Raw genomic sequence first — 72,089 nt, forward strand, 5'->3', positions numbered from 1 at the left:
CACAAGAAATTGTTTAGAACTATTACTTATTGCATTCAAGTCTCTTATGGTGCTTACTCTTATATTGCAAGTCTTGAACAGTGTGGAGTAACCTCTGAAGTATGGAAGTATATGAACACATCGCTACACTAGGGCAGACTGACTTTTTATCTGCTGTAATATCACTGGAACTAAGCCACGGAGGTATTCAGTTTGCTTGAGCTAAGCCAATATAAGAACCTGCAGCTCTTCACTGACAAGTCAGTTCTCTACCTGGAACATCACAGGTGTACATGGCAATTCTTTTCAGTATGGGTATACTCCCATTAATACAACACTTAGGGAGTTACACAGTGGCTGCAGAAACTTGCAGGTTGGGCTTCCTTCACCGATCTTCTAGAAATTCTCAGCATTCTAGAGTCTTTAACATCATCTTGAGGGAAAAATATCTTTTATTAAATGATGTGTTCGGAAATAACCTTTCTGTGCCAATACAGGAGCATTTCTAAAGTGGCAAATGCAATTGGGAAAGTAATGCTGATGGATATTTATATTTGTTAAAAGGATACTCAGTTTTTAAACATATTGCCTGATTCTAAAGATATTAGGGTTTGTGTGAGAAGGCCGGGAAAGCAAAGACAGACGGAATTACAGGCTGGTCAGTTTTGCTTCAGCCCTGGTGTTGTGGTTTGAGCCTACCCAGCTGGCTCCAAAAGCACCACACAGCCTCTCGCCCACCTCTACCCTGTCCCCTGAGGGATGGGGAGGAGAAAATGCAACCAAAAAGAGAGGGTCGATAGGAAGGACAGGAAGGGCTCACTCACCAGTTAAGGTCACAGGCAAAAGACAGCCTCAACTTGGGGATTACAACATACACTTAATGAACAACCACCAACATTCAGGATAATAAGAGATACAACACACCTCCCCTCGCCCCACCCCACCCCTCCGGCCTTCCCGCGCTCAGCTCTGCTCCCTCTTTCCCCCCAGCAGCGCAGGGGCAGGGAATGGGGGTCACAGCCCGGCCGGCACAAGGGGTCTCCCTGCTCCTTCCCCCTCGGGCAGAGGGGCCCTCGCAGCCCTCCCCTGCCCCACCGCGGGGTCCCTCTCCCGGCAGACACTCCTCCTCCATGACCTGCCCCAACGCGAGTCCCTCCCGCGGGGCCGCAGCTCCCCAGAACCCCCCAGCGCGGTCCCTCCCGGCGCTGCCGCCCTCCCACCGACCGGCGGCTCCAGCGCGGCCGCAGTCGCGGCTGCTCCGGGCCCGGTCCCTGCTCCTCCGGCCCGGGGCCCTCCGCGGGCTGCAGGGCGACCTCTGGGCCACCGCTGGGCTCCAGGGGCTCAGCCGCCACCCCACCGCGGGCAGCGGGGGAACCCCTGCTCCGGCACAGCTCCCCCTCTCCCGCCTCACCGACCGGGGTGTCCCCATGGCTGTCTCTCTCCCACCCCCTTCTCACCAACGCAAACAGAACAGAGACGCAATCAACTGCTTCTCTCACTCTTAAACAGTTCTTCGCAGAGGCGCCCTTGGTCTGGCCTTGGCCAGAGGTGGGTCCGAAATTGCAGCCGGGGGAGCTTCTCGAAGTCTCTTACAGGAGCCACTGCCGAAGCCCCCTCTCCTGCTACCAAAACTGTGCCAAAACCCCGCCAGACACCAACCACCACACCTGGGCAAACTAGTGGAGCAAATATGTTAAACAGCCTATTTATAAGCACTTGGAGAATAATCATGAGATAAACAACCACCAGCATGGGATTGTTGAGAGCAAAGCAATTGTTTGACAGATCAATCTAACTTCCTTCAGTACAAACCTTGTAGCTAGGAGAACGTGGGAAACGTCGTATCCTGACTTTAGTAAACCTCTTGACACTATCTAGCAAGACTGTCTTGCACAGGGTAGAAAAATAGGGGCTATGTGACAGCACTGTAAGAGTGGTGAAAAACCCATTGGTTCAGGCACATTTCTTCATGTCATGGTAATTATGGCCTGTCTTAAATTACAGTAGAAAGATCCTGGCTAAACACTAGTAATATGTTTCAAGCCAAAAGGACAATTAAACAATACTGAATGGCATAGCAAAGTCATGGGGAAAGACCATTAACAGATAATGTGAAGAAGGATAGAATATTTGTTTTTCAGAATTTTTGACACGACTGCCAAAATAGCCAATTTAAGAGAAGTGGTGAATTAGTCAAACATTAGAACAGGCTGCCCAGGGAAGTGGTGGAGTCATTGTCCCCGGAGGTGTTAAAAAAACGTGTAGATATGGCACTTCGGGACATGGTTTAGTGGGCATGGTGGTATTAGGTCAACAGTTGGACTTGATCTCAGAGGTCTATTCCAACCTTACGATTCCACGATTCACGTTATGGAAACGTCACTGCAGAAATTCAGCAACTACATTCCTTTCTCTATAAACTCATTCTATATTTCTTCCTTTTATCAGTCTCATCTGTGCTTTCTCCCAGTCCAACTTCTTGACTATTTTTTCAATCCTTTTTCATACCTATAGAAAAAATTGGTGGAAGTCTGGAAAAAATTAAACCCAGATGCAAGCTGAATCCCATAAGTGGTTACAAATTGCAGGCCCCTTTTAAAGTTATTGCAAATTTGATGATAAAATGAAAGTACTGATAAAGCACTACTTTTCTAAAATCACATTTTCCAATGAGAAGAGTGTTTGCCACTTGCAAGTAAGAGAACCTCCAAATTAAATGCTGTAGTTTATCCTAAATGCCAATAAATACAATAATCTCAGTAGACAAGAAAACACGCTGGGAATCTTTATCATGGATTGACTTAATTCTTATTTCTGTTATCCAGGTAAAACTCAATCTTGGGAGTGCCAGTCAATCATCAAATTTTCTTGAAGTGTGGTTATACACTTGATACTAGTGGGATCATATTGATAGCATGACATTACACTGCATGAGAACACTGTAAATAAGCTGATTTATCCCCAACAGCAGCATTTGGACTATACAGGAAGCAGAAAACTCTCCTCCTTACATCTTAAAAATATGGAAAGATCCACTACAAATAACAAAAAAGCCCAACAAGAATAAAATAAACACTGCTACTGGAGACACTAGGTAAATACCATTATGCCAGATCTGCTGGAAGAAAAAACCACCACCCATATCCTCAGCATTGCAGTACTATACTACATGATCTAAAGTACAAACCACTATATTATGTGATTACTCATTGTCATGAGTAATGACAGATACATTTAAGGGTATCACAGTCAGATGTACTGGCACCTTCATGAAAACACAGTGCATCTCATATACAATTTACTTTGTGGATAATTCATCAATACTTCGGGTTAGTAACTTAAGAAAGCGAGTCTCCTGGGCCAAAGATGACACAAATACTTGCATTTGTGATGTGCCCCACACAGAATCAGTGATGCTAATGAAAATCATGACCCTCAACTCTTTTGAGCGAGGCATAAAACCATACATGGTTTATCAACTGCAGCTCATGGATGGGGAAGGAAAGGTTGAAGTTAAGCACACATATTTAAGCTCCTTCTGTAGTTTCTAGGAAGAAACCTTTTCCTTGATAATGCTTTGTTTCGGGACAAAGAATTTGCCTAGAGAAGAGATCAAAAAAAATGATCTGTTGGACAAGAACATGAAACTGCATATCTTCTTTTCTGATACATTATTAAAAAAAATATCACTGTACCACACGCTTCATGATTCTTCTAAAGAATCTAACTACTCAAGCAGAGATTGTTGTTGGGCTTTCTCCTCCCCTTTCAGAACTGAAAGCGGTGTTGGAGGGTCTTTACTACCTGCCTTTTTGTTAAATGTGCCTAGCTTTGAAGCAAGTACCTCTGAAATGAGGCAGATGGTGTATCCTTTGAAGTACCAGCTTATTCAAAGCAGAAGCAAAAAAGGAGAAACAGCTCTATCACAGTAACTTTATTATGCAATGCCCTTTAAATCTCATAGGGATGACCACAGATAACCAGAAGATGAAATCATGATTCCTCTTGCCACAGCTTTGCAAAAAAGAGAAACAGAGAGAACTACAAGGAATTAATTCAAGCTTCTCAATATGCAGTATGGAAGAAAAGCTTAGTTGTAATGATCCCTTATCTCACAGTGACAGAGTATGAATGCAATAATGATTTTTAAATCTTCAGGAACTATGCAAGTTGGAATGATAGAAGCTATCCAAAGGATGAATCTAAAGAGACCAGACTCCGTGTTCTATCAGGAAGACAGCGGACCAGCAATGTCACGTATTTGGTCAGTATAGCCAGAATCAAAAGAAATTACCTGAATTCCACTATTTCATCATTATAAATAAATAATCAGTTACTACATTAAATGTGCTGCTGGGTGCAGAGTGCTAACTTCTTGCTTTTACATGATCTATCTGTAGGAATACAACAGAAAGGAAATTCTCGTCTTGCATGGGAAAGAGTACAATTATTTGAAAACTGTGAAACTCTGAATTTTCAGTTACATGTTCAACCAGGGTCTACATGTTACCCAGATATTCATTACTTAATGCATTTGACTAAAAGTTTATTCAGAGCACCAGTATTTCCCCCCATCAGAGTCATACTTATGTTTAAATTTCAGCTAATTGCTTTTCAGTTGGTAACTTTCTTGTTCCAGGAACAAGGCTATTTAAGCAACCCCTAAGTCTGCACTGGTGGGAACAGACAAATTGTCCAGCTAGTGCTATTTAGTCTTTTGTTCCAGGGTGTTTAAGGTAATAGTGTTTCATGACTGATGCTACTAAACGCTAATGCTAAGTCACAGAAAAGTATTATTATGAAAATGTGTTCCTGTTCCAAGTCACTAGGAGAACAGCTCAACGTGTCCAATTCATCACCTGCTGCACTCCGGAAACTTGGAAGTTTAAAGACAAGTAAGAAGTCTCAGCACAGACTGCTACAACTTCACAACCACAGCGATCCTTTTGAGCCTGCTAAATCTCTTGCTAAAACATCTCTCCAATTAAATGAAATGAAACTTGCTTCTACGGCTTCTAACGCCCATAGTGATGATGTCTTTTGCAGAAGCAGCTTCTTCCCGGGAAGGACAGAGAGGTTCCAAAACAGGGAAAACAGACCATCAGGAAGGAAGAGTGCTAAAAATCTGACTGGCTTCAGTTACATTGGTTCATAACCCAGCGGTCTGTCACAATAGGTTCAAACTGAGTAAGGGGGAGGAAAAAGGCGGGTTAATACTGAAACTTTTGAAAGTGCTGTTTGAGAAGAGAAGCTAGGTAAAGAACTGGTTGCTACTTGAAAGTGCCCTTTTAAGGAAGGCAGCTTCTACCGACTCTAGAAAAGCTGTTGCCCAGCATGAGTTTACAATATAGGGACCATGTCACAAAGGGAAATGGGGAGATCCCCACGGTGAGAAAAGTCTCCAAAAAGTCCAGGTTACATCTATTCTGTAAGTGAAATTACTCCGAGTTTAAGGATATGTCCTCGACTAGAGGGTCCCCTGCTCCCACTCCTCTGCAGCCTTTAACTCCTGCTTATAGTTACTAAAGAAACCAAAATTCTGTTTGTCGTCATTATGAAAAGCTGCTCAGCACATGGACAAATTCAACTTTCTCTCTAGAAAGCCTGAATCTCCATGCCAGGAGAAAGCTGCATTTGTATTTAATTCACAGAATACTTTGGGATCTTCCTAAGAAAAGACAGTGAAGTTCATTAACCTTCTTATTTTTGATCTGAATAATGTTTTTTGTCAAAAGATGAGCTGGAAACTGCAACAGATACACACCTGGAGTAACTCCTTAAGTCTGTGGAATGCTGGACTACTCACATCCCAGTCCAAAAAAGTTAAAGTGCCACTATCATAGTATAGAATACTTGTACTGTAGAAGACCTAAAGGTAAGAGCTTTCAAATAGCTGATCCTGCAGCTGATCAGCAAAAACTTGCTGTTCTCATTTGAAATGCCAGAGGAGTTACAAAAGCAGGCGGCTACACACACACAAGCAAAACAAATGGATGGAATGTACTTCATCGTAATAGCAACACCTATTGCTCCTGAAAGAACGTCATTCACATACTGTGATATCAGTTCAAACCTCTGAAAAATTTTTCTACAGTTCTACTAACTGCCACATTCTGGAAAAAGATGTATTCCACTGTCCTAATAAAAGTCTCAGATCATACACCATTAACAAGTTTCTTTGCAGGCAAAAACTGTCTTGAGTGTTTTGAGGAAATTTCAAAGACCAAGTTTGTCACCTCCTGAATAAAGCCTGCTGCAGATGGTGATGCTACATCGATCTTGTAATTACAGGAATTTCCAGAAAGACTCCAAAGAATGCAGTATTTTTCTAACATTAATTCAACAGAAGTCAAAAATAAATTTGGTTTTAAATGAGCACCAAATATTGTCTGAAAAAAATTAACAATAAAGACTATGGAATATTCCACTTAGGAGTCTTACCAACAAGTCAAATTAGTCCTGCCCAAAATATTTTCAAGGTCGTTTTCTAGTCCTCTTAAATAATTTAATTAATGGCGCTTTCACTGCTTTCCTTGAGAAAATATCACGTGTAAAACCACACTGTCATTATTACTATTATCTTCCTTGTACAATAAAGACTAAATTAAGAGATGTATGATAAAGATGGTAACGAAGATGTGAAATAATACCTTCTCATAATTTTATCTTCATGCCCTCAGTGTAACTGCGGCATACACTGTTGTTTTCAAAATCTGCAGTTGCTACCTCAGTTAACCTTTTCTTTCAAAAGAAACAGGAAAAAAAGGATAAAAATCAGTCTGGCAAGCATCCCAATAACAGAGAATAATTTGGCTAGCAGAAAAGCAATTCAATTTTCTGACAGTTTTTAGGATAATCAAAAACCCAAGAGAAACTATTAAATTTGGTTTGTTCGTGGTCAATTTGCCGTTGCGCTTCCTCTTCCCCCGCCTACCTCCCCAGCTCTCTACCATCTCAACTTTCTGCTCAACAGGGAAGTCTAAGTGTCATTATGTAGCAGCTCAACTGGCTCCCTGAAACAGGCAAAGATCGTAAAGCTCACTTACATACTCTGTCCACTGCGCATAGCTTCCGTAAATAAATTGAGCTCAGATTACCATGCTGCCACCCAAGAATATTGTGTTGATATAGACAGACATGTTGTAAAAGTTATTTGAGCTCATCCTCTAAGACAGACTCTCTGAACTAATACTGAGCTGATGAAATTTCACTGAGGAGAAATAGGTGTTTGCTGGATGGAGGAGAGGGCTTATGCTAAAGGAGTGAAAGATACCAGTCCAAGAAGAAAATGTGCACAGTGCATACCAGTCTGCACTTCAGAAAGACAGAAAGTGGGGTTTTCCTGAGGATCAGTCTCCTCAGATGCTGCAATAAAAAGGAAAGACACATGAGAGAAAATCTCTTTTGGTGACAGCAGGTTCCCATGAGCTGAAAGTGGTGCCTGCTGAAAAAAATGTTAGCTTGGGATCCCAGCAGGAAACATTGAAGAGCTTGCAGCGGCTAAAAGCTTCTAGTTTTGTAAACACAACACCAGCCAGATGGGGTTTTGCAAGTGCTTGCAGCTCTAATATAAAGAAATATTCTAAAAAGAGTATAACAGTGAGTAGATGTAAATACAAAAAGCTCATCTTTTTTTGTCGCCTAAATAATTAAACCATATCTTATTGACTAATGAAGTTATTTTAAAGACATCAGAGTAACATTCTAGCCAGCATAAGCAACTGTTTTTGCCTGAAGTGACATGTTCACAGCAGTAGATTTTATTATTTCTTCATAAAATTTGTTCTGTCATTTCTGCAAGAGTTATTTTTAGCTGACAGATAACATGGCAAAAAAATACATACTTGCAAAGCTTCAAATGAAATGAATAGTGACTCATCAAGCTCAGACTACTCTTATAACAAGAGGAGTCAATAAAATATGGATTGGCCAATGGTGCCTTTCCTCAGCAATAAAAATACTCAATTAAGAGTTTTCAAGTTATATGCAAAACTAGCAAAAGTAGCACAGTGTGTGTGGCTTACATGTTTGAGATTGGAATTGCCTGGTAGGTAGGAAAATTACTTCCTAAAAAGTGTCCTAGGGATACATTTGCATATCACCCAAAAATAAAAGAATCAAGTTACTGATAGTTGGAAAGAACACTGATTTTACTTACCAAAATAATCAGATAAGAAAGCTACTTTTAGTTGTGCACGGAATTGGAAAATTGGCCACTATATCTCCTAGTAGTGTTACATTCTCAGCAGACAGACAACAGGAGTAGGGAAAATACTAGACTAATTTTCTGTCCATATAACTCATTTCTTTACTACAGTATTTCACATGTTACCATCACCCTATAGTTGTTTTATATTATCTTCCTCAAAAACGTAGAATGAATGATACTCTGTCCAAGCTTTCACTAGGAAGCAAATTACAAAACAAGAAGAAAGAATTAATTAGAGAAAGAATGACATTCGACTTTCTATCTGACAGCCTTCCTTTATCAGGTGTTAGACCATTTATCTTTATTTTCTGTGAGTTATAAGATTTCACAAAGCCTACAGGAACGTAGAAGGCCACCTTCCTCAGAATTAATATCTTACCATAGAGGATACACCAGCACTTTGATACAGTCTGACAAAACATTTTTCATTAATTCAATCTCAATGCAATAATCGGGATTTTTTCAAGGTCTACTTTGGGAAGAATCAAGATCTCTCCAGTTCCACAGTATGATTCCTGATTACAGAATTGAAGAACGACATTGAAGAAACTCGGGTCATGTAATGTTTCCATGTTCTTAAAAAAAATTTGGATAGACTTCGTAATGATAACCTCTTGTCCTTAAGCTCTGCATGCTGACTCTATTTATGAGGGCGTACTCGTGGAATGTACCGTGCTTCTTCACAGCTTATTCAGGACTGAATTAATCAATTTGACTACCACTGGAAAAGGAAGATTTCATAATTTTATTTTCTCTAGTACAAGTTATCCTTTCCCAGTGCACTAGGAAAATTAGGAAGAAGCACGATCTGAGAGAAACTGAAGGTATTTACAGGCCCCTTACAGCTTTTAGGGGAAGACTGGAGAGACAAATTGCTCTGGAATCCCAAGAGTCCAAGATGGGTTTTATCCTCTCTATAAACACACCTGACACAGTGTTCATTAACCTGTTAAGCGTAACAAATTGTAAAAAATAAGTCAACACAAGGTTTTATTTTGGATTTATATAGAAACAAAAGTTGGGGAAGTGCTTTTATTTTACATCGCATCTTAAAATCACAGGCTCTGTTCAATTCTAGAATACTGGGAATTTTGGCCTCTTACCTTGTTATAGGCTTTGAAGTCTTTGCCAGAAGATGCAAAAAAAAAAAAGATTACAGAGATCACAAAGACCTTCAATACTATTACTGGGGTAAATGAAAGACTGTTCCCTTCTCATATAGGTTACTCCCTTCCTACTCCAGTTTTCTATCTAAATAGGCTGACACTCACATTGCTTCTCATGATCTGAAGCATTCACAGTTAACATTACAAGTATGTAACACAGACTTTTCTGATGCAGGTGTAAGTGAAATCTCCTATATTACTGACAATTATTATTAAGATTTATGTTTAGTATCAGGAATTTGCAACTGAATGACCAATGGCTTAGATCTGCATGGAAACATACAAAGTTTGGTTTGACACACATCTCGCCACCCCAAGGCTGGGAAACGCAGCAAATTTACAGGCTTATTTTTGATTCCTTATTTTATAAAACAAGGTTTGTTTTTCCAGCTAACCTAAGAAATTCTAAGCTGTTTCTGCCCTCTGTCTCAAAGGACCAAAGCTGAAGCTCTAAATGAACCAACCCACTTCACCATCAAATACATAAATACATTTAACACTGGCCTGGAAATACAGCTTTTATAAGTCTTATCTTATTTCAGATTTCTGCCATATAGGAATCTTTTACTACTTCTTAGGGTAGGTTGGTTGGTTTGGTTTTCAAAAGGTACATCGAATTCATTCTTGCAGTTTATATGTTTGCATAATTCTCAACTTTTTCTTTAATCAACGTGGTTAGGTCATTAGACACCGTCAAGCATGCCCATTTCTAGTTCTTAAAAAGACAACAAAAAAACCCATCAAGACATTCCAATCTGTAAGAGTTACCCATCAGTATAGCTCAGACTTAATTTAAAAAGCAAACCAATTCACAGAAATGAAGTGACTGAAAGAAATTTATATTCTACAAAATCCCTAGACTATAGCGTACGCACAAAGAGATACAATAAGTTATCATAGCAATAAGGCATGTTTTAAAGGTCTTCATTCCCATCTGGAAGGAAAAAAGTGCTCTAGTTTAAAAAAAGATTCAAGTGACGCTAAAAACTTTTGTAATGGAAATACTTTCCTGTGTAAGTATTCAAAGTCTTCATTCTTGAGACTGACGATTCAGAAATGTTTTCTGGGGGTAGGGGGGAGGGTTAGTGGTGGTGTTTTGTTTTGGAGGTTTTTTGGAGGGGTTGTTTGGTGTTTCTTTTATTGGTGCTGGGGGGTGTTGGTTGTGGGATTTTTTTTGGGGGGGGGGGTGAGTTTTTGGGTTCTTTTGGGGTTTTGTGGGTGTTTTTTGTTTTTGTTTTAAACCAAAAGGGCTCCCCTCACCCCTGTATAAAGTAATGGAGCCAGCACTCAGCCTTTACTAATAAGTGATGTGCTCCAGCCCCCAATCAGGTGGCTCTTAGGCCCTCTGCCAGAATTACTCCACTATGTCCATGTCTGTCTTGTACTGGACACAGCGCTCCAGATGTCGTCACGGGTCTATTTCCCTGCCCTGCTGTCTGCACGCCATGCTGGTACAGCCCAGAATACAGTTGGCCGCCTCTTCCACAAAGCAGACTGCTGACTCGTGTTCAGCGTCCAACAGGACACCCCCGCATGTCCTTTTCTGCAAAGCTGCTTTCTAGCCTGTTGGTACCCAGCCTCAGCTGTGCACGGGGTTATCCTATCACAGATGCATCACTTGGCTGTTGCTGAATTCCACGAGGTTTCTGTCATGTCTCCAACTTGTTAAGGATAGTAGCATTGCTCTGTAGCAGAACTACTACCCTGGATTTGGTATCACTCACAAGCTTGCAGAGAGCATCCCGTTCATTCCCATCTACCAAGTTCTTAATAAAGATTTTTAACAGCACTGGCCCTACTGTTTCAAGTTGATGCCGCTAGTAACCAGCTGCCAATTTTGCATCTGGAAATCCAGACAATTTTCCCCATACCTTGCAGTCACCCATCCAAAACGTACCTAATTATCACGGCTATAAGAATACACCTTGTCAAAAGTCTTGGTGAAGTAAAGAAAAACAGCACGAGAGCAGGTGATCTCATAACAGAAAACTGCCAGGTTCATCAGGCACAATTCGCCCTTGCTAGGTTGGCTTCTTGTCCCTCCTGTGAGTGGTCTGTACCTCCCCAGATCCTCCTCCTTGTCCTTCTGAAAAGAGGCATGTTTGCTTTTTTTCCCCAGTTATTAGGAACATACCCCAATCACCATAAACTTTCTGCTGTCAAGAAGTACAATACATACAAAACTATAAACCTCACTCCCAAATCTTTCTGATCACCGTTCCTTCTTTCTTACATAAACACCTCACGTTGAAGACATGGTTTTGGACATTATCAGAGAAGAGAAAACACATATTCTGCTGAAAAAGTGCAAAAAGTATTTTTCAGTCCTCACAGTTTCTCACTTAGTAAGCTCTGTGATTCCTTGAACTGTTGGGATTCACTTTGTTCAGACACACAGAAAAAAATTAACTTGAAACTAATGAGCTAAAACACTTGACTGATGATACCGTTACTCTGACAATGAATAGCATTTATTTATATGTATGCTTATTACACACCCTCCCATCAAACATCCCTTTTATCAACTTTTGCAATCTGTTGCATGACAGATGACTGAAGATATGAATCAATCCTCTGGTGTCACACCTTTCTTACAAACAGGAAAAGAAGCAGTCTACCAGATACCCATCTGTGGCTTTATGAATCAAACCATGCACGCCTTTATGAATCAAAGCCAATACCTGCAACTGCACGTAGAATTACAGAGAAAGACAACGCAGTTGTCAGGCAAATGATTTAATACATGAACTGTAGCCCTCACCATTCAACAGGCAGGCAACCAACTAAACTGTGCAGATGTACATACTTAATGGTAACATCTAAACATCCTCTTAAGTAGACGGTTATCTAGAGCACATTACTACAGTATAATCAAACTGGGCCCATGACTTCTTTGATTATACTGGAGCAATGGTATATTGTCTTAATAGGCTAAGCAAATGTAGCTTGCTTATATTATTCTACATCTTAATTGGCTATCCTAAACAAGCAAAACATTTAACATAATTTAACAACTATGTCAAAGACTGAGGGAATTCAGTTAAAGTTATATCCAGCTAATTTCAGATGCAGGACTACATCTTAAGAAGGCTTTTCAGTCTCTCTGTGCTAACTTGATTAAGCTAACACGGTAGCAACACACACACGTGTTGCTGAGAGGTACCCTTTGTGAATTACTATAGCGAGTTCTACGTTTGAGATCTCAATGGGAGCGAAAACAAGGAAAAGAATAAAAACCTCTGCATACAAATCACATTTAAAACCCCTCACACAATACTCATTGCTCAGTGCTCTAGACATACTTAAGTAACATATCAACAGGCAAATTATATAGCACAACGGGTTAGTTGTAGTAATATAGCAAGATCACAGTTCTTAAGTAAGTATCCTTACTTCTTGTGTGATCCTGCGTTCCTGTGGGATCTGATCTAGGTGGTCCTGCTCTGGCAGGGGGGTTGGACTAGATGATCTTTCAAGGTCCCTTCCAACCCCTAACATTCTGTGTGACCCGGAAGGACTGCATTGCCTTCTACTCCCGTACACTATAATCTACAAAGGTGTGATCAGTTCAGACTTGGAAATAAAAAACCTTTCACCTCTTTTTCAGTGAAAACCAGCTTTTTGAAAGATGATGAACAACATCTCCCTCATTTCTTATTAATGACACGTTTGTAATATGCATTTAGGAAGTTGTGGTATCTGTGACCTCCCACAGGTCATTTGTAACTATGTCTCCTGTGAGTTATGAGCTCTTGCCATCCATGGACTAACTTTAATCTGGTGACAGTAATGAGACAAATATGTATTAGCTTCATGCCTCTGAAATTGTAAGGCCCCAAGTGAATCCTTGACATTTACTATTTGCAATTTCCCCTCATGTAAAAAACAACTGAAACGCATGAATGTGTTGGCAAGTTATTTCAACTTCATACTGACTCATTAAAGTTAAAATACAGTCTTTTCCAATTCATTCAACGAATAAAATTACCACATATAAAAGGGGATGCCACATCCAGTAATATCATGTTCTGTGACTTTGACACCAATCTTTTGTCAGTTATTCTTAGATTTGCTACAAACTCTTGAAAAACTTTCAGTTGTTTATTTTGATCATCAACAGTCCACATGCTACTGATTAAAGTGGGATGTACTCTGCTCTTCACTTTGAGTACTTCAGCGTAAGGATTATTTGTCTCAGCACAAGGACACTTGCACAGTTCCTCTCCTGCCATACAAACCTCTGTAGGATTCTTTTCCAGTACCTGTCCCCATTCCCCAGGGAAGCAGATGAAAGCACTATGGTGCTTCCCAGGATGGTAGCTGACAGCATAGTACTAGGAGTGGCCAAGACTACCCAAGGCACAAGGTCCTTCACCATTGTAGGGCACAGAGAGTCTGGACTATCCCATCTATAAGCCACCAGGGTTAGTTTGCAGCACGGATTACACTATCTGTCCCTACGTATTTGTAAAACAGTCAAGATTGCTTTGGTTGCAATTTACCCCCAGGGTAAATAACCAACAACAAAAACACGATCAGTATTTGCACAGCATCACTTACGTCTGTGACAAAGCATGTATTTGAGAAAATAAAAACTATTTTTGTGAGACATTAACTAAGACTTCTGTAGTACTGAGAAATTAGTTATGCATTCCCTACTAACATTTTCAGAGATGCAGCAAACTTTTAGAAGGCCAAATCTCAGAGTCAAAGGATAGATTCTTCAGAGTTTGATCACTGCAGAACGATTTGCTACATCTGAAAAACACTCATTTCTGATTTGATCTAAGAAAGTTTCTATAAATTTTTTTAGGAGTGAGAAACAATTCCTACCTAACTTTCATTGATGAAAAAACGTATCAGTCTAAATCTAGTACAAGCATGACTGAAATTGGGTCCACGAAACTCAAGCCAGAAAAATAAATTTGTGTCCTGACTGGATATTTAGAACCCTTCCACCACAGAAAGCTTACAAAGTCCAAATTCTAAGACAGACTCTCAAGTAAGATCCAAAGTCTCAGGGTGTGGGGAGGGGAGAACTTAGTCCCATTCTAGACTTGGAACTATGGAATACATTGCAGCCATAATGTACTCCACTGTGATAACGGCTAAAATAAGATTATGTACTCACATACATCCAAGAAAAATTACTCTAACGATAAGCATTAAATACATAAAAAACAGTTAAAATTTCAGAACAAGTTCTGACTTGCAAAAATTAGAAAGCCAAGTATTAATTCCCTTAAGGCACCTGGAAAATATAAACTAATATGTTACTTCTCTCCCCCAGGGCATAATCTGCTTTAGCATTATTGGTGACCCTGAGTCCCGTCGCCCCCCCTCCAAAAAAGTGTTGCTTTTTACCGAAGGAATTTTTCAAATCATCATCTACATCGATAGATTATGTATTTTTACTATGTCATCAGAAGAAACATTCTTCTATTAAAAATGTAATTGGTTTGAAAATGCAAAGTTTAAGAAGAACTAAAATAACTACAAAAGATAAGATCTGTAATAGATCTACAAAAATATCAACTCATGTACCTCTAAGTAACATGCCGTGTATCTAGCAAGAAGGAGATGACAAATATTATCAAGCTAAATTTAGCACAGGGACTTGGATCTGTAGATTGACCTTACAACCAAAGCAGAAAGTGAGGTTTCCCCAGGAGCAGGAGGCAACTTAAAACAGGAGCCTGCCTAATGTAGTCATTCTCAACTGCTCAAGTGCTTATACATAATCTCCAACAACTACAGAAGATACCTATTCTAGCTGCTAGCCTGAGATTTGAAAGTAAGCCTTGAACACATTCTCAGATTATATGCCGTGGTCTTTTGTTGGACCTTACTGGTTGCACTCAACTTTCAAGACGATTCATTCCACTGCATACAGTGAAATTCCTCCTGCGCAGGACTGTGATTTGGCTGCAGGGGCTCTGTATTTTAGATTATTCGTATAAAACAAGGTAAATCCTGCATAAACTGAACTTTCCCCAACCCCACGGATATTGCATTTATGCTATATGCGAACAGCTCACTGCAGCTTGTAATACGCCATCTCAGAATTCCCTAACCAGGAGCAGAGTATCTATTTACAGTGATTCCAAAGAAATCTTTATAGTCTATTGGATAAATAACCCTTATTCTGAAAATCCTTATATTATAATATGTAGTTTAAAAAACGGAACTGGTATTTTGTCTGATGGAGTGTAATGGATCCTCAGGAAATAACAGGTATCTTGTAAAGTCTCTTTATATATAATTATGTGATGACTAGTGAATTGATGTTAAAATCAAAATGGATACACAAAAAATATCATCAATCTACAATTACGTAGGCAATTTTCAGTGTCCAATTCTAAACCACCTGTCAGTAATTATGAAGTATTTCTTGGCTCACACTAGATAATATGAAATTGTTAATGTCTGAAACCATTTCCCAGTGCATTCTATTTGGGCCAGACTCTATTCGTAATTCAGGCAAAACTCACCAGCAGGGAGTATGAGATCACAACACTTCCTTATGAAATATAAACATTTTTCTCCTATTTTAATTCTGTATGAACAGCCAGATAGCTGGGATGTTTATCATGCAATACCACTGCATGATACTTGCACACTTACTTGAAAATTTTTATCATATATTGGACTGCCTGTACTTTTTAGATCAGTGACTGGTGTAAATAAGGCCATCTAAATTAAACACTACAGACAACCAGTACATGCAGGCCCACTCCTATCCACTCTTTCTGCATACCACTCACTCTTTCCAGGCAATAAATACAAGCCTAGAAAGATAGTAGTAGTGTGAAAATTACAGACTTGTAGACATTAGATAGATAGTAATAGATTTCTATACTCTGCTCTCCAAATAGACATTAAAAAAGACTGCAAGATATGACACACTGCAGAAAAATAGTTCATAGTGCTTCAGTTAACAGGACTAACTCAACACAGTCATCCTGTATTAAAGTACATACACACTACACAGAACAACCGATAAGAAATCAGATGTCAAATCAAAAAGGCCTAAGTATTCCAAAAGAAATAAAAGGTTGAAATATGAAGAGCAGTTTAACACAAATGCTCTGCAATTAGCAACTAAATTAAGTTTGGCACTCTTCTGCAGGTACAATTCTACATAGCACTATTACCAGACACATGTAACAGTTAGGGGACTATTTAAGATATTCAAAATGCAGTGACTTTCACTGTTCGTAATGAGAAGAGCTTCACAAAATCATTACGGTTGTGTACATCGACAGAAATATCTTAGCATAATTTAAATGTGTGACAGGACTTTCACGTGAGCTTTTTAAGGATTTTACAGGGCATCCATAGAACCCTACAGAACCCCAAAGAAACCTAATAGGATAACAGAAGTGTAAAAAAGAAAAAAACCACTTCAAGATAACAGGAGTAATATATAGTAAACAAGAGGATCATTACATAAAACTCATTAGATAAAATGCTACCACAAGTGTCCTATTCTTTTAAATATATGATGTTGGAATACAATGACATGATGGCATGTCACCATTCAGCTCTGAAGCTGAAAAATATTGAGCATCTTTCAGAGAAGGGAAGCAAGCAGTGATAGAGAAAGGCCTGTTTGTCTACAACAACGGGTTAGCTCCCCTAGGATCACATAATCTTTACTGGGGCTACATAAAAGGGATTATTATATCGGCTTTCAAAAAAAAATTTTTTTGACATTTCCATTAAAATCATGATTCTTGAGAGATTTATAAATTCATTCAATAGCATACAGGGGGTTTTTTCAGTGGTTTTCATTTTGTTTGGTTGTTGGTTTTGTTTTGTTCTCTCCCATGGTTCTACAGCACAAACATTGCCCAGAGTTACATTGCTCTGCTCAAACAAAAATATTCACATTAAAGATGCAAGTATTTGCATGCCCTAATCTGCATGAAAAATATAAAAAGTATACACTTACATAGCAATTAATATACGTCAGTGACACAAAACCTATTTCTCAGTTACTTTTTGCACAATAGGCCACGTGACCATTTGAATCCCAATGTCTTCACTACTTGCTCTGTCATACTGCAACACTGCTTTTTAAATATTTAATTATATGCTTCAATATAGAACTGTGAATAATTTTATATTATCCTTGATGTCTCCATGCTTTTCAGAGACATTCCTTTTCTCCTGCATTTCACAATGCTACATTGTTTCTTGCCTGCTACCACACACAAAAAAAACCCACCTCCAGAAAGACAATGATCTCATATTTCAAAGTTTTACAGAAGCATTTAGGTAATTTGTTGAAGACTTTCTTGTCAAAGAGACACATCCCTCCACTATTCTTTACTTTGGGAGAAAGAATAGAAGACAGCGTGAAAAAATAAGGCAAACTGATTTTTCTCTAAAATGTTAATTAACAATTGTATATTAATAAAACTACAAGTCTGTATTTGAGTCACTTGCCAAAGTGCTATTATCAGTTAGTATTAGTCATATAGGAAGTATTAAATGAACCCAAATAATTTTGCGTCTGAACTCTGTTCACTTCAGATAAACTTTCACTCATTTATAAAAAAGCCACTGCACCTGTTGGGCAAGAAAACACAGACTACTTCCTGGTAGGTATCTGGTACCTTCTGTTAAGCATTCCAAATCACACCTTGCTGAAAGCCGTTATCTACATACAGATCCTCTCCAATATTTCACAAGAAATGAAGAGAGAATGCAGTACTGGTCAAAGCTCTGAACAGCACATTTGTTAAAAACCAAACCGCACAAACACCCCCAAACGCACACACAGCCCCCCCATACTCATTTTGAATTTTGTTAGCTTGGTACTGCTTTGAACTTAAACGGGATGCGCTCCTACAAGCTCAGCCCGGTGACGAGTTACACTTCTTAAGGAAAAGCCTGCCAATCAAAGAAGCTCGGCTCTCACAGATGAGGAAACCAAGAGTATGTTTTGTGCTTTTAATATCAAAAAACATGAAGCTTAATCTTATGGACTACTCTATTAAGAAAAATTGTGACTTTTCTGTCATTAAAAACATTTGGACTTACTGGGAGAGATAACGTCTTTGTCACAGCTGCTAGGCTAGGCAGAAAAAAAGAAGACTGGCAAGTTACAGGCAGATTGCTAACAAGCATGCATGGGAATTTTTTTTTTTTTTTAAACAGTTAAATGGCTAACAGAGAAGGGAATTTTAACAGAAAGGAAATTTTGCTTAGGGTTCAGTTCTTTTATTCAGCATTCCATAAAGTGAAAACATTTCTGGTTTTGGTTTTGCTCCATCAAAACCATAATTGTTTTATTCTTACACAAGAAAATATGTCCTGTTTCTGTGGATGAAATAAATTAATACTGAATATATTCTTTTTTTTTTTGTTAGCCTGAATATATGTTTCGGTATGGGTGCATGTAGGGGAATTTATCTCCCTCTAATTTTGTTGCCCTCTAGTTCTTCTCCCCTTAGACAAAATCCTGTTGATGAGAACTATGAAGCTTCTTAAAGATGGGTAAAGGTTGGAAATTCCCCTCTCCCCTGCCAGCCTCCCGAGGAAAACACTCCCACCCAAGTACCAAAGGACATTGATAGAGTTAATCCCCAGATCAGTATCAGCCCAGCACTAAACTACTTATTCAATGTAGATGAAGCTAAAGCTGTCCAGGAGTGAGGAGGTAAGGCCAGCTCACCTCTTACTCAACAGGCTGTACATTAGCAGCTAGACTATGTCCTGCTCTTCCTCAAGTATCTTGACTTGACGGCAGATAAAAACCCCCACTTCTCTGGTTGCCTCAGAGAACATGTACTGCACAACACTTAAGCAATGAGTATGAACTAGGCACTCCCATGCTGCAGTCACCATGGGCTCCAACTTTCTCCATTCATCAGTAGGAAATGGGCTGATTTCTTACACCTCAAAGAGAAAGAAGGGAAGCTAATCATCTGCAAAGAGTGAAATAAAAATACACAAACATAGACACAGAAGAGGCATCCTTCTGCAGCTACTTCAGCTTACTTTTAAGAATTTTCACCAGCGATTTGCAAAGTACACTGGTATCAAATTGCTATGTCCAGAGCCCCAGGCTGGAATAACAACATGAAAAACTTTGCAGTGGAGCTACTAAGTGGGTTTAACAAAACTATCTAATGCATTGCACTATATTATTAATGACCTTCATATAATCAATTGCTAATTTCATGGACATTTAAAAAAAAAAAAAACAATTGGTGACAGCTCCCACTCTACTTTTGCTAACACCTCAATCAAAATTTCAAGATTCTCTTACACAGTGCTGAGAATAACAGAGCAAGGGAAATATTTTGTAAAGAAGCTTGTAGATCTCACTGCAGCATACTGACAACTAAGTATCCCAACTGACAAATACATACTGGAGAGTCATTGGAGTATTCCACATTTTCCCCCACAGTAGAAGGATAATGTGTTTACACTCTTCAAACTTAAATGTTGTGAAATGAATTAAAATGCACAATGAACAAATTCCAAGAACATATTTTGCATTCTCTGGGATTTAACATAAAAGACTCGCAACTAAGCCCGCTGAAAAGTCCAACCCATCCTGTCAACCTCTCCATAAATGCACCTTTTCAAGACGCAAAAAAGGAATCCATGCTCAACCATCTTACAAGTGTTAACTGGAAATTCTACTCAATGAAAGAGGAGACAAGGTCTCTGTCTTTTCCCCTAGTTAATCTGAATGACCAAACAGCATATACTGAAGTAAACATACGCATAGTTCACTATACTTAAGATTAGAATCTTTTGGTAAGTATATGTAATTTGGTGATTTTGATTCAAAATACTGACTTGCTGCAGCTTTCAGGGACATTTATTTCAAGAGATTCTCCAGTTGATCTCACTGTGTTACTTTTAAAGCTATTCTTACATTTGAAACCCACTTTCTTCCTAACGCATAAATCACTTCAATTATGCCATAATTACTTTTCACACTACCCTTTTGTTTTGTCCTGTGGAGTAGGTAACACTGATATAAAATGCCACTATTAATGGAAGAAGAAATTCCTAATGGCTCGCAATCCAGAACTAGTTTTCGTGTTGATGGAGACAACTCCTATTGACAGTGGTTTAACTATTACTGTTGGTGGTCTCCCAGGGTCACATATGGAAGCAGCAGTGCAAAGAACAGTAACAGAACAATTATATAAAGAGACAAGTCTATAATATATGAGAAGATCCATTAGGATGTGCAATTGTGTATCACTCCATGGTGACATTCAAAACCCTACTCAGGTCACTGAGTGGGTCTAAATGTTTCAACCACATAGGTTGCCAAAACAAGGTACAAGGTAGCTCCGAATAGGAAGGCACTGTTCAACTTGACAACCATAGCTAAGCTGATAACTCAATCACGCTCTTCTGTTTAAAGCTAGCATATAAATAAGTCTTCTTGATATAATTGTATATTTTGGCAGAAGGAGCAAAAAGACAAGAGTTTAAGAAACTCACCTTTTATGGAAGATGGGGACAATTAAACCTGACACTAACTAAAAGCTCAAAGGACATAATATGATAGATGACTCTCTTCAACAATGAAGGGGGGGGATTTTAAATAAATAAATAAAATCACAAAACACACTGGTAAGTTCTTTAACCACAAACATAAAGACAGCATGGACTCATACTACCACCTTTCCAGATTTCTTCCAAGCAAAAAAACATTACACCTTTAGAATATTTTCAATTCTACATTTCACCTTGTATTTAAGCTATCACAGGAAAAAAAATCTTTACTTACAATATTCTGCAATTGTAAAACACTGTCCGCTAAAGAACATCCGTTACAGAGCTAAGTAATTTTTTCCTAATAGAAATAATCCTTGCTGTTTTCTGAGGAAACAAACCAAGGAGTTGTACGATTCACAGACTTATTTTCACGGTTAAGTAACATTTCTTTGACATGTGCCCTAAACAGAACAGTATTGAACCTACATCTTGTATGAAGTGAGGTTTAAGTTTACATAAAATGAAAATGGGATAATTACAAAATAGGTGATCTTGCGGACTGAGCTAACTAAAGGTCTTCTATTGCATCTATACATAAAGGACCATGTTTTCTAAAAAATAATTATAAAAGCAGTTATAGAATTTAGACATCACCTGGTGATTTAAAAGAGAAGAATTCATACTAACTGTAAGAAGTGTTTAGACTCTAATATACAACTTTTCACTACAAGGTCAGTTTTTCTTTTTGTGCTTCTGTCAGGTTTTGGATTTGTTTAGCTAACCTGTTTCTCTTCATAGCACACCAACTTCATTTGTCATTCAGCCTGCATTTCACTGGACATCCTATGTGGCATCTTAAGTAGAGCTAAACATAAAAAAAAAAGTATTTTCTCAGCCCTTTCAAAATTATATTAAGAACTGCAAAGAATTTAAATAAACAGTGGGACTGGATGTATGTCTTCCCTTTACATATCCGATGTATAAATACATACATACACGAGCAAAAAATACAAAATGTGTGACAGGATTATTTTATTAGCTACCCCTTTCACCCCCTCAAGTGTTCCAGTATTAAGACCTCAAGCCTTAAGAATCATGGAAAATAAGAATAAGACAAGTCTGTCAACTTTTATTATAATCTATATTGAAAACAAATTTAGAAAAGACTGTCTTATTTGGATTCAGTCAATCTCAGTCCAGTACTTTAACTGTCTGGAATTAGTCGGCTAAGGAATAAAATTAGCAGGCGCTGACCTACCCATATGGACAGCAGATGCAAACAAGAACAAAATACCAGTACAATTTTGTACTCGCACTCTCCTCCCATCCTTTTAAAACAAATTGCTTGTAACATTCCACATCAATGTAACAGCTTCCAGTTGAAATAAAATAGATCTCTCTTCCTCCTCACAGATTCCTCTATTCACAACCCCCTGATATAAAATTAGAATTACCCAGGGTTTTGGACAGTTTTGACTTCACTGGCAATTTTACAGCTCTATCTGGAGCCTTTTTTGGGTGAGAAATGTTAGATAAATCATCAGCAAATAAGTAGGAATAGCCCTTTTTCTTTGTTTCCCATGCTTATTATGTTGAGACTCAATAAACTTCAAATTCCTAACAGTATGGCACTGAAACAGAGTGATTTTTTTTTCCCCACACCTCTTCAGAGGCCTGTGTACTGAGATAGTTTGCACTGAGATTTAAAACAAAACAAAATTAAACTTTAGAAACACACTACAGTTGTTGTTCTTAAAGAAAAAGTAAATTCTGGCACATATAGACCATATGGCATAAAACTTTCCAGCATTAGTCTTAGCTGCCTCTTTTCTTACTTAACAATTAAAAAAAAAAAAAAATAAATAAATCAATCTATCCTAAACTTGGAACAAAATCATCTCCAGTGTTTGTCCTTTGCATACTCCACCTTGCTTTGAAAGAGATTTTACTTTATCTCTGCTGAGGTGACAGGCAATCTAACTATGAGAACAATATTATTCCCATATCCCTACTACAAACACATTCTCTTGGATTTCATAACCCAAGTGGAACTATGCCCTCAAAAACAAGCTCTATGACAGCTATATATACACATACCTTCAACCTATTTACCACACAAACTTTAAGAGAACAAAAAACACTTACAGAACTCAAAGGACATAAAATTCTAATAGACTAATAGAAATCAAAACTTTAAAAAATGATCAAGACTCTGCATACAAATGTCACACCTCTTAACTGTGATATTCTTTTGGGTTTCGAGAGCTTTTCTCTCTTTCTGCTCACCACTTTCTTTTCTGTATTGGGAAAGGGATTTCTCACATTTCCAGTGGAAACCACCATTAACTGGTAGCCTAAGAAGAATTTCTAAGATACCAGACATCACCAGATCTACAGCTTATCTGAAATTATTTTTTATTATATTTTCTATCATGCAACCTTGGTTCTGCAAGCTTAGTTTGATAGTCTATGTTGAGATCTTCCATGCTAAATTCCTTCATCTGGCTTCAACTTCTCTTTTAATTTTATGCAAAAATGTTTCTAAACCCTGAAATAGCAGTTTGAGGAGAGAATACTAATAAGGAAACAAGACATTGATCCTTTGAAGAGGATGGGACTTCAACATTTAAGACAAAAATTACATGCCATTTATTCAAGGAAACCTAACTTAATGTGCATAAATCATATTAATTCTGATATTTATTACTATTTTTTATTATTCATTATTATTTTATATATGGCTGTACCTCTGAAGTTTACCACCTCAATTTTTCTCCTTGTCCTTCATACGCAGTAACCACAGCTTCTTGCTAGATAGATTACAGTGCTATTTTCATGGGAAGAACCAAGCTTAACAATGTGACGTTGCACAAATACATACATAGGTTTTATTTAAGTTAACTCCTGTTTGACAAAAATCCCATTTTAAGCAGGGATTAAAACCACAACATAAGAACTGGGAAACTCTCAAAAAAAATCAGCTTTTAAAATATGACTAGAGTGGTCAATTATGTGCACAAATAATACAAGTTACTCTCTAATTCTTATCAGAAAAAAAAACCATTCAATAAATATTACAAGTAAAAAGTAGTTATTTTCAGACTCAGAAGAAAAATTTCTACGTAGTGTTAAAAGATCAAAATCTTCTGAGTCACAGTCCGTGGTATCTAGGTAACAACAGATCCTGGCATCTGCCTTTTCTTATTTATTTGCATGATTAACAAATAGATACGTGAATGCCTTAATCCCCGAGACACCTACCCACCTACCACTGCTAATTGACTGATTTTCTGCAGCCCACACACGATATGATTCTGAGGATAAATAGTGATAACACATTTGGAGAATTCATAAAATCTTCAATACATAACATAACCCGGAAACTGGGTTATCATCATTTAAGTAATCATTCAAAGAGTTCTGCTTTTCCTCTTTTGATTAAAGTTACAATTTGCTAGTGTTCTAAAGCTAGCATTTGCCTTCTCTGAAGGACGTTCATTCTAGGTCAGAAAATCCCTATTTTCACAGTACTCTGAAATACTCGTGCCTAACAAATTTTATATTACCATTTTCAATTCCCTTTAGGCTTCAAATTCTGAATCCTATCAGTATCTAACAGCACAGGCACAAACTGGAGCATAGGAAGTTCCACCTCAACATGAAGGAAAAACTTCTTTAGTCTGAGGGTGGCAGAGCACTGGAACAGGCTGCCCAGGGAGGTTGTGGGGTCTCCTTCCCTGGAGATATTCAAAACCCACCTGGATGCAGTCCTGTGGGACCTGCTCCAGGTGAACCTGCTTTAGCAGGGGGTTGATCTCCAGAGGTCCCGTTCAACCCCTCCTGTTCTGTGATTCTCAGGTGCTTTGAACACATAAACATGCAAAACAAAATGGTCCAGTTTTTCAAATATCTAGCAGTATCCTGTTACCAATATTCTACCATTAGCACTAAATGTTCATACACAGCAGGGCTGTACTTTTCTCCTCCTTCCTTTTTAATAATGTTTTTCTTAAATAATTTCCTGATTTCAACCTAAAGTTATATTAGTCCTATCCTAAATTAACCCTTAATTCACTTTCGTTAACTTCAGAGGGAAAACAAAAAGAAAAAACCTACCATGTAATACTTTAAGTTGTGGTTTTCACATAGCTGTTCCACCTCTGAGTAAAACAATTCATACAATTACATATGATTTTTTTCCCATGGGACTCCACCAAACAACTCCAGCATTTCAGGAGACTGGTCATTTCCTCCAAAGACCTAGGAATATGAAACTATTTTACTACAGTCTCCAACATGTAGCGTCCAGTGTAAAGGGCTGTTTGCCTTTGCTACAAGAAGGAAAACACTATCAGAAAGATTTAAAATATGAAAATTATTCTTATAGATCTAGCTAGAGATATCAGATCCCAGGTACTATCACCTACTGTCTGCAATAACTTTCTTTATCCCGTTTTACAGGGAAATGTGGAGTCTGCCAAGTTTAGTGTCTAGCTAGGGAGGCAGTACCCATCCAGATTCATGAACTTAGGGCAAAATACTGCTCTACTTTCTTGTGTAAGATCATCACTTACCCTACCAACACAATGAGGCCACAGGCATTTTTTAATTTCATTTTTATATTTTTAAATCTGAAACTCAAAAGTTTCCATTCAAAGTTTCACAAGTTTATAATTGCCTAAAGGTTTTAATCTAGCCCTCCTTCTCAACAGATAACCCCTTCCTGCTTTCATTATCATTATAGAACAGGGTTTCAAAGCAGATGGCACTAAACAAGATTGCTTATCCATGCGTTCTTGGTTTAACTTTCATATCATTCCTACCCATTTTCCCTTACATATTGAAAAATACAATTACTAAAACACGATAAATAACTCGTACATACATCTTTTGCCATGCTTTCTCCTTCATACTTTTTACAATTGCAACAGGGTGTTTCCTAGTGAGTCCTAGCTCCACCTAGCAGCATTACTATTTTATTCAGTAAGAAGTGTTGTATGAGGTAATTTGTTCCACAAGTGAATGAATCTACGTGTTATCAATTCACTCTAAGTAAATATTCCTCTTGCAATCATTTTCTAATGGCAAAAATATATAGTGTCTTCCTCATGTTATTTTGGAAGTCTCAGAAACGTTGTAGTAGATATGCTGCTCACTTGACTACGAAGTTATTGTCTTCAAGGTGACAATCATAGAATCATAGAATGGTTTGGGTTGGAAGAGACCTCAAAGATATCTAGTTCCAACCCCCCTGCCACAGGCAGGGACACCTTCCACTAGACCAGGTTGCTCCAAACCCCATCCAACCTGGTCTGGAATGCCTTCCAGGGATGGAGCATCCACAGCTGCCTTAGGCAACCTGTTCCAGTGTCTCACCACCCTCAGGGTGAAGAACTTCCTTGTATCTAGTCTAAACCTGCCCTCTCCGATCTCTCCATACCTGGAGCTTACTTGAGAACAATGAATTGTGGAGATTTAAGAAAAAAGTATAAAATGTCACAGCTGCTCAGGTCAAATCTAAAAAAAACCAATCCAAACAAAACCAAAACCACCACCACCACCCCCCAGACCACATTCAGACACAGATTTTCAAATAATTTCAACTATGGACAAAAGCAGAGTGTGGATTTTCAGGACAGTTCAGAATACTGACTGGTAATCCTAAAGGTTATCTGTTGGGGTAAACGTTAAAGTAATTTCAAGAACAAAACCCGGCTTCCTTTCAAACCCAGAGTAGAGCAGTATCAGTCATCTTACAAAACCGCTCAGCACTGGCAAACCGAGCCACTTTACATCTTTTATAAAATTTCTTTCTGCTTTGGTAAAACTGCAGTTGGGCTACTCTGAATAATTTTTAAACCACTACCATAAAATATTCCAAACCATCATTAAGTGTGGCTTTGTGTATTGCACAGAGTGCCAATATTGCTAAGAAGCAAATCTGGACAGTAAATATGCACAAACTTACACTTCAATTTCATTTCTATTATAAGCATTCTAAGGGAGATACTACTTCAGGAAAGATTTACCATTTTTTTGCCTCTCGTCCTTTCATTCACAAATTCCGATGGCCTTTCTGCCTCTTCTCATGCCACCATCTAACTACACAGAGGTTTCAATATATGAGATTGCTTCCACTGATCTTACTGAAATTACAGAGTAGGCCCAAAACAGAAAAATCCTAAATAAATCCATGTGAATCTGCAGCAACACCAATGAAAACTAAATAATGCATCACAAGAAATTGATGGGAAGTATTTACTGACACTCAGCTATTGGAAAGGATTAGTTATGACTACATGTTTTATTAGGCTAAAGATATTTTCTCATATCTGTGAACTGCACCTGATAATATGTTATCATTGTACCTCAGGCTACACTGGACTTGATTTTATTATGTCCTGACTTAGGTAGTTACTTTATTTCTGTTATACAAGCTGCCTACCTGATTCATAGAGCTTACAGCTCAAATAGCCCTTGGAAAATAAAAGAGAGCAAGAGTGTACCACAGGATACACACTAGCGCACTTTAAAAGATACACATGAATTTGAAAAGTGTGCTCCATGACTCAACAGGTCTGACAGAACTTTCTACATAAGTACTAATTCAGTCCCATTGCCTCTACTCACATTCCCTTCTCGTGCTATGAGAAAGGAAGATGCCCATTTCTTGTTTTTAACATGCTTTTGCTATTTAAAAAAAGGAGGTCATGTTACCACTACCTGTTGCCGAGCCCAAATGTTGCATACACATTTACCTTTGGTGTGTTTGTGTGCTGTACTTTACTTCACAAAAGCAATTTACTCAACTCTTCATCCTGTTTCTTGTTTCTGACCTTTACAACATAGTACCAAAAAAGTTAAGAACAATTATACCCCACTATATTCTGACTGCCATATGACATGAAGGAAGGGGTGAGCAAAGGAGGACTGATGTGTGATTAATATTTTTTTTTTACTACATAATGATTTCTTTTATTAATTTGGCAGTGTCCCTCTATGGTATCCTTTATTACTTGCTAGTTGAAACAGCAACAAAATCCTACGTCATCTTGTAAATTAGTGTAAATGCTGGTGACTGTCTTGAATAAGAGATCCTGAAAAAGAAGATGGGAAATTACAACTTCCAGTGGGGGCAGGAGGGAGAAAAGTATCCACTATCCCAACCAAGGATCTTCTACTTCAAACTCTGAAATAGAAATTCTGTTCCTCACTGCTTGCTTTTGGCACCACAGTGCAGTCCAGTATAAATACCTCAGACAGACTCTTGAGCACTATCATCTTTCTTGCATATGCTATTACGTTATATCCAACTCCAACCAAACGGAAGCCAAATAGTTCTTATATTTTGCCAGCTCTGAACGTTTAGAGACCAATTCAGATAAATTATTGCAGAATGACTGGCAAATGCAATAATTATTTGGTGAAATACAAATGCTAAGTTCTGGTCTTTACGGAACATAAATATAACAATGAGCATGACATGCACTTCAGTGACCTCAGAGGAATCGGGAACCATTGTTAGCCATTTCAAGCTTTTGATCAGTATGCACGTTACTGTTTTGTTTTCTAATAGGAATTAATTTTATTTAACAGTGCATCTATATTATCTCCTACGTGTACCATGTATATGTCCTTTCATGCATATTAGCTTTATAACAGCAATTCTCATTTGCACTTAAGTAAGCAGTAGGACAACCAGACCAGCTAGTAAGCCAGTTCAGCACTTCTAAAAGTTGCTCTACAGGAAAAGACTCAAGAAACCCTGTTCAAACAGAGTGAAACATCCTCATCAGTAGCTAGGATTTTCCCCACACTGTTTACTAAACCACTGTCCCTGATATGCACTGAAGGTTCAGTTAATCTTTTGTGCTTTGGGCTCTTGTGATTTAATATGTCAAAGATCTCATACCCAATTATGAGTGCTATCTTATTACTTTCAGTGTTTGATTAAGTTTTGCTACTCCTGAATTTCCACAGCAGTATGCAAACTTATTGGAAATGCTTAATGCAAAAAGCACCAAAAACCCCCCAAACAAAACAAAAAAACAAAGAAACTTGATATGGCACATTCCTTGCTGGATTTTGAGTGAGGTTAAACACAAACTCTAAAGTAAAATACAACCGGCCTCAGCAAATGATATTTAAAGCTATTGAAAACACATTTCCATTTATATATGCTTTAATATTAGAAAACTACTTAGTGACTGGACACATCAGTATTTTATGCCTTCTGGATTCAACTGTTTAAAATTAGTTACATCACTGAAAATAACAACTATTAGCAAGACACAAATTGAATTTATTCTAGTACTCGCAAACAGGAAAGCTAATTAGTGGCAACAATTTACTTCAGAACAGGATTTTTATGATTTGCTGGGTTATGACTTGTAATAAAATGTATTTTGTGTGTTTCTTCCACCAAGATAATTGATATAATGCATAACGCAAGATGCTTTAGGGCCACTTCTTAAAATGCAATTAGAATTAAACTGCACTGTCAAAGACAGAATGTGTTGAACATTTCAAGGGTCCAAATCTTTATGTCAGTGTTACGTGGTTAACGAAAACAAGAGAGAGAAGAATGAATCAACTTCTTTCAAGCGGCAGAGATGAAATCACATATTTTCCTCAGAATCCTATAGGCTTGTATGTAACCCAAGCAAGCCTAAGAACATTAAGAATAACCAACTTGCACTACAGCACTTTCAAAATCCACACACAAACTAACTTGTTTTCAAAAAAACTAAGCACATCACCAGAAAAGATTATACCATTCTAAGGGATGGTGGGGGGATTAGTGACATGGTTTAGTGGTGGACTTGGCAGTGCCAGGTTAATGGTAGGACTCGATGATCTCAAAGGTCTTTTCCAACCTAAATGATTCTATCATTCTAGGATTTTCATTTAGTCTTATGAAATGTTACATTTCAAACAAAGATGTCTTGGGAACAGACAAAAACGATACAGAAGATTAAATCACAAAAAGTTCTTCAGAATGACTCAGTCTGAAGATTTAATTACATAATTGAGAGCAACAAAAACTTAAGCCTTTCTTAAACTTGTGTGCTGGCAGTATACAAAGTGAGGTTTTTTTCCTTTAAAGCAGCAGAGGAAGATTGTATGTTTTATGAAGCGATCACTGTGACAGTCTTTAAAATGTGTTACCCTTGCCTTTTGGATCAGTATAAACCTATACAGTATCTCTGCAATCTGATTTGTTCATTTAAAATACTAGGCCATGCTCTGTTATTATTTAGCAATTAATATTTCCACTAATTTCAAGAACTAGTTTGTTATTGAAAATAACTGCAACTGGCAGACCAACCTGTGATACTTAACTAAACTTCAAATAAAATCAGAAATTAGAAGCGAGAGCCACGGGCTGAGAAAGACACCAAAATTGACACAATTGTGAAAACCGATAAATATGTAAGATGGCAGTATCGGATAACAGACAAATAGTAGGTCATTTTCATTTGAAATCCACTTGCACTTCAAAGTTTTCAGGTGTTTCAAAATAGCAAAGGACAGAGCAGATACAGAATCATATCTCCTAAATTTCAATTTTCAAATCACCCGTTATTTTCTTGGAATGGACTAGGTTTTAAAATTCAAGATAAAATTAGTATTAACTCAGCCAAAACAGGTTTTAGAAAATGATGCAAAAGAAAAGCCTGACTTAAAAATCTCCTCCTAAAACCTCTCCTGCATACTTGATGTAGGTGTCTTAAGAACCACAGTATGCAATTCGGAGCTGCAAAATACCATGACAGCTGATAACTGAAAGTTTTTAAAGACTACGTGCCTGTGAGCAACAATAGCAGCCAAGACAGACAGGAAAAAGTGAGTGTTATCAGGCCTTACTGTAAGCACACAAATAGATTTATTATAGAACTAATTTCAGAAAATCATTCATTTACAACACAGGAATATTGTAAAACTGCTGTATTACACAGGCTACAAACATACAGGCTTTTTTCTGAAGTGTCTTCATTAGAAGTAAAAGGATATATAATCTGGGTCACCAGCTATCGTGGGTGAAGTGTCCTTGTAATTTGTACCTGTTCTCTGTAAACAGTATTTTACTGGTTAACACTGGAACAGAGGTGATCACTGCCATGTGTTTGGACCAAAGCTAAGGGTATGTGTACCAGAACTAGATGAAAGGCACATTGCCAAGTGTACCACCAAATACAGACTGTATTTGAGAAGTGTTCTTGGGTCTCAGAGTCCAGCAATAACTGAACCTACAGAGTCTCCCAAATATCTCTAAACTCTTGCATTTTGGCAGCAAGACAGAACATCCATGAATGGAAGCGACATAGAAATGAAACCTCGATGTGATGGAATCCAGTTGCAAAGACAAATCAGTAGAGACATTCTCATGAATATCCAAGCAGAACATCCAATAACAGAATAAACAGCCAGTAATCAGCCACATTCATCCGTAATAACACATAAGCCATGCATCTTCTGATTTTGAACAGTTATTCCTGATGGGCAATTAACTGCCAGCCGAGTAAGCTCAGCAAGGGGTTTGTTTGGGTTTTTGTTGTTTGGTTGTTTTGGTTCCCCCCTCTTCCCCCAAAGACAGCCAGTTAATATTATCATCCACGTGGGTACAGCAAGAGCTGTATTAGGCATCCTTTTGCCTATTGCCTACCCAATTTCTTAGAATGTCTTGAATTTATTACTGGGTTGACAAATCAACCCATTATTTTCAAGTATGAATATGTCCAAAGCATAAAACAAAAGCAGCAAATCACTTCAGATACTGTGAAACATTTACAGGTCTCAAACTCATCTCTATTTTAACTTTTAAAAAAGTTAAATGTGTACAAGAGGCCCCCAATTACATATTCTATACTAATTATTTCTTGGGAAAAAATAATTAACAGATCAGTTCTTAGAGGGTACTGCAATACTCTCTATATGCAAATATACCCCTTCTACATCAAATCACCCATCACCTTACTGAAAGAAAAAGTACTTGTTACACTTGCTGCGAAAAGTTTCAAGTCACAAGGATCCTGATAGTAAGCTAAGTGATAAAATTTTCTATAAGCAACACCTAAATAAAATTATGTTTTAACATGTAGCTATCAGGTCTCCTGTTTATTTCATTGCACAGGAGGGATAAACTAAATGAATACATTTATTTTGACAGAGAACCTCCTCATCCTCTCTCAGCTTTCTTCTCACTTGTAAAGATGTCTTAGCCCCCCTCTGTCAACTTGGAAGCTCTTACTGTCACCAGCCAGAAAGAAAACACCTCACCATGTATGAGGACTGTCATATGCCAATAGATTTGGCTGTCAAGCACAGAAAAGTACTGTCACTCAGTGTCAGAGGAGCAACAAAGCAACTATCAAGAAACCACATTCATGAAGTCCAAGCGATGCAGATTAAAACGAGACTCACACAAATCTAGCTAGTTAGAAATATCTCTCTAGATTAAAAAGGTGTGACTTTTCCTCAAAGATTCCACAAAGTCTCCTTCCCCCACGAAAACAGAACGCCAAAGACCCATGTTCATTACTTAGGGCCTGGTAAACACTGGAAATGCTATTTCAAGGAAAATACTATTAAACCAGACACTATGAAAGTATTATTTTCCTATCGCCAGTTAACTCCAAGAAAAGTAGTCACTTTGATGGATGGTCAGGATGAAAACTGATTCTCGAGAATCTAAATACATGGAGGAAAGTGAATTTTTAAAAGATAGAATTTGGTATGAAAAGAACTCTGGAAAGCTAAGCAGTTGTGTCAAACTTACAAACCAAGTTCTAAGATATCAGTAAAACATAATTTTAACCTGTAGCAAATGGTCTTAAAGTCAGAAATAAATAATGTTATTTAGCATGTTCAGCAGCGTAAGAATGCCAAAGGACATCTTGATTTATCCCAAGCATCGCTGAGCCCATGGGTCTGAACAATTCCAAAGTTTCTTTCAACTCCTCTTTCATTAATACAGCCATATTACAGAAATTATTCATGACATTGATTCTGTCAAATCTTCCACTTCACATAACATGCCTATGTAGCAGAATGCTTATTTGTGTTTTAATAGTGACTAAAATTGAAACCCAAATGACTCCTAAACCATGATTTCTGAGGATCCTTCTCCAGCTCCAGGCCAAGCATTCGATTCCATTCATCCACCCTCACAGCTCAGTTACAATACGCAACCACTTCATTTCTGAAGCAAAGACTTAATTTCAGAGGCTGTTGAATAATTAAGCCTACTTAATCTATTAGTTGTCTAGTAAGCCCATTAAATAATCATCTTCTTTTTGGAATAAAAACACATACAGTAATCAAGTATATATTATATTGGATGGTTGATTTCATTTGGCACATCCTGAGATATAACAGCTCACACAAAATATCATTGGAAGGCAAACAATTTTTTATGCACACTTCCAGGCAATTCATTAACTTTTTCTGTGGATGATTGTAACAGATTTAATAGTCTCACCAAAAAAACCCAGCATCCCTTCATAAACACTGAAAAGGGAGATAACACATTCCAATTATTTCTGCCTGTAGTTGAAATGAACCAAACATCTCAAAGCACGACCTTCCAAAGAAACTATGTTCTGCCATTTAGAGATGGTGAGGCCATTGCACTACATAAAAACTGTTCACAAAGACAAATCAATAAAATAAAATTAAAAAAGCATCTTACATGTTAGCATAAAATTATGTCAAATATCTACTAAAAATTTGGACATAATGACCTACACATGGAAAGCAGCTAACAGGTGTGTATGTTTGTTTGGGGGTTTTTAGGGTGGAGTAAAATACCAGTTCATAAACTAGACAGGCTTCAACAATTTACAGATTAAACACTAACATGAAAACTGAAACCTCATCTCTATCTCTGCTGACTTTGTTCCATGTGCCACTACCTATATGCAAATCCAAATTGGAGATACATTGAAGGACGAAGATGCAGAAGATACAACTCTGGAATCATTTTTTTATCTTAGGAAAAGTGATACCCCTGACATTAATGGGTCACATCTGCAGACCAGACAATTCACCTCAGTTGCTTCAAAATACAACAGCCAATTAAAAATCTGGACTAAAACAAAATCAGCAGGGATTCTCTGTCTTCCACAAAGATTTTTCTACGGTAGATAACCAATTACAACTTCTGTGCTAACATCAGATGGCTACAGGGAACAAAAGTACTGACACTAAATAGTTTTTCCAGCTGGCTTAGTTGAATACCTTTAGATACAAGCGCTCACATTCAGATATAGCTGTGGTTTTAGGCATGCAACACAAGTACCTTCAAAATTTTCATGGGCTACAAGCAACTTGAAACTACAACTTTATATAGTATTTAATCAGCACTTTTGAAATTAACCTTAAGGAGCCAGTTCAGGGAGATGTGTTTGGCAAAGCTTCAATATATCTACCACGTCTACCTTGGTCCTGCACCAAACAGAGGTTTTCACAATGTTGTATTAAGCTGCTGCTCAGAACGAAACCACTAACACACAGGCCAGAAAGTGCTGTGACTCATCTGAAAGTGAGCCTTTTAAGTCAGAGGCCAATTCTAGACTTTTCTTTCCAACATTTTCTTTCTTTCAGCTATACAAAACAGATAATTATGAGACACCGGTAACCAGAATTACTTATCCCATATTTGTATATTACTTCAGAGAGCAATAGAGTGGCTGAAGTATTTTGAACAAAACATTACCTTTGCTGGAGAAGAGGAGAGTCCAGAGAACTGCTGCAAATTATATGCCAAGCTCAGTGAAAAGCTTGCTCCTGAGATGTTTAAGTAAAACCATTTCCCCCTCTTTTTTGATAAATGAAGCATTCTTGCTTCAACCCAGGGATTCAGCTGTCTGCAAATGAAGGTCCAGTTTGGTGCAGCACAGGTATGTGTCCTTGGTTCACTTTGGCAAAAAACCCTGTTCTTAAGGTACAAGGTACAAGAGGATATGGGATCTAAGGGAATGCAAGATAAAAGCACTAAACCCAAAAATAAAAGTGCAGCTACTGAGAACGCAATATTTAGTTGCTCAAGAAAAATGTTCACCAGGAAGAGTATAAAACTCCTAAGGAAGAAAAGCAGAGAAGTGGAAAAGAGCAACTCAACAACACTGACATTCATCTGTTCTAAGGCGCAGTGGAGGCCAATCCTTTCACACGTGTGATCACATAAATGCTCAGCCTATTAGCTTCACCAATACTAGCTTCTTATTGCGGCCCTTAGACTAAATAACCATTTGGTACCCCAGTGTACCTTTCTTACTTGGTCTCTACACATATTTAAAACCTACCTGAATAAATCAGGTCACAAATAGGGGGTTACCCTTTGACAGATAAGTCAGGTTAAAAGAAACTTCTTGGTTAGCCAAAAAAAAACCCCTCCAAAACAACTTCTTAATAATTTCATATTTCATAACAAAATCCCTCTAAATTTTTACCATATTTTTAGGTTTTATGTTACTCTGAAAAAAACCCACAAGTATTTGTACTTTTTAAATCTACTCTTATTTGATATTGCAAAGTGAAACAACAGTGAAAGTGATTGTTTTCTGTATGCTGGATTTGAAATAACTGAGGGCTGGGAGGATAACTGTTCTGCCAAGTTCATGAAGATAACTCCTGAACTACAGTCATCCTTTTTGAAAATACTTTTTTTTTCCTTGCCTGTATCGTATCCTAGATATAGTAAGATTCCATAGATTTTTGAAATGCATTTAGGATTTTCTGTTCCCACTTGCTTATCACTATTTCATTGAAAACTCTTGTTATCATTTTTGAATTGTTTGAAAGTCATCAGATATATATCCAATACATTTGAAAGAGACATCTAAAGCTGAAGTTGCTGTCAGGTGCTCAGTAAGGAAAAAAGTTTTGCCATTTCACAAATTCCATCATGACATGTCAGGCTTTTATATTAACCTTTAGAGCTGTAACACACCATGACTGGGAAAGCAGGTATCAGTGTCTCAAAACACTCAGATGTTAACTTTCAGACACTCAGTGTCTGAAAACTGTTCAGTCTTAGTTATGCCAAACCTTTGCTTTTATTAGCACTAAAATACTTGAAAGATGCAGGTGGAAAAACTGATCTGAAATGGGTTGTGAGTTGGATTTTGATAAACAGGACCTTGCACTATCACTGGAACAGCTACAAATAATTGGTCTGCAGATACATTCAGGTGAGTGTCTGCAGGGCTTATGGAAAAGTGTGAAAATTCTGAAGACATTCCTCTGCAGCAACAAGTTTTGCTAAAAAATGATCATTCCAATAGCTCTGTTTAAAAGCATGCCTGTCTCTTAATACACTGTTGTGATGCTACCTTTTAGCTTATACAAACTAAAAACGTCCCTTTTGGTTTTTCTGTTGTGTCATCTGCTCAGAAGCACCAAAAAAAAAAAAAAAAAAGAAAATCAGTGACACCCTAAACTCCACAAAAATACCATCCAGATTTTTTTCATTTTTCTGTACTGACTGAAAAAATCACTAGTACTTGCAAATGAACTGTCTTTTAAGATATTCCTAATTACATTATTAGACTCAGAATTATATATAAAAGATCAAATCTCTGTATTCTTCCTCTTGCAAGTTATGCTATGCTTGTGACATTTACTAGCTGAAGGGCTGCAGAAGGAGTTGGTGGATATGAATATATTATGATTACACAGACATCATCCAATATATTGTATTCTTTACTGTCCATATCTTTTTCTCTTATATGACTCATCTTTCACTTACTGGTTTCTAAGTTATAGTGGTTCAGCTTTAGGAAAAAAAAAATAATATATGACACTTCTCCCCAGCATCTCAAATACTGGCACAGATGTTAAGAACAGTAAAAGTGGTCAGAGAAAGCTAAGAGGGAAATTCAATTTGGGAAAAACTAATTCAAGAGGAAAAAAAAAAAAAAAAAAGGCTTTTAGCTGAACTCAGTCACAAGCAAACACAGTCCTGAAATGTGTGTTTACAATGCTTTATCGGAGCTTTGTTGAAATCCTGGCCAAGTTGGGTTTTGCCCAGCTTGGATAATTTCCCAGCAGGCCGCATTTAAAAGTTATGTCACCATCCAAGTTTTCTCTGTTGACAAATGTTTCCATAAATGCTAAGAGACTTCAGCGCTACTTCTTGTTCTGCCTTTGTGTGGATAAAAAAAATTAAAAATGTCCAAATGCATGCAAGTGATTGTTGTCAAGGCCTTCTGGTAGATGGAGGGACATCAGTAGTAAGCAAGGCAGTGCAATTATTATACAATAGGACTTTTAAATGAGACCTTCCTACTCCAACCATTAAGCCTTCATCAGCTACGGTACATCAGAGCATAATGTGGCAAAGAGCCAGTGACCTGGAGCACTTTTTATCATGCAGCTACACTGAAAAGCTGGACTTGGTCACAGTTTCTTCAGCACTGTTTAAGAGACAATGGCGTAGCAGCCGTATGAATTTCAAGTGTTGGGCAGTGTTCTTACTTATTACAATAAGCACAAAATCCTTTTGGTTATGTAACACCAACCTGACACAGCTGTATTCCACTGCCAAGTGATAATGCCAAGAAAGCTTTGGAATTCAGTTGTAAGGGTAAGTTCACCAGGTAACACTTAAACAGCAAACAGTACAAGTTACATGTTACACTTCCCCAAGAGCTGGCTCATCTCCAAATAAAGAGCAGCTATTCAGTCTCCAGTCCATTTCTGAAGCATCCTTTCTTTTATGTCACTCCAGGCATATTTGTATAGCAAATACTGTTTTATACTAGTACAAGCACGTTTCTATACTGCACACATGACATTGCCTAAAAAATTTACTTCTAACTTCTGGAAGTTTTGCATCTGACAGTTCTACACAATGTCTACAACCACTCAAACCAACTCCAAGGAAAAATAAAAGGCCACAAAATTCTAGGGCCTTGCAGACACCTCATCATGTGTGCGTTATGTATATTCTATCAAGGAACTTAAAAAGCTAATTTCAACTTGAATACACATAAAAATTATATATTTAGAATAGTTAATAGAGCTTACAATATTTATCTTTTATTCATCATGACAGTGAACATCACTGCTTGATTATATAATTATATTAAAATTAGGTAGTGCTTAAAGAAAGTAGCATGATACTCCAACAGTGTTTTTCGTTGTGTGACACAGAGACAGCTGATTCACTTCATTCATTCATAGCCTCAACTAAAATGAATGGATGGAAGCTATTTTAACTCTTCTGGGCAGTTACCTAGTTTGCACAACAATGTTTAGATGTTAGCATTACATTAGCTCAGATAGTTGAAACTACTTTTTAAAAGTCCTAAAAACACTTTTTAAGAAGAAATATATAGGAAGTCTAAAAAGGTACCTCAAAGCAGCAGCTGCACAGCCCTTTAATTAAGTCAAATGTTTCCTACATAAGTATTTTATCCCAAATGAATAAACAGTTGGCTACTGGAACATGTATTTTTCCATCCTGAAGTATGCAGCAACAGGAGAAATGTTCATTAATGCCTTGTAACATGTTATTCATAAATAATAAACATACACATTTGCTCAACAAAAAGGATCTAACTGCCTTATTTTACATTTATAAGCATGTTCATATTTGCAGTGCAAGTCGCATCCCTCACAAATGCTAGGTTATCATAGAGATGGTACCAGCACTGAATGAAACAGTATTTACATCTTACTAAACACTCACTGCAGAGAAGTACTGTTAACAGCTAAGGAATGTTTGCAGCATTTAGCAGGTTATCACCTCGACAACAGCAACAAAGAGGACAAATCAACACTGTTTTCAAGAGTGAACACCTGCATGATGAATGCATCAAAGATACATACAGTGCTTTAATAAAATCCATATAGTGCTATTTATTTATTTAAACAGGAGTCAAATAAGCTTTCTTCTTCAGAAGCCTTCTAAAGTTAAAATTTTTAGTTTTTTGTTTCAGAGAGCTCCTACATGTAGTTTCTTTTTTTTAAAAAAAAAAAAAAAATCAAAATTTAGGGATATTAAAAGTGAAAGAAAAAAAAAAAAAATTCCAAACCTACTTTACAGAGGCTCCAAAGAGGGGCAATCTGCAAGACAGACCAATAGGCCATAGAGCTGGGTTTCACTGTAATTAAACTAAGTGACAGATATTCAAATTAATGCTGAATTGCTCTGATCATCTTTAAAAAGACTGTCTCTATCCCCATTTTAAGAGACATGCAGCATCTACTACAAGAGGCCTGATAATACTACTTTTAGCTCAAAAGTCTGCAGTTAAAAGTGTTAAAATGGACCAGAACAGAAAAAATTACAAAATTTGACAAAATAATTAGCATCTAACTCTATCCTGATTCACAACTAACAAAATTAGATAGCTACACATCCTGCAAAATCAAAGCAGAATAAATTTCAGGGTTTATTTCCTCAACATCTACGTACTTCTCTCTCAGATTTGTTCCTATTGCAAGCAAGGGACTAAAATATCAACATACATAATTTTCATATCATTATGTGAGAACATACTCTTCCCCAGGTCATATATCTCCAGATATTAGAGGTTTTTCGCAAGTGCTGAAGTTAAAATGGCAGACATTCACCATTACAACCATTAATTGCCTCTCCATATTCATATGTCATCTGCCCTGAAGGGGTAATCAATTTCCACTCCTGGAATTTATATGAATGAACCAAGCAGCAAACAAAAGCAAGAGCTATCTGGCAAGTGAAAACACGGAGACCTTCTGTACCCATTGGGACATTCTGATTGACATACACATTAAATCCGTTCAGTGAAGGTAATGATTTCCAGAGGCTTTTATGAAAATCTACCTAGAATGAAGGAAAATAAAAAGTATTGCACGGAGATGTTCCCTTTTTTCTTCGTGTTAGAAGCAAAAAGTTTTATCAGACAACTGCATTTCCACCCAGGTGTACGAAACTGCAGATAGCGAGATGCCATACATCCAGACCATTCCACAAACTGACCGCAAACTAAATTAGTTCTTGAAAGCATGGCCAAACGTCTTTCAAGGACAGTGGAAAATAGGAACTTGACGATGAAAGTTGCAACGGGATGTGCTCCAGCTATTCCAAAAGCTATGCCTTTGGGACCTAGCTGCAAAAAGTTCAGAATAAAGCACTTGACAGGCTAACCTACTTAAAAACAAACAAATAAACAAACAACCACAACCAACAACTGGAGATACACCAAATTTGGTCTAAAGATTATGCTGTACTTGTCTGAATATACAATGCAAACAGAAGCGAGGCACAGCTATGAATCCAATTACCTTCCTTACCCATCTCTGCCCCAAAACAAAAAATAAAAGTAGTAATAAAATAAATGGGAAGTAGACAGTGCTGAAGAAACATACAGCATCAAGACACTAGTAGATATTGACGCTGGACAAGTAACACCACTAAGGACAAATTTCTCAGTATCAGTTTCTCAGTTGCTGTCAGCTACCAGGCTAATAATGTGAAAACTTTTAGTCCTTCTGTAGTAGCCACAATAAAACACTATCCTTCCCCCAGCATCACATCTGAGCAAAAAACAGCCTCAAGCAGAAATGTTCATTATAGAATCTCAATGACACCGATTTGGCAAAAATGCAATTAAAGAGAAAAGCTGTTAGTAAAGGATGGCTTATGCTCACCTATTAAGATAATTTTTTACAGTGTTACAGGATGATAATCAGTCTAATGGCTTTTATGGATTTCAATCTTCCACAGACTGACTTAAAATAATAATTCTGTTTCTAAACACGAGGGCCTGCAAGAGCCTTGTTACATAGACATGCAGAAGGACACTGGAATTCTCATTCAGAACCGTAGTAGGGGTAGTATGTACATATCCCATACACGCAGCACCCAAAATCTACAGTGTATCCGTGTGTTTGAGTCACAGAACCACTCAGTGTAACTGCATTAACTAGGGGGCCTCTTCCATGAGTGCTAACCAAACAGTTTTCTGACTCACCTCAAGCACTTGAGCTGCTCAACGTTTTAGGTTCAGAACCTGTAATTCATTCAGGTCCGAGTACTTCATTTGGCATTCATCTCACTTGACAAGCATCAGAATCCCCTTCTCTTGGATTTCTTCTCAGCTGCCTGGCAGTTTGAGGTACTTACCTGAAACTAGTTTGGTGGGTTTAAGCCCACTCTGCCTAAACATTTGGGAAGTGGAGACAGACACGCCCCCACCAGATACAGATGTCATCTGCTAATGATTGAATTTATCAAGGATGTACTCCACAGTAGTTCTGAGAAAAAAATGCTTTTGATCTACTCCATCACTATCAACATTTCTCAAAGTGCCAGATACTGCTTGAAGGAGTCCTTTCTGCAGTTTTTCGGGTATGATAGTTTCTGCAGTAAGCAGCAAAGTTTCTCATCTCATGGTCCCGAATTCACTGTTCAGGGTATGTATAGCTCAGAGCAGCAGAACTGAAACCGCCAATTCACATTCCTCTCTGCTGACTGCTCCACAATCTTAGCTCTTTGGCATTTTCTATTGACCCTGCCATGAAAACTTCTATGGCAGGAGTACTTGGTATATTTATAGAGAGAAATAAAAGCCACAGTTCATTCAGATTTTGTGCTCAGGGAATATTGTAGCAGCTGCACAGGTATAATTGCTAGTCAATGACAGGGCACAAACAGGAGGCCAAAGAAGTGCTGATCCAAGCATACCCTTTAACCGTTCCTTCATATTACAGGGTATGTCTGACAGTTGTTGGAAGTGTGAAAATACAGCTAAGATCAAATAATGAAATGCTAATAAAATGTCAGGAGGTGAACATGACTCACTACATAGACAGCACAAGAGAATGCTTACCACAAAAACATTAACAACCAGCCAACGCCTACCCAACCAATACATAAAACAAGGAGTAAACCAAAACAATCTCCACCAACTACAGAAATCACAGGACAGTATATGGTCTCTGTTTACAGTTATTTTTGGGCATACTGATGCTTTCTGCCCTAACAGACAGACACAGCCAACTATGACAAATGAGAAATCGCTTCTTCCACAGGCTAGACTCAGACAACCTCTTCTGAGGATCAGTGTTTTCAGATGCCATAAGGATCAACGTTTCATTACAACGCGACAAATAACCTGAAATACTCTGCAGGCCTTCCAAGAACAGAACGCAGCTAGAGCAAGCCAGATGCTAAGGGGCATCAAAACACCCATCTGATGGCACGATCCGAGTATGACACAAAGCTGGTTTACCACACAGTTCAGCTGGATTCAAGCACAGCACTGGTCTCAACAGGACTGACACCGATCTACATTTTAGGAGTTAAACATCAATTGTTTCAGGTTTTTCATGTGTTTTGAAGGTCTGTTTCCCCCCAACACTACAGACTTGCAGTCTTAGAACTAGCAAAGGTGTACAGAATAGAGCGTTTGGACACCCGGTGTAAGAGGGTAGGCACGCTCCTGCATGCTGTGCTTACAGCTCGTCATAAATTCAATATTGTAGCTGCAACAATGGTTAACGAGAGTACTGACCCATGTAAAGCACAATTAAGAAATAATTCTAAATATCTGAAATAGTTGTACCCATCAGAATGATTATGTAACTGGAAAAGGAAAGCTAAGTTCTAACATGCGTGAAAAAAGTCTAGCACTACCACAATCAAGCATTAAAAACTGTAAGAGATACAGGGCAGGATCACAGATTTAAGCAGAACTCGTGAAAATAAAAGAAATTCTCAGCACTCTTCCATTGCTATAGCCTTCTTTTTGATGGGAGATTTACACTTTTTCCTGAGTACTGCATTTAATCCACGTTCAGCCATTATTAAATATTTGCACTATCTAAATCAAGCTAACATTATACTCCAAAACATCGTGATCACCTGAATATTTTACTTCAACAAACCTGAGATGAGAAAATAAGCAAATACAGTGCCATACTGTAAATCCCAGAGTTAATGTGGTGATAGGGAAGAAGCTTTATGTATTTTGACAAACAAAGTAAGCTGCAAGGTACTCATTGGCCACAATCTACAATTTTTTTTTATTTTTTTTTTTTCCCTGCTCCCCCCCCCCTCAGTTCATAGTTGTGTTAACAGGTTTTGAAGCTTACTTTACTCTTGCTGTAACGTTCCTGGACAGTATTAACAGCAGAAAGAGATTCGATTTCTTCACAATAAGTTTATTCTGTACTACTTAAAAACAAAATATTAATATGAAATGTAGTTTATCTGATGTTTTCCTCACATTACACACGGTGATTTCAATTGTAAATTTTTTTGCCAGTGCTATGTTAGACTGCAGCTCTACTTAGTACTCTTCAATTGAACATCAACAGAGATAATTCTTTGAGTAAAATTCAATCACTAAATTCAGTTACAAAGAGTGGATGTATAAAAACATAGAAACATGTATCTTTAATTTTGCAGTGTTTTAGTGAATGTGCAGTAAAACAAGCATTGTGTAAACAAGCACACAATACATGCTTGGACATAACAAGACAGTGAAACCGCTCAGAAAATCCTAAATGATCCTGTACCAACCCTGTACCAACCCCACGAAACAGCACCCAGTCTCTTGCACTGAATGGAGAACCAATACAGGCCATGTCGTGCGCGGCTGTTGCATAAGCTGCAGAGGACAACCCAGCCACTGAGCCTAATTGCTTCCTTCAGTTGGCGTCCAACCAAATCCTCCAAAGTCATGAAGCACAGGGCCCCATCTCTCACACAGTATCCTGAGACACAGACTAGCCACGCAGGCTGGTATTACTGTATTCCCAGTTTCTGACAGTGTATTCATCATCACTCTCATGGGCTGGAATTCCCTAGACACTTACCTGATCCCTCAGACACAGGCAGGATATGCAGAACAGTAAGACAGATTTCACAACAAATTCCTGAGCTGCTGTTTGTTTCAGTCAGACTGGACTATACAATCATGTTCACTATTTTTTAGTTTACTGAGAAACACAAAATACGCTGTCACTCCCACCCCCACCCCCCCCAGTACCTGGAAATCTTAGTGCAAGCAGTCTTATTTGTTTTACTTAGCCTATAAATAAATCAAAGTTACTTCTGTCTGGATGAGCAATAAAAACTGAAAATTGTTTACAAGTGAAAAGCTAAAAATAGCAATTTTAACCACCCACTTCCACTCTTGACATTTCAGCCAGAAGCACCAGTTCTCTTTAGGGGAGAAAACAGTCAGTAAAACAGGACAACAGATAAATGTTAGCCATGCAAAATCCCTCTGTTACCAGCTGACTGGAAACACCAAGGTCACTCAAAAAATCTGATCCTGGCTTTAGGAGGGAGAAAAATTAATTTCCTGAGTATGTGCATTTACTGTAACTGAAAGTATTTGAGCCGAAAACGCCTAAGATGATCCCAAGCACACTTTTTACACAGTAATATCTTAAAAGCAGCAAAACGAAAAAAATCAGTGTTAGTAATAATTCCAGCTTTACCTACAGAACACAAGAAACAAAACCAAAACTGAACTCCAGTTCTCAAACTAACACATCTACAATCCAGTTCTCTTATCAGGCTTCATTTTTTTTACTCAAAGTCTAAACTACACATCCGATGGAAAAACAAACCAACAAACCACACAACAACAGTCTCAGTCAATTTAAAGCTTGTTTCCAATACCATGACTGGGAGGGGGGACACAATACAACTTTCAAATAAAAATATTTTTTGTTTATTGGGTATGAAAACAACACCTTTTGACAAATGTGTAAACAGTAACTTCTTCCGGAGTTTTTATCTCTGCCTTTGACTTTTGGAAAATACTTCACACATTATCCTTCAGAAAAGAAGTCCTCAATTGTAATGTGCTACACTTTATTCACAGATGTGGTATCTGCTGAACTAGGATAATGTATTGTCAAGCTCTGCAAATCAAGCCCCAGTCTCCATTTTGTTTCATCTTCCAGGGGTCACAGAAGAGCCAAAAATACCAAAAAGCAGTGAAGTGAAGCAGAGAAAGAAAACCTAACCTCACACCATGCACTTCTAATAATTTTTGATTACAAACAAATCAGTTTGGGTTTTTTGTTTAATTATATTTGACTGGCCTTGTGGCTGAAAAAAAGAGAAACTAATACTAGGAGAAAACACAGCAATAGTAAGGCAATAAGAGAGCTTTTGTAAACTGATAAATTCGGATATTTTTCAGACCAAAACAGCAGAGACTTGTTCATTTTTCTGTCTTTCCACTCAATCTAAAATGAATCGGGGAAAAAGCCACAGCTCAGTACTATGCCCAAAGCATTGGTCAGTCAGGAGACAGACTGGAAGATTCCCTTTCCTAGCGACATAGGAAATAGTCTTCTGAAAGGAAAGATCATTAGGAGGGAAACTACATGCAAAGCTGGGTATACTACAGCATAATTATGAAATTTACATTGTGGATTGATGACAGAAGTGAACAGGCAACTCTCTAGTTTCATAGAAGTGTAACATCAAAGAAATACCTATAGGGGATTTAAAAAAAAACAAACAACACAGGGAAAAAAAAACAACCAGCAGCAAACTTAGATGTCTTAAACAGACATTTGATAAACTAGGAATATTAGGGCCTTCCACCTTTTTCTGTCTCCCCAGTACTGCCTAAGTCATCATTTCGCAAATGATTTTAACATTCAGTTTTCACCTGATAGATCTTCTTGCTTGTACAATCCATTTTAGAGGCATAACTTGTTTTCTTTGCTAAGATTTCATTTCCTCCCATCTCAGAAGTTGATGAAATCTATTTCTTAGTTCCTCGTCTCCCAGTGAAAGCTGACAACAAGTATCAGACAAAATGTAGCTGTCCCATATGAAGTAATTCATTTCTGTCAAAGATTAGACATTTTTTCCCCTTAACATGAGATGACTGATATTGTTCTGCAAGATCCAAAAGGGACAATTTAACCACTTAAGTACCAAGAGAGCTTGAGGACGGGCTTTTCTCTGTAAAGCATACAGTCTCCCCTGGGTGAAAGCAGGTGAGATACAAGCCACTGGAAGGCCTGTTAATGTCCTTCTACTTGATTTGAGGCTTTGACCCGCTATTTTTAGTCCTAACCAAGTATTTTTTACTATACAATATTCTGCAAATCAGCAAGATCATGACATCACACATTTGAACAATTCTGACCAGCTGAAACTTATTTTCTGCTCTGTACAACACTTAAGTCCTAACACACATTAAGCTTCCTTTACATGTGCAGCTATTTGTGACCTTAAGTTTAGTGAATTTTTGAAATTCAAATATAGTTCTCATGTAACCTTCCATTTGTCTTTACAAGGGCAAAATTCACCCCCCTGAACTCAGCGCAATGCGAAACACGCGAGTTCAACATGCAAACCCCTAACAATGAACTGGGGCGGAGGGGAAAGAAAAAAGAAATGGGCACTTTCGAGGTCCAGACCACTCACCCCGAAGCACACACCAAGAGCAGGACAAGGCGACTCGCGCTCTACCAGCGCTTCCTCCTCGACAGAAGGCGGCCGACAGGGACGCGCTTCAGGCGGGGGCACCTGCAAAGGCCCAAACACCAGCCCCACGCTCGGCGCCGCCGCTCGCTGCCCCGCGGGCTGCAAGCGCCACCTTCCGGCACCCCCGGCCGCCATTTCCAGAAGGCTCCGGCCCCCCCCCCCCCCCGCCCCGCCTCAGAGAAGTCGAGGCAGCACCGGCGCCCGACGTTTGGTGTTGGAAACCGTTCGTGTTTGACTGAAAACACGTAGGAAACGTGGGTGCGCGGAGCGACGGACCCCGCGGGGCTGCAGTCACGCCTCACCTCAGCGCGGCGGGCGGGGGCCGGCGGGAAGCGCTGAGGGGAAGCGGCGGGCGCCCCCGCGGGGCCCTGCCCAGGCGGGCTCCTCGGGCCCGGCCACCCTGCTCCCCCCCACGGGAAGGTAAACGCCGCGGGGTTTCCGAAAAAGTGGCAAGCAGGGGTTAATTAACTGGTCCACAGAACCAAGCTCGTAAAGGGTACCTGAGCTCGGGAGGAAATCCTTAAATAGTTTACTGATTCTCCAAGGAATGGGAAACAACAGGGTAACTTGCAGAGACAGAAAAAAAAAAAAAACCTCTGCAAACTAATAGTAATGAAAAATCTCTTTTAAATTACTAAATTCCCTCTGAACTCTTTGGCAAAGAGAAGGTCTGGTGCTGAAATTTGCTTAGCAGGCCATAAGAGCAAGCATAGTATATAATTTAATAAGTAATAACACTTAACTGAATTGTATGGACAAACGGACATCAAGAATAATAAACTAGGTGTGAGGCTAAGATGAGCTTAAAGTTTTCCAAAAGAAATAGATGAAATAGAGAACAAAACATTTTGGTGCTGGCATCTGATGTTTTCCTCAAAAAAGTGAACTTGATGCCAAAAATACTTGGGAATCAGTGTTTGAAAGGTTAATTAGATTCTCCATAAGAGTTTCAATTACAGGAATGAGACATTATCCCATTTAATATGTATCCCGACACATCCTATTTGTTTCAGATTTTCTCTGTCACAAGATTTTTCATTTGTAGATAAGCATTATTAATCGTAACATCCTCTGACAACTTCATGTTTACAACTCAGATCCCCTCTGGAGGCAAAGGGCTACTATAATCAAGATCTTCAGTTAAAATTGTTTACCTCTTCCATCAGCAACCGGAAAGCTTCTCTATTCAAGGCACAACAATAGCCCAGAAGTGAACTATATGCTCTGTTTCTCACACCAAACCTTAAATCTGAATTCTGTGAGATGAAGCTGTACTTGGAGACTCAAGATACCCTCTGAGTAGCCATGAATTATACACACAGCTGCCCAACCTTGTTAACTGCATAGGATTAGTCATGCAGAAATTCTGGTACATAGTGCACCCTCTGGATTTCATTCTCGTTTCAAATTACATGGAATTACATGTAGTTAAAGAAGCATTTGTAAGATCAGAACTGTTTTATGTTTTGAAAGAACAGTTTTCTTTCTAATAATGTAAGTTTTATCAAGATCAGAATATTTTACAGGAATATTCCAATTTTTCCTTACTCTGAATTAGTAAGTGTAAGTAACAATGTTTGAGCAAGGTAAAAATATTTAGCTTGAATTTCATTACTTAAATTTCAGTTAAAATTCTACAACAGAAAATAGTAATAGTAGTGAGAATAGTCTTAAGTTCTACTTCAAGTCAAATAAATGATTCTGAAACATTAAAAAACAGTGACAGATGAATAAAGTGGAATGGAAATAATCTTGAGAAGAAATAGTGCACCACTCTTTTTGACAAAGATACTGTGTCATTGAACAGGCTGTGCTAGGGTTTGGGTTTGTTTTATGTGGTTTTCTGTTGGTTTTTGTTTGTGGTTTTTTTTTTTTTTTCTATGTCCATAAGATTCATTTGTAATTTTGCTGCTGAACTTAATAAGGGCAGAATCCCACCCAATGTCTACCATTCCTGTGAAATATTGTTTGAGAGACAAGATAAACTGATACATAAAAACGTACCAGGCTTTACACAGTATCTGTGTTCTTGCTTTATGTCTTTTGGGTTTTTTTGTATGTGTGATTCTGAAAAAAAATGATTAACATAGAGGATGTTCCCCTCAGACTGTTCAAATTAAATCCAAACGAAGTTTGCCAATGCTGAGCAGACTGACATGATGTCTCCGTTTCACAGATCTATAGCAGTGAGCCTAAATAAGTTACTACTCATTCATATAAATGGTGACAGTTCTGTTTTCAACAGAAGTAGGATTAGATCTCTGGTAACAGAATCTAAGGAATCCTGTTTTTTTTTTTTTAAAAAAACAAAACAAAACCAACCCAAACAACAACCACCAAACAACAAAAACCCCATTTTTTTTTTTGGTGAAGTTTGCAGCATTTTTCAAAGGAGACAAGCTGCGTGAGAAAAATAAAAATTACTAATAAAAATGTCTCTCTTTGCTTCCCCATAACTAGGAATTTAGTCCACTCACATGTAGTCTTAATGGATGAATGAACAGTAGACTCAGTAAGTACATCAGTAAGCAGACACAAGGTACTTAAATGAGAACCTAAAAGATCTGCTAGAACTATAACACCGGAGGTTTTACTAGCTGGCCATTCATAAATTATCAAAGTATTTCTACAAAATTGCAGTCTTTGAAATGAAAATAACAGTTGTCCTTTATCTTAAATTTACCTTTACACAGGATTGAAAAGTTTTGTTTTCTGTATTAAAATAGGTTATGCCATAATTTTAATCCAATCTAAAAATCCCTCTGTTCTCTTCATTCACCCCATCTCCTAGTGTTAATCCTAATCAACGCCACAAGTCCCATCCCTGTGGGCATTAAAAGGAAATGTCTCCTAGTATTCAGGATTTGTGACTTCAATTATTTTCGCAATTATTTGCTAAATTTCATTTCTGATCTTGTTCTATAATCCCAGTTATAGTTTCTGATCAATTATTTGATGCAACTTCAAAACAACAAATCTTAGCTTGCACCTCATGCAACATGTTTTTTTTTACGAGTGCTCTAAAGTTTGGCTATTGGTAAGAATATCTCAGAAAAAAATCAGCAACTCTTCCCTTGGGCTTTAAGTAACTTGGCAATTTTTGCATAACAGTTTAATTAGCAAAATTATCAAGGGAATGCTTTGTACTATTGTAATATTCTCCTAGTTTTCAGTTTCCTACCAGCAATGCTTCCCCCTCTAGCCCTGAAAGATAAATCTGATGAAGTTATTGAGAAGAGCAATAGATCATCCCTTAAGGCACCTAGGTAAAGTTGCAGTCATTTTAGAATTTGCAGAGTGCAGAAAGCACCTGGAGTGCATAAGGGTCATTCAAATTAATAAGACTAGATCTGGCAGAAGGGTGGATATGTGTGTGTAGTCATTCCATCTGAACTTGCAGTTGAGCTGCTTTTTAGTGTTATGTTCTTACGTGGTCGTTTTGCAATCCGAACGGTCACGAATAATTTTTTGGTATGATTTTTGCTCCTGTAACACACTTATGAGAAATCATGTAACCACTCAGTAGGGTAGCGGCTCACATCCAAACAGGTTTGAGAATAGCAAAAGCTCACTGCACAATGAGGTGCCTTTGTTTCTTGAATTACTACCCTCATTCGAAAGGAGACCTTTAACATGAATTCTGCATGAGTAGCAGCAGCTGATAGAAACAACAATCAGGAGTCAATGATACAAGGTGCAAACTAAGATAGAAGCGTAGGGCTTTCATGACCAAATCAATGCTGGAACCTCGCATTCGCAAAGAGCTTGACTGCAATCGCCACCTGCAAAAAAGCAATTTGGAAAAGACATTGCAAAGATAACGTTAATGGAATTTTCCTAAAAGCAACTCCTAAGGGATTCTCTGTTAAAGGAACCACTTTCCACTTTGGATCTCAGTTATCAGCCGTACAAATTTAAGCAGGCTTCTGACAATATAAAGTCTATGAATAATATGCAGCCCTCGTCGAACTCTTACAAATTAGCCGGCAGTGAGATTCAAGTGAAAGACCTCAAAATAGCATCGTCCAAACAGCAGAACTCTTTCTTCCCACAAGGAGACTGAAAAGCTAATAGCAATGGACTAACTGTTTACACTGAAGTCAGAATAGCAGCTCTATTGACTTTCCCATTTCATTCAACTTGAGAACTCTGTCCGAGAAGGAAGGTACCAGTGGAAAAGCCATGGACTGTAGAGCTAAAAATAAGTACATAAAACTAACAGCTACTATGGAAACTGACAGGATTACAGTGAAATCGGTAGAAATTAATAAGGTTGAAGACAAACTAACAAGACAACAAATGAATGAACAAGTCACTCCGATGCTCGTAGATAAGAAATTTACTAGATTTGGGGGTTTTCTGTATTTTTACACAGGGCTTATAGAATACTTTTACAGAGGGAAAAAACGAAAATACTTTAAACAAACAGTTGGTCAAAAAAATCCCTCCACAGAGAAGCATGATGGAATCATTTTATTTACTTTAATAGAATCCTCAAGGGAGATGACCTTTTCCAATTCTGAGGCCTAAAACAGAAAATACGATATGGTGGAACATGATAGAAGTTAGGGACAGCTGTGTTGAAGTTGTACAGTAGGAAATACAATAGCATTATGAGAAAGAGAAATTTAGACTTGTGGGCTGAGGGTAACGGCTTTTTGTACCAAGCAGTGCTTTTTGTTTCTGCTGCAGATAACAGAACAGAAGCCATTGATTCTGGAGTGCTCTCACCATCTCAGAGTGCTGCAAGTCTTTCTGCTATCACTATCAGTATCAATCTGCTTACCTTAGTTACAACCCTTGTTTTTATCTGCAAGCTAAACAGGTTTACTTTGCACAAAAACAAGGCACACAATTCATCTACAAGTCAGATACAAAACCATGAAGCTCCCTTTCAGCCATAGCAGAGACAGACTACTGTATTCCCATCAGTTTATAATGAAACAGTTTTGCCTTCAAGGTATTTCTTGACACTAGTTTCGTGTATTACATGGATACTCCCTTCTTCTCTGCATTGGGCATTGGACTAGATGATCTTTAAAGTCCCTTCCAGCCCAAACCATTCCATGATTGTTGGGGAAATATTGAAGTAGCACTGCTTAGTTATTTGTTACTTTACCTGAGGGAAGTCAGTGCCTGGCTGGCATCCCAGATATGGAAGAGATCATGAATGCATTAGGACTGCCAGTCATCTGAGTTTTAGCAAGGTCTCCCCACTGGAAGTGAAGAAAGTTACTTTATCAAAAGCAAATCATCCCAAAATTTTTGCTCATGATGGCTGCTCATGAGACTGAACTTTTGTTTTGCACAGCGTATCTTCTATATGATTGGATCCTGTTTAAGTGGTATCAGGTAGGGAGACGTGTAAACATAGCTGTAACTGGCTTCTCCCTGTCTATTTCGTATATTTGTAGCCATGCACGGACAGTGTTACAGAATAGATCACATTGTGAAAAACAACGCTCCTCTTTCTATTTATTGAAGAACAACTCTAATCTATTCATTTAGCAGTGTAAAATACAGTTGATGATCCTGAGCTTTCTGCCATTCCCTCTGTGAGTTGCACAGCTTGCCTTTCCTGTAAGTTATTGACAAAAAATGATTATTTCATCCATAATTCTATCTGTATTGGTATGTGAAATACATAAAGAAATCCCAGTTCAGATTACATTTTGAATTTAAGGTTGCATGTGCTGTTTTGCAACAAGGGAAATAGGATTTCTTCTGGCCTGTCTGTGGTAGTTTTTTAGAACTTGAAGGAAAGCTCCATATGAACAGAACTGTAATGTTAGCCAACCTGCCAGTCAAGACACTAATCCTCTACACATCTCTACTGTCAGGAGACAGATACCTGGAAGCTGGTATGCAGGAGATAAAGAGAAAAGTTGGACAGGAACCAGAAAATGTTCAAAATAAAAACTAGATGCGTATGCCCAGATATTTTTCCTTTAAAAAAAAAAAGTCTAAAATGAGTGATACAAAAGAATTTTGACCTCCACGGATTAAACAAACAAAGCGGCATGCAGATACTCATTGCTGTTCATTGTTTCCAAGTAACCCGTGGGCTCCAAGTACAGTATTTTGTCTTCACCGCATTTCCAGACAATAAAGGAAAAATGCCCAGCATTCAAGAAAGTGGAAGTAACTGCATTGGTTAACTGAGTCATGTCAGTAACTACGAAAAGCAAATTTAACTATTTAAATAAATAGGCAATATTTTTATATCAAACCTTCATGTTTGGATACAATGAAAATACCGTGAATCAGATAAGCAAAACCCCCTGTATTATAGTATCCTAAACTCACTGGTCATTTAATATTAAGTATTATTTTCTTTTATCCCCTGAGAAAGAAACATAAGGCTTACTACAACTATTCTGTCCAGTTCTACTGTTTTCTGACACATTAAGTTCAAGCAGATAAATTGACATAATTTTTTCAGTAATCTTTCTCATCAGAAGTTATCTTCAAACAGGTATGATTTTTATTAACATCATTTCTGCCAGTAAGTCTTGATCTACAGCATATACACAGGCCATTCATAAAAATAATTTGATATTCAAAGTTTAGCTGTTTTGACCAAAAATGTAAGTTATAAGAAATGTTTGTGCTCAGTGACTCACGGATTACCTTTCTAAGATTAGGTTTATCTTACAACTGTGTATGTGAACACTCGTAGTTATGAATGAGAATTTTGCTTTTTGTGAATATTCTTGCACTACTTACTTAAAATTGGCTGGTTCGCTAAATGTTCCTGCCAGCAAAGTAATTTGGTGGAATACTGTTGGAAAGCAAATACAGAAGGGGTGTGAACAGAGTTGAAGAGAATTAATTTGCAAATCAAATGGATGGTGGAGGAGTTGCATTCAATGAATTCAACAAAGATACCGTCTCACAATAAATACAAGAATATTTGGCAAGAACAACCTTTGCAAGACTTGCAGCCTTTGTTCTGCATATATGTTCGTTCTTACCCCCATGCAGATTTTTGTCTATACCAACAGATGTAGAATTGGCCTGTTGAACAGCTTGCAGCACCAGATCACTAGACTGATACTAACATTTGAAGTGAAATGGCTTTTCTGAAGAAAACATTGTATAAAAAATTAGCAACCGTATACAGGATGAGGTAAAGTTACCCAACATTTTATTCTTAATTCATCCTTTATTAAAATAAAAATGCACCAGGTATTACCATTATTGTCATGAAGGTGTGGGAAAGAAACCCACCAAAGTTGTGGATTCTACATTAGCTACAACTTGCTATAGCATTTTTATATTCCCACTCTCCTATTCAGGAGAGCATGGAAAATAGTCTGTGGCATTAAAACAACAGGAAACTCTTTTATCCTAACAATCAGGAAGAAACTGAGAAAGAGCTGTTTTCCTCATACTTCACGACAGTAGGAAAGTACACCCACCAGTTATGGTCACTTGATTCATGAACAATTCCTCCTCGTCCACAACACTGCATCCTTCCTATCTGTCACTAGTTGCTCATAGCTGACTCATTCTAACCATATCCTGGTGTTACGGTAAAAAAAGTGGATTAGATTAACACATATTTCTTCAAAGGATGTGCACAGGTCAGGGCTGCCAAACTACTTATCCTTGCAACATGTTACAGTAATTGGTGCAAGGAGCTTTCTCTTCATCCTGGGCTGTACCACAATGGTATCAAAACCCTGACAGGAGATTTTAGAATTTATCAAAACAATAAGAAATGCATTTCTGTTTTCTGAACTTCCGTAAGTCAGTCCAGCAATGAAATAATATAGTTCTCCATCTTCTCTATACCCCTCCTGGTTATACTGTAATTGGTGAAAGGACCACAACTTTACTTGCGATTTGACCTCCTGAGATGCAGTATTTGGGGGCAGCTCTCTTGGCACAGTACCTAGCTTCTTGCCAGACCGATGAGCTACCATATAAGTCTTCCAGTTAATGATGGACCTTTTGATAGTAACAGTAATACTACAGTCACAAACCCCAGTAAATATGAAGTAAAAATGCTTTCAATAGGTATGTTTGGGCCTTTCTCAACAATAGTTCTAGAGCACATACGCTTATCCCAAGAGAACACAGATCTGTATTCCTAAGCAATCATTTTATATCCCATAAAGCTTTCATAAATTCACAGAATTAACAATATTAACAGAAAAGGCCTGTTTAAGTGTTTCTTTGCTAACAAGATCTTCAGATAAGAAATGCTTTTACCATAATATATAGAAAAACCTGAAGTTGAATTATCTTTGCATGTACTTCATAACACTTCACTTCCCCCCCAAAACCCCATCAGGTTCACCTGTTTACAATCCATGAGAAGCCAAAAATGAAACTATGAAACTATTTAATTAGGGCTATAATAGATAAAGAGACTTAAGTCGTGCAAAGCAATAATAGAGCAAATTACAGCAAAACATACCAGTGGTACAATCCAGCAAAGCACATCTACATTATCAACAGAAACCTTTTCCTTGATATAATGATTTCACATTAAAGTAAAAAGGGTGTGTCTGCCTTAGAATAATTACATCTCCAAAAAAGTAATGAACATAACAGTCAGAGAGAGAGGCAAAGAGTCAGCCTTTTGGAGGGAATGAATACAAGTGTATTATAGTTATGTGTACATGCATCCACATATATTCATATATATATGAATAAGAATTTCTATAGGTATGCACAGTTTTTAAGGGGAGATAGTAAGAGTCTGCATCTTTTTTTGATCTACTTAATATTGTAAGAACAGAAAGAAGAATAAGAACAAAATAGCAGAGCTGGTTCTCAGTGATAATGTCAATTTGTCAAGGCACTGTCTTCAGAAACAACTACATTGTTACTTTTATTGAAACTGGATTAATTGTGAAGTACTACCCGTATGATTTATTGGATAAAATAAGATTCTACTTAGCAACAGTATTTAAAATATTGTTAGATTAGAAGCTAGAATATTGTTAGATCAGATAAGAAGCTGGGGAAAAAAAAAAAAAGGATAAAATAAAATTGAAATAGGAAAGGCTACATTTATAGTGTTACTTTTTAAGCATACCAGGAAGCGAGTCCCATTTCTGATGGCTGCTGTGGGTTATGTACCACCTTCGGGGCACAGATTTTTGGCATCTATTTTGTATTACCTTTTCCAGCCGAGGACACTGTTTGGTTCATTACGGACTGGGGCAAAGATATGCTTATCGTCTAGGCAGTATAAACGAACACATGAAGTTCAGATGAGTAAATAAAATAAATACTTGACAATATAGATGTATTCAGAGGTATCTTCTGATTATACAAAATATTCAAGAGAAAAGTACATTTTCCATACAGCTCCCAAAATATCACCAAGAGAGATCTAGCTTAATTATATGCTAAAATAAATAGCATTAAAACAATATACCTTAACTTTTCACAAAGTTAGTTTTTATCCAATAGATAAAAGTAGCTTAGCTAGTTATAAAATAATTTAAATTTATAACATCACATAAATTAGTCTAGCTCCTTGTGATTTATTATCTAATGCTAGTTAAATCTGTTACTTGTCAAATCACTATGAACAGCGCAAGTCACAACATCTGGGTTCTTAAACCTTTGTGTCTGAACGCCCAACAATGGCCCTATTCCCCACCCTTCCCTCCCAGCCCCGGTGGTGCCCCTAGCTCCCTTCCATGCTGCATCCCTGCAGGAAGCTGCAGTGGCAGTTTGGAGCTTATCTGCAGGCTGATTTCCAGGCTGGTACACATGATGTGACTTCACACCCGGAGACAGATGCAGCTCACAAAACCGTGAGGAAGAAGGGATAGTTTCCTGACCCTATTTTGTGCCTGGTGGTGGTGATATATCTCCATCTTGTTTTAAGTGGCAGGGAGCACACAGGACCATCATGGCTCCGTCTACAGCTAACGCTCCCTAGCCCAGCATGATGCTGCAGGTATTTGTGGAGACAAACCCAACTGGTTAATCCACACTTAACATGAAGAACAACTAGTATAGTGGTATGACATCTATAAAAAATCGATTATTTTTAAAATACAGCCTCTAACAGAGAAAGTATAACAGATGCAGAAAACATCTTACATTGTGACAGTTGTGTGTGGTTGTCCTGTGGGTTTCCAGAGAGGAAACCTTGAGACCTTGTGGTCCTTATTTCCACTAAATGCTGTTCTCAGACTGATGAGAGCTGCAGCAAATCATGCAACGTGAACAGAACAGATGTGATACTTGCTGCTTAACGGTAGGAAATGACTGAGATTGGTATGGAATTTGTTCAATCAACAAATAAAAGCAAGTCAGAATACAGGTAACTAACTGAAAAGTGCACCTGCTGAGAATGGACAAGCAGATCAATATTTTTATTATTTTTAGTATTAATTCTGATATGCATAGCTATCCCAAAGTGTGTTAACAAGGTCTTAAAAAACATGTTTGGTACTTGGGGGAAAGTAAAATCTAAAAGAAAATTAAGTATGCTGTGTTGACAAGGGAAATTAGTAAAGAAGCAATGTAATTAGAGTGATGATTGGCTCTTATCTTGCTAACTATAGTATATCCATATTCTGCCACTGCAATTTACCTTGATCTTATCATTCTCTCCTGCCAATTATCAATTTTAATCAGCGTCCTTTCATTCCTCTTCTTGAATGACCAGGTCATTGTATGGAAAGATTAAAAAATTATGTAGGCTGCAATCCATCATTTGCCCGTATACATGGAAAGAGTCTTTGAAGTAAGTGAAAGAACTAGTGCATCATGTTAGACACGTACATAAATGCATTTTAGACTGACGGTTTAGAAAACAAGTTTCTTGTAGGCATTGAAGAGAAAAATAATCTTGCAAAATGTTAAAACAGACTTTTTTAAAAAATTATATATTAATTTTGAAATAGAAATCATAGTTTAAAATAGAAAAAGAAATATAAAATTGAAATCAAGCAAAACCATTATTTTTGAAATGTTTGTTCTATATAATATTTCTAATATTTTTACTTCATTAGATTTCAAAGAGAAAAAGTTTTGAAACTACATTTTTTTGCAAACCCGTTAACCTCTGATAGACTATAATTGGTATCTGTAGAGGCAGAAGAAAAACAAATGCAAACTGATGACTTAATTAAAAACAAAACTTGTATATATGGATTAGGCAATGACACTTGTATGGAAGCCAGCTTCTTATTGAGTTATAGAAGATAGTATAGTCCATATTCTCTTTTTCAATGAGAATGGCCAAAGCAGGATTATGGTACATTTGGTCAGTACTGAATTTCAACTAGGTTCCAGAGATGAAAGCCTATGAACTAATCTGTTGAGCTACGAAGTCCACTGCTGTGCTGGTTTATAGAAATCCTGTTAGCAGTGTGACTGAGGGGTCAAAAGATAAGATAACAGACAGCTGGAAATGCTGGATCAGACAAAAAATTTAGACAAAAAAGTTATTTCTTAGCCATGTTCTGCTTAACCATGTATTATACATCTAGGAAGTATTAGTGACTAAAGGGTAACAAATTCTTCTCGTATTGTTATTCTTGAATCTTTGGAGTTTTTAAGGTTTTGAAGTGCATCTATGCTACCTGCTGGTCTATCTTATGTCCTGATGACTTAGCATTCATTTTGTCTTCAGCAAGACATTAGGTAACAAATGCATACAGCATATATAATCAGCAAATTTGACAAATAAGATTTCATACATTTTATGCCTTTAGCTTCTCATAACCTCTATGTTTTCTGTTGAGGGGTTCCTGCTGTCTGGAAGTCCACTCAGTATGTGCATTTCCCAGCTGTAAAATGGCCGGATCCAAAGTCCACTGAAACACCTAGAAAGACTCCCAATTATGACACTAAATTTTATGAATGAATCTCCCCTCAGAAATCAGTAGTGTTCCTGGAACTCAAGTTCTAAAAGAATAGTGTAGACAGATCTTGATATTTCAGACATCAAAAAACTGGAACAGTCTTGTTTCCTGTATCAGTCTACTGCTAAGAAATTCATGCTCCTTTCACACAAGACAGATGTTGGGGACATCGACTCAACTGGCAATTACAGTCAGTGCAGATTTAGGTCTGATCTACATTTGAACTTTGAAACAATAAACAGCACTTGCCCCTTGTGATCCATTGTGGAAAAAATTCTTAAATTTCAAATTCAGAAAAAAGGTTAATAATACATGTTGAAAAACTCTTGTGCTACAAAACCCTCATTTTTCTTAGTCTTTCAATATATTTAATTTTTTTATTATTACAATCAAACTTGAAGTTCTAAATACAGGATAACAGTTCATGCTGAATTTCAAAACAGACACAAATCAATCTGAAGTTTCCAATTTAAAAGAGTCAAACTACAGAAATTACTAATTGAAGTTGGCTAGATAAGGGGCAAAATGATGAGTATGAAAAATTAATCTTCCTCGATTTGAATGTGAACAAATGATGAATTCCTGTAAGACCAAAGCTCTAATGCTATCAAGGGTTTGCATTCTAAAGAACTGGAAACACAGAATGACCACAGTATGCTTTTCAAAAAGAATGGTAAAAATAAGCAGTGAATCTGCAAAGCACTGAGGAAATAATTAAAAAGAATAGGTCAGAAAGCATTGCAGAAAAGTGACATGAACAAAATCCCAATTAACTGGATTTTACAAAGGAAATTAAACAATATAAGTGAAAGGTGTTGGGGGTTTTTTGGTTTATAGAGTGAAAGAGAACAAGAAACTGAGTAGTCCGAAAACACAGCAGAGGTAACAATAATCTTTGTACGACTTAAACGCAGAGTAATTAAGAACATATAAAGACAAAACCAGAGGGAGCCACCTAAGTTACTGAAATCAGTCCCCTTCGATCACAGTAAAGATAAGCAGTAAGATAAAGATGTTCCACAGAACGTATACCTTGCATTCAGTAATGCTTTGCAGCTGCACATCTTTTTTTCATACCTTAAAGTTCAGATCAAGTTAAAAACTAACAGCTGGAACTATTATATGGCACAGCAGAAAAAAATAATCAAAAGCATCACTGCAGTATTATAGGCTTGGGCAAAATCCCAGACAATTACAGAAAACGTAATCCCCAACTAGACAAGAAAACAACATTCGTCCCATTCTCCCTTTCAATCTCTGCGTGTTTTTTATCAGTCTGACCTGGATAAATTTTTCTACATGATTTCAAATGCATAAATCAGTGTAACTCAAGATTTGAGTTTTAGAAACACCAATCAGAAACTAGATAATGCATCTAGATGTAAGAGAAGCATTGTTGTACTGCCACATAGTACTGTTGGAGATAGGGAGATTAACACAGGAAATGTAAAGTCGATGAGAAGTTGTTAAAAAGGGAAATAGCTACATTGGATATTGCGGATGGACAGAAGGAGCCTCAGAGGTAGAGGTCCCGAAAGATCAATCTTGGGGGACCTAAGCAGAAGAGTAAAAAATTAGTATGTTCATGAAATTCATAGATTATTCAGATTTGGAAGTATTACCAGAACCAATGTATCTTACTGTCTATTCTGTCAATTTGCTCCCATTGTCACTTCAAGGTCTTGATCCCCTGACTGCCCTCAAAAACAGGTGTATTAGTTTTCTTCTGGGCATCTTTGCCAGAACAAGCTGACTAATCTTGTTTGTGGTAGGTTCTCCTCCAGACATGCAGCCTGAATATGACTGCACCACATTTGGCCACAATAAGATCATAGGAGGTCTGTGCTTTCAAATGCTCAGGGTTTCAACACAAACTCCTTGGCATGTTATTAAAACCACTACATCAGTGGGCTGTAATACAGGCTCTTTGCAGAGAAGAACTATACAAAAATAAATACTTTTTTTCTCAAGGCTACAGGCATATTAAGCAGACCCATGCCAAGTGTTACATCCACACGGATGCGCCCAGCCTGCTTCAAGGCGTGTTAGTTATTAGAAGGGTGTACACAAGATAGTTTGCACCAACTTGCCCGTAGACCAAACTTCTTTCACTGTGCAAAAGACAAAAATAGTATAAGAAGTATGAGATCAAATTTTTTTTTTTTTTAAAGATTGAAATCAAAGAAAAGTAACAAAGTGTAACAGTGCATATCTTTTGTTATTTATAAGAAATTTTGCTGGAGTTTGGGATTTACGAGTTGAAAGTTAATGGAGATCAAAACTGGAGATTAGCTCATTGCAAAATGAACAAAATCTGCCAGTGAGTGACATACTTGCAAGGAAGACTATTGTGTATTTTAGGATAAATTGAGTAGGGAGTAATACACTATTAACATCTTATTTGGATTTCTGGATTTAGTCCTGGAGAGTTCTTTCGCTGAAATACTTATAAGTAGTGGGAATCACATATTTTATTATTTCTATTTAAAACAGTTAAAAAAAAATAAACCAGTACTTGAACCAACTGTAGAGGCAATTACCACACAAATTCCCCTAAGTACTGACACACATCAATAGTTTAGAATCACAGAATGGTTTGGGTTGGAAGGTGCCCTAAAGATCATCTACCCCAGCCCTGCTGCCTTGGACAGGGACACCTTCCACTAGACCAAGTTGCTCCAAGCCCCATCAAGCCTGACTTTGAATGTGTCCAATGATGGGACATCCACAACTTCTCTGGGCAACCTGTTCCAGCATGTCACCATCATCATGAAAAATTTCTTCCTCATAACCATTCTAAATGTAACATGTCCTTTTGAATATTAGAAAGTTAATGAACATTCCATAAAGTACTGTAAATACTCCTTTTTTGTGTGACCTGCTAAGGATTTTCAGACAACATGTAACAATAAAAAATTGGATTTTTATTGTCAGGTACTATCTGCTTCCATTTTTTCCCCCTTCTTTAGTAATAGTATCACAGAAAACATGGCTTCTTTTGGTGACCATAGAGGTTGAAAAGATCAGATAAACTCTACATACTCTAAATACAATTTAATTATTTTTATTTGCAGTAAGTGACAAACCATGTTATTGATGCTGGAATCACTGAAGGATTTCCCTTAGGAAATTAGGCTTTTTCCCACCCCAGACAAATGCACTCTATTTTCTTGAACCATTAATTTAATATCCCTCCTTAAAGTGCTTTTACAGAATTGTAGTGTTACACTGCACATTGAGTCACTTGCCTGGAAAATGCTTTCAGAGCTGAGACGCTAGTATAACTTCTACCTTTTAATGTATATTTTGCCATCAAGTGGGGAGTAACACTTAGTCCTTGCTATAAAAGACTTATCACTTTGTGTGATACGCTCATTCTGTGTGTTACACCTACCCCTCTAGACAGGTAAGAGTAGTACAACAGACAGATAGTACAATCACCAAGACTGTCTCGACAGCAGCAAATACCTCCATCCTAGATTGTAACATTCTCAGGCACTACCAGCCTGCACCTCTGTTTCCTTACATTGCACTATGTATCCCTAGAAATAACCGCAGAAACATTTTATATTGTTCATTGAATATTTTTCAGTACGAAGATGTTCTTGCCATTTTTGTTTTGTTCTCAGACACTGTCCTAGGTTACATCTCCCCTCTCAACCCTGTGGCTTAAAAGAAATGATACAAAACTGAGTCCTAAGTTAACAAAGGTAATAGATAGTCTCATAGTTCCCTTCAAATTGACAGTACACCTAGGACAATTTGAAGCTGTTTCTAATAAAAAACAGACTTCACAAATTAGTATTAACAAAAATAATAAAATCATGTCTTTGTACCTCAGTCATAGTTTTCTCCTAGCCTGTGACTGCAGGGTGCCTTCTTGAGAAAATTCTCTACAGAACAGTAGATACTGATGCTGTTTAGAAGGGGCACAACAAAGTAATCTGTTACCTGAAATACTTGTGAATACAGTGAAATCCTGAAGCGTAGCAATAGGAAACTGAAATGTTTTTTCTCTTTAAGTTACAAGTTTCAGTGAGTTTAAAGGTCTGAATAGTGTGGCAAGCTTGTCTGATGGATAGTACAGCCAGTAGCTTTTTTTATGTAATGTGGTTGCTTTGACTCTATATTGATTAATTCAGCTTATACTGAACTTAAGATAGTAGCGGTAGAAAACTTTTCCTGTTACTTACAATGCATAATCGCTCTCTGGTAACTGGAAACTAGAGTTTCTGTCTGCACAGACAGAAAAACTATTAAAAAGAGCTCATTTCCCCAAACTAGTCCCCAGTTAGGAGTTGTGAGCCTGAAAGAGACATCTTCAAAACCCCAGGAAAAGCTGACTCACTGGACAAGAAAATAATCAAATATTAGGAATCTGAATGTATGTAACACAAAATATAAAAAGTTGCAGCCAGTCATTTTTATAAAATACAGATGCCTTGTAGGTATAGAAGACTGAAGTAAAGTGATTGATTTGGCCTAATATCTCATATATGATGTGTTATCCACATGATGTAAACTACTCTTTCAAGTAGACTACGAATATATGCACATTCTTAAGAATATATACATAAATATATATACACATTCTAACACATGAGCGTACGTATATCTTCCCTCTCTCCACTTTCATCTCCTTTCATCCATCTCTCTCATCACAGATGCACACACACCTCAGCTCAAATGAAATAATTCTCACTGCTTGAGTTGGCTGCAGTCTTGAGTTCAAACTAGTGATTTCTTTTTTCTTCTGTGTTCACATCTATATTTTTTCTCTACAGGATTTAAAGCTTGAGAAGCATGAAAGATAGAATGAAAATAAATTTGAATTCTATATTACAATAAATGTGAATATCAAAAGATTCTTTCACAGCTGTGTGACTGCTGGCATTTGTAAAGAGTCAAAGAACCCTGGAATATAAAAAGGCAGAAACACAGTTGGTTTTTCAATCAAGTGTATGGAGAAAAAGAAAAAGAAAAAAATCTATAGGAACAGCAAGAAGGTCTAGGGGTGGGTGACAGGTAAAACCTATTTCCTTAATTCAAACAGTCATTTCTAGAATCACTTGAGCAGGGGGCTGATATGAAAGATTGACATGTTCAGTTCTACTCTTTAAACCGTGGTTTGCATTTTACCAGCAGTATAAAGTAGAAGATGAAAGATGTCCTTCCTTATTCCTTACCTAATTCAAGTGTCTATTTAGAATGACATTTAATTAAAAAATGATACAATTTTTGTGTAGTTATTTTTGTTACCAGAGCACCTAGGTTTTCTAGTCATAAACCAGAATCTTGCTGTGACAGTGATTCAGATCTCAGGTGCTGAGAAATCACTTTGTGGGACTGTAAGCACGTGCCACATTCTGCAACACTAAAAAGCAGAATGGGACAGGACTACTTTAGCAAAAAGAGATCATGCGTTGCTAGAAAGTTTCTGGCTTAAGAGGAACAACAACTGGACACAAAGACTTAGTGAGATTATACTGTTTAGTTTGCCCTGTTTATTTTTTTTTAGCAACCTAATAATATCTATAGTCTCCTGGGAACAAATGTTGACATTAATATCAAATAGTTTTGGATGCAAAAGGAAATGCGTTCTCCTGAAATACTTTAAAAGAGACCAAGTTTTTAGGGAATTACAAGGGAAGCTACTCACAGAAGTGCGCTGCCTATGCTCTATTTTATAATCTCTCATTCTTTGATCCTTTCCATTTCCCTACCTCTTCTTAAGTTATGCTCTCTTTTCTTGGATTCATCAGCTTCCAGGCCAATACCAATAACAACACCTCAGCTTGTATGCGTTCCTGAGCAAGTCTATGCTCAACGTAGGCTGTCTTGCCTGTGTCACTGAACAGCTTCTACTCTGAACTTTTCAACAGGACTTGTACTTAAATATAGATTTACCATAAGTGGCAAAACTTTTTGATATCTCCAGTGTTAGAACCTGATCACACCCATCAGAAAAACTGTCCCCTTTTGATTAATTCTACTAATTGTAAAAGAAAGTTTCTCCTAGCCTAGTCAAGAATAAAAGAGGTACAAGACCATTTGGATCTCTTGTATCAGAAAGGAACAAGATGCTTGTTGGGTTTAGGAATTCATCCTGAACGTAGCTGAAGTAGGTTTGTTCCTGTGCGCTCTCACCAACATGCATACAAAAGCATACAGACACTAACAACCACTTCAACGAGTTCATTTCCATATTAGAGCTCCTGTTAGACAAAATATAAGCCAAAAATGAGAAACCTTGTAAACACGGGATACTGATAGCCAAAGAGCAGTATCTGAAAGCGAGATACATCCATTGTTGTTTTATAAGGCAGCTGTTGACTTAAAATATACAAAAACCCATAAGTAACACTGAACCCTTTCTTGAGACTCTTTTTTTAGATGTTATAGGCTAGCACAGCTGGAGGAAATGCTTTTCATTTGAAGCCAGCCAGATATTTGTTAGAACTGTTTATGTTTACTTCTTAGTTTATTTATATCCTTGAATAGGTTGGCTATTAATTTTTTTATGAATAACTGATTTTTTTTTTGTTTGTTTCCTATTTGCTGGCTTTTAAACAGAGAACTATCCAAACAGGCACACAAACGATTTGATTTTGAGGGGAAAAAAATTGGATAAAAGCTAGTTATGGATGCAAGTGCTGCAGATCTTTAGGTTCTCAGAATTCATCTGTTTTGCTTTGGTCTCCTCTCTGTAAAAGTGCTTCTTAGCCAGAAGAATGTTGGTGGCTCACAGAAACATATTGTTATTGCGGTGAAGAAATAGTATTTTCTTCTGTGCATGTCATATAAAAACGCATCATATGGAAATAGCATAGTTGCTAAAACATAAAGGTAAATGTCAATTGGAAAAGAGAGTATTTGATCTGAATCTTTTGTGGACAGTTTGCCCTTTGGATAAGCAGCTACTGTAATTATGAAAAACTTGAAAATGCTTTGCATATACTTTTTCCACACAGACCAGTATAATATTTTCCAGCAGAGTAAGCTGACTGTGCTTGGCCCTGAAACTAAGTAGGGTAAATGCAGTTGAGCTACGGGGTGATAGCGTCATTTGAGGTTGAGCTTACCTATGGTGAAAGAGGCATTTAAGCAGTTATCTCAGTTTGTTAAATAACCCATCCCAAATATCAGATAAGTGTAATCAGAACATTTTAAGGACTTTTCCATCATAACTATAACAATTGCACTGGTGAAGAAATGAATATATATGTACCTCTGTGTGTGTATATCTGTCTATCTATCTATCTCAGTATAATCTGAACATCCTGCCTGCCATCCCATGGGAATTCAGCAATACCCCTTTCAATTAGAATGGCCCAGAACAAGAGTACTGCTGTGTACTACTACAGTTTTTGTTTGACTTACGCTGAGTTCTACGTAGCACAGCCTGACAAGATGCAAAAAACCAAAGCAAATCTAGCCAATCTGCAATAAATAAATACCTATCTCCAATGCGTTGAAAAAGTAAGAGGTCAGAGGCTGAGCTTCTGACAGTCTAAAGAAAGTCTAGTTATTGGAATCCCAACCTTTGACATCACATAGTCAGCTGCTTTTGTATTCTTTAAATAATAGTTTCAAAAGAATTGTAGGTGCTGTTCACATGAGAAATAAAATAGGACCACATCCTATTACAACAAATTCTTTGTTGTAAACCCTCAGAATCGTTCTTTATTTTTTATTTCATATTCAATTTTTGAAGACTTACTTAAAATCTAAATCCTGAATCAGCTTTTATGAAACTGGCTACATCAAACTAAGCTGCTCTCAGTGGGCACATCATTTGAAGCTAGTAATGCCAGAAGAGAAGCTGCCTTTTTAGAAATGCTCGCATTTTAGCTAACTGCCTTTTTTCCCTTGGCCAGCTTTAAGTCGTAAACTCTTTAAACTTGCATTCATCTGTAGAGGAAAAAAAATAATATTCTTTTGTTTGTGAAAATCTTACAAATTATATAAACCACCACTGACACTGCTATCTCAAAGCGTTGTTCTCAGTAATGCTTCTAAAGAACATTAAAATACTGTGAAAATTCACCTGGAATTAATTTCTATCCCTTACCTAGGTATCGGCTCAGGGCAGGAAACGTAAAGCTTATTTCTTCTTCCCCTCCCATGCGAACTTCTCCACCCACATGGGTGGCTAGGTGCCTTGTCAATTAAATACCCAAACTTTGTGTGCTCCACAGCAATAGGGATCTCCAGCTCAATATCCCTCTCTGCGGGTTTTTATAAAGACAATAAATTTTAAAGAGATTAGAAATGCAAAATGTCTGTTTGAATAAACCAAGCAGTCATACCACTTTATAACTATATACAGCACAAATTAAATCTGGATTCATTTTGTTCACAGAAAAAAAATAACCTGAACTACTCTTCATTAGCAATTCAGTGCTCAGTAAGCAGGCAATAAGAGTTTGCCTTCAGTAGCTCTGCTGTAAGTTTTTCTGACCCCTGCCAGCACTATTAGTCTTAGGCTGATCCTGCAGTCCATGCATGCGCTGCACTCACACTGAAGTCACTGTGAGCAAGAGAAGCACAAACACCTGTAGATCAGACTCCTGAGGGCCACATGAATAATAGACAGAATATAATATAAAAACTAGAAGCATTCCCTGGATATTATACACAATCTTATTTACTCACATTTGTGAGCAACTGCAAATAAGACAAGGATTGCTTTAACACAATGTTTTTAAAAGAAAATACACAGCCCAGAGAGAATATTTACCTGTGTGCTTCAGTGTTAGTTGTGTTTTACGATATAGCACATTTATGGTGAAAGTACAGTGATATTGCTAATGCTTTTTATGCTGATCTAATCCGCACTATATAGCATTTGTAACAAGGAGTAGCAGTATTTTTGCCCCCGCTGGCTTTATAGAGCTGCCTAGTAATTGTGCTACTTTAGTACTGAATAACTGATCTTTAGTATTACCCCTTTAACTAAGGAATAAATTTCATAAAACAACTCTGGGGATAGCAGTGGACTTTTAACAGCAGAGGAATTAGCCCTCTAATTTTTCCTATTGTCGTTTTCCTTCTATCACTTAGAAATAACCTAACAAAAATATATTACAATCCATAAAACATGTGCAGGTTGCCCATCTAGCAAGTGTTTATGTAACTTGTGAAATGTTTATACTGAAGTCTTATCATTCTTCATTTACACATATTTTGATTTAGTCATTTCTCTACTCCAGAGGAAAAAAAAAAAAAAAAGTCATGATGTAAGTTCAGATTCTTTTTTCTTTCTTTAAACATACTTTAGAGCTTTCTGACATTTTCAGGAAACTACACTGACAGTTACACATAATTAATTCAGTAATTTATTTAAAATAATTGTTTTTAAAGTTACCTTAGGTTTCTGTTATGTCTTACAGTTAAACATGAATTGTAAATACTATTAATATGATGTTTCAAAGTGAGACAAACTGCTTTGCAAACTCATAAACTACTGCTCTGCTACATCAAAGGATCATTAAACCTGCCATCAAAATGCAACCACCTCTTGGTGAAACAGAGGAACAATAAACCACAGATACAATACAAAAAAATGAAGAACATTAGACAAAACTGCAGGAAAGATTTCTGTAGGCAATGTAGCCATAAAGACAGGATCATAACCAAATTAGCCCGTCTGTGTGAAGCACCTGATGAAACAGGTAACAGGGAATATGGCTGTCATAAGGGCTAAATGCAAGACACCCTGAGGCAGGACCTTCTGGGAGTAACGGACATACAAGGTCGAAAGATTGTTGCATTCATTGGTTTGTGTACAACATTTTAATGGATCCAAGGGAAAGCGCCTTGTGCAGCTGCAGCTTTCCATGAACAAAGAACTGCTTCAATTCTGATGTTTTGTTTAAATTTCTGAAAGACTAATAAGAAAGAAACTTCGATGTGTTACCTAATTCTCACTTGGAGTCTGGGAAAACCACTGTGAGAGTGATGGTGGACAGATATCAAAGTACTGATGGAGAGCACCACAAAAAACAGTCATAACACTTAAAATTTCACATATTTCCTACCAAATAAATACTTACCAAATGAAATACAGACAAGCTTCCTGAATTTAGAAGACATGACATACTCATAGTCCTGGCAGTCACATGTAGCAAGGTTGGAACTTGTATTTAAGTAATTGATTTACTTGATTACCTTAAATCTAACAAATCTCTTTAGGAAGGGTAGTATTGAATGTAGAACAAAACTGAACTGCTCAACATTGATGGTTAGTCCTCCAGTGACTGACATGTAATCTGAACTTTTTAATAGCGTAAATATTCCTCTATATCCAGTAATGCTTCTTAATACATGAAGTTTGGAATTGTTTGAATAATACTGCCATTAGCTAGATTTAAGAATCCTGATTATTTGGGACTATACACAAATTGCTTTGTAGCAGTTCAGTTGCAATATTAATGCAGCAAATGATCATTGAAATGCACCACGGCAGCAAAAAGCAAACGCAGCCATTTGTTTTCCAGCCAATCTGATATAAGTGTAAATCATATTACCGTAATGAGTTCTGCTTACTTCCTGTCCTTTTTGAAGTCTCTACACCTTCTCAAGGGCAAAGTTGTTTTCTAAATAGAGTCTACATGCATTCAGCCTTTTCTGTTGAAGTACTCCATAAGAATGAATTAAAATAGCTCTTATTTATACGTAGACACCATCCTCATAATATTTTCATGCTATCTAGAAAACTGCAGCCTTCTAAATCCAAAAACATCCTGCAAAGTCACGCATTAATTTCTTAAGGGTCAGGAAGTTTCTTAAAGTCAGAAAAATACAAAATGCAATTACAAACCAAAAATAAATAATTAAGGTACTGTATGTGAGTATGTATATAATGGAATAACAGATTATGCTACTATTTTAGCTTACCTAGCCACATCAGCACTGATGCACAGAGGAAGGCTAGCACTGAGCAAACAGAGAGCTTGCTGGTTAAAAAAACAAACAAACAAACATGACAGCAAAACACCCTTACCTTGCCAAAGAAAAAAAGAAATACAAGCGTCCCAGCTTGTCAAACTACCGTCTTTAATAAGTGCTAAACTCATTGTATGACATAAAAGCAATGAAAAGAAATAAAAAGAAGCTATTTCTGATATTCTAGGTCTTTTATTTGTAATGTCTTCCATTCTAATAATGCTTTTACTGACAACAAGTGTTTCTTCAGCTATTTTTGGTGTCAGGTACCTCTTCCAAGAAAAGTGCTTAGGAAACTAACTAGGTATACAGCCTCCATAGTACTGAAAAGCTGAATATCCTCTTTAACGTGCTGTAGCTTTACCTACTGCTCTCAAATCTTTGTGTCAGGAAATAGGCGACAGGCAAAGATGGCCTATGAAGACACCACAGACACTCGCTTACTAAACGTGGAGTGATTTCAGCCTGACTTAGGCAAAACCAATATTTTTATCCCTTACTTATCCTGCATCTTGCCAATTCATCACTGACCAGTGGCCTTTAATTTTCACAGTTCTACTTTCCGATACAGTGACCCTCAAAACTTCTGTACAATGTTGGAATTGTTCATTGCAACACTGAATCCATCGGTGGTCCTTGAAAGTCAAAAAGGACTTTCGATGCCAGAATTAAACTAGTATTAGTAATAGCTCTTCAGTTAAAATGCCGTACTTCCCTCAAATTTCTGGGACCTGACTGATCATATATTCCAAAAGAAGTCTTCCTCTCTTTTTTTTCCTAGAACCTTAAAGGTCTCTGATTTTTAAATATGTCAACAGATTTCTCACAATAATCTGTAAATGTATTCACATATTCCAATCTATGTTTATGTGCCTATTCAAATAGAAGAAAACTAAAGTTTCTCTACTTCTGTAACGTGCTTTTCTTTAGTATAGATTATATTCAATATTACTTAGCTGTTATTTAATAAACTTACGATTATTTACCATAGAACTATAGTATATTACATGTATATAATCAAGTATTGTCTCAGCTACTTCATTTTTCTCCCCTCTATTAAAATATATATGATACAAGCTACAAAAAGGGAAAAATATTAGAAATTAATGAGTAATCATGCAGATTCAAACAACTGCTCAAATTTCCCAGACTGTTCACACATACTCACTCAGCAACACTCACCTCTTTCTACAGCAAGGAAAGATTTCATCAAAGCCTAGAAAAGAAACCTTCCAACTTCCTCTGTCTCTACACACATTTTCCCTTTTGGAAAGCATTCCATTTTTTCTGTCTGATCCAACACACTGCCCCCCCAGCCTTTTTTTATTTAATAACATTGTTTTACATAAGCTTTGCACATGCTTATGCAATAAAATTAACTATAAATGAAAAGCATTTGGAAAAATAGGTTTTGCTGGGGAATTTTAAAATTGTACTAAGCAGTAAATGACAAATACTATTTCACCCACATATATGCATGGGGACGCACACACACATATAGACCATTATGATGACTCAGAAAATTTTGACTCTTGAAGAAGACAGTTCCTTACAAATCCTCCATTTCCATATGTCTGTTTTCACTCCATATTTACCAGATGTCACAACTTCACTTTTATTCATGCATCACAAAACAGATTCAATGCTGTTCTTTTCTATAATCCTGAAACAGATTTAAGGATGACAGGTGGAAAAAGTAATTTTAGTAATCCCTTCATTACCTACATTCTTGTCACCTTAGAATGTGGAAAAGGAATGTTTAAAGTTTTGTCCCAGCTAAATCCTTTGGAAAACTTTCATCCCTGCTGCTAATATATCACTTTAAGCAGTTCTATTTCGATTAAGTTAAATTAGCCCTCCAGCTCTTGGAGTAACACTGCAACAGTTGCCTTAATTTCATTTTTGCTGTCTGAGACCAACAGAAGGACCCATGTAAGCCATCCAGAAGGCACTGATTCACTTGCAATGGCAAATGTAACTGAAAGCATGAAAAGCCCTTCCACAACTTAGACTTTGCTCTCTGAATTCAACATGTGCTGGATGTACCAGGAATAGACAGGAAAAACCAGGCTGGGCTTATCAACTTTTTTTTTTTTTTAAAACTCCGGTATATATTATATTGAATGTGAATTTGGCATTTCGTGTTTAACCTACATTTCACCTTAAAGGTGAAATGCAAATGTAATACACAATGTTATCAAGCAACCTGCCTTATTACAGTGGCAAGTGATCCTCTTTGGAAATTCCCTAAACTGCTGAAATATCCTCCAGCCCACAGACAAACATACTCATTTCTCCATGAAGCGTCAGGAGTAATGCATTTTATCAGAACTGGCTTGCTTTGACTAGTATTTTATTTTCTTTGCATATCAAAAAGTTCATTCTATCACAATCACTACCAACGGCAAGACTAGTAAGAACAGGCCTTCTTAACTTCTCACCACTAATTTCCTTGATAGAATCAGCAGGAAATTAGATCAAAGGCTGCCATATCCAGATCCAGAAGGTATCCATTTCCTGACCTTCCCTTTTTCCTAAATTTGAAGAATTTTGGAAGTTATTTCCTCCACTTCTTTCCCCTCTTGCTCACCTTGCTCTCTACATCCCAGACAGCCTTTTCTGGTATTAACAGAGCAGAGCGCTCCTCCATCCGGGTCTTTCCTTTTGTCCCAAGAAGCAAAAGCTACTTATTGCTGCTCTGTGCTTTGTGGATTTCTTTACCGTGATGTACAGTTGGTTCAGAATACTTTCAAACCTACTTCACAGGAGTATAAATAATTTCACAGCATAGAGGCAAAACTGCCCTGAAAACATAGCCCCTCTCAAAGCCTTCTGCAGGTCCCCATACACTTGCTGTAAGAAAGCGGCTATGTAGTTAGAACTAGATGAAGCTTGCTTTTAACTGAAATGGTCCTGTCAAGAAAAGGAATTGCATAGGATGAATTTTAAAATATGAAGCGTAGAATTTTTTTTTAATGGAAGATTATTTGTTTAATCCCTAATAAATCCTA

The sequence above is a fragment of the Leptosomus discolor genome, chromosome 10 (genome assembly GCF_034619465.1).
Source record: "Leptosomus discolor isolate bLepDis1 chromosome 10, bLepDis1.hap2, whole genome shotgun sequence".
In the NCBI taxonomy this organism is placed as follows: domain Eukaryota; kingdom Metazoa; phylum Chordata; class Aves; order Leptosomiformes; family Leptosomidae; genus Leptosomus; species Leptosomus discolor.